The sequence below is a fragment of the Phycodurus eques genome, chromosome 11 (genome assembly GCF_024500275.1).
Source record: "Phycodurus eques isolate BA_2022a chromosome 11, UOR_Pequ_1.1, whole genome shotgun sequence".
NCBI classification, from domain to species: Eukaryota; Metazoa; Chordata; class Actinopteri; order Syngnathiformes; family Syngnathidae; genus Phycodurus; species Phycodurus eques.
In genome coordinates, this window is record NC_084535.1 from 4,427,897 (window position 1) to 4,499,525 (window position 71,629).

The 71,629-nt window shown below is 39.0% G+C and overlaps 5 protein-coding genes and 1 long non-coding RNA gene across 15 annotated transcripts in view; 3 read left to right on the forward strand and 3 right to left on the reverse strand.

The window, feature by feature from the left end:
• Positions 1-23,270: 23,270 nt before the first annotated feature.
• On the reverse strand, positions 23,271-43,974 carry abch1 (ATP-binding cassette, sub-family H, member 1). 6 transcript variants are annotated; one of them, XM_061690608.1, is made up of 20 exons: positions 43,825-43,974; positions 41,266-41,411; positions 38,649-38,808; positions 38,416-38,570; positions 36,924-37,031; positions 36,224-36,317; positions 34,316-34,390; positions 33,662-33,842; positions 32,566-32,662; positions 32,331-32,499; positions 32,048-32,148; positions 30,383-30,453; positions 30,221-30,270; positions 29,014-29,070; positions 28,857-28,927; positions 28,585-28,673; positions 27,689-27,792; positions 26,567-26,733; positions 25,604-25,708; positions 23,271-25,002 (listed from the first exon to the last, which is right to left on the reverse strand). In XM_061690608.1, the coding sequence occupies exons 1-20, from the start codon at positions 43,897-43,899 to the stop codon at positions 24,714-24,716; spliced, it is 2,364 nt and encodes a 787-aa protein (XP_061546592.1). In that variant the 5' UTR covers positions 43,900-43,974; the 3' UTR covers positions 23,271-24,713. The 6 variants fall into 6 exon arrangements, with proteins under 6 accessions (XP_061546592.1, XP_061546596.1, XP_061546595.1 ...); XM_061690612.1 differs by having other exon boundaries at positions 43,820-43,889; XM_061690611.1 differs by lacking the exon at positions 43,825-43,974 and adding an exon at positions 43,680-43,788.
• A 2,325-nt stretch (positions 43,975-46,299) lies between these two features.
• Positions 46,300-52,280, forward strand: LOC133409705 (galectin-related protein B-like). 4 transcript variants are annotated; one of them, XM_061690099.1, is made up of 5 exons: positions 46,300-46,569; positions 46,842-46,925; positions 47,837-47,925; positions 49,535-49,721; positions 51,928-52,280. In XM_061690099.1, exons 1-5 carry the CDS (start codon positions 46,525-46,527, stop codon positions 52,069-52,071), a joined length of 549 nt encoding a protein of 182 aa, XP_061546083.1. In that variant the 5' UTR covers positions 46,300-46,524; the 3' UTR covers positions 52,072-52,280. The 4 variants fall into 4 exon arrangements, 3 of the variants coding, with proteins under 3 accessions (XP_061546083.1, XP_061546082.1, XP_061546081.1); XR_009769447.1 differs by having other exon boundaries at positions 46,300-46,925; positions 49,535-50,808; positions 51,928-51,983; XM_061690098.1 differs by having other exon boundaries at positions 46,300-46,925.
• On the reverse strand, positions 49,071-50,509 carry LOC133409707 (uncharacterized). Its single transcript, XR_009769448.1, has 3 exons — positions 50,342-50,509; positions 49,610-49,713; positions 49,071-49,208 (listed from the first exon to the last, which is right to left on the reverse strand). It is a non-coding gene; the product is annotated as an uncharacterized LOC133409707 (long non-coding RNA).
• A 4,370-nt stretch (positions 52,281-56,650) lies between the features above and the next one.
• On the reverse strand, positions 56,651-58,081 carry wdr4 (WD repeat domain 4). The gene is given in 2 exon segments (XM_061690477.1): positions 56,651-57,634; positions 57,636-58,081. Coding segments are annotated over 2 exon segments (1,218 nt in total). The 5' UTR covers positions 58,026-58,081; the 3' UTR covers positions 56,651-56,806.
• A 320-nt stretch (positions 58,082-58,401) lies between these two features.
• Positions 58,402-62,699, forward strand: ciao2b (cytosolic iron-sulfur assembly component 2B). Of its 2 annotated transcripts, XM_061690478.1 has the most exons (5): positions 58,442-58,999; positions 59,946-60,025; positions 60,857-60,982; positions 62,070-62,115; positions 62,221-62,699. In XM_061690478.1, exons 1-5 carry the CDS (start codon positions 58,873-58,875, stop codon positions 62,319-62,321), a joined length of 480 nt encoding a protein of 159 aa, XP_061546462.1. In that variant the 5' UTR covers positions 58,442-58,872; the 3' UTR covers positions 62,322-62,699. The 2 variants fall into 2 exon arrangements, with proteins under 2 accessions (XP_061546463.1, XP_061546462.1); XM_061690479.1 differs by lacking the exons at positions 62,070-62,115; positions 62,221-62,699 and adding an exon at positions 61,242-62,063 and having other exon boundaries at positions 58,402-58,999.
• Positions 62,700-65,614: 2,915 nt separating this feature from the next.
• LOC133409854 (WAS/WASL-interacting protein family member 1-like) overlaps positions 65,615-71,629 on the forward strand; it is a 15,510-nt gene continuing 9,495 nt past the window's right edge. Inside the window, exons 1-2 of the mRNA XM_061690384.1 lie at positions 65,615-65,696; positions 70,444-70,551. The gene's annotated coding sequence lies outside the window, so the exon portion shown is untranslated. The remainder of the gene's footprint in view (positions 65,697-70,443; positions 70,552-71,629) is intronic.

Sequence of the window (71,629 nt, forward strand, 5' to 3'; positions counted from 1 at the left end):
TTTTAAAGTCCCCAAGAATAATGAGGGGTGAGTCCGGGTGTTTTTTTTTCAATTTCGTTGACTTGTTCGGCGAGCGTTAGCAATGCGGCGTTCGTGTTAGCTTGCGGTGTAATGTAGACTCCAGCCAGTATAAACGATGCAAACTCACGTTGCGAGTAGAATGGTTTACAGTTCAAAAACAGCGACTCCAAATGCGGCCTGCAGTGTGTGCCGAGCACCGTGACGTCCGTACACCATTTTTCGTTGATATGGAGGCATATCCCGCCGCCCTTCGTTTTCCCCGATGATTCCATGTCGCGGTCCGCTCGATGAATGTTGAAGCCGGGAAGCGTGACGGCGCCATCGGGTACGGCGTCGCAAAGCCAGGTCTCTGTGAAGCACATGGCCGCGGAACGTCCAAAGTCTTTACTGGTCTTTAACAGAAGATGAAGCTCGTCCATTTTGTTGGGTAGGGAGCGTACATTCGCGAGGTGGATCGACGGGAACGGCAATCTGTGTCCTCTCTTGCGGAGTTTCACCTGAATGCCGGCTCGTTTTCCTCTGTGGCGCCGCTTCCGCCTCCATGCGCCGAAAACCGCGGACGCCGCTCCGGTGAGTAACTCGGGGGAAAAAACTGAGCGGATTTTCGAAAGTTGGTGACAGAAAGTCCGGAGTAGCCTCCTTGATGGTTCGCAGGTCTCCCCTTGTGTAAGTGAGTCGTGTAAGGTCTCCAAAGACGGACGAAAAACACAAAAACAAAGACAATACTAGAGAGAGCGTTACCGAGGCGACCACACTGGTAGGCGCCATCTTGTCTTAAATAAGTCACGTTTATCAGCACTTTTAAATGTACATTTAATATATTCATTTTACTACAAATCAAATTATTGAGAAATGAATTTCAAATTAATTATATATTTTTTAACAAAAAAAAAAATTTAAAACCTTGGACTCCCCAAATTGAAAGATTTTATTTTTAACAAAAATCTGTCAATGGTAACTGTTAATTTTTTTTAAATAACATTTTTAAAAGAAAGTTTCTGACTTCTAAACTCCGATGGTGATGATAGTGTTTAAGAAGGAGCATGGGAATCTGCAAAAATAGCGTCGTAATTATACAAGTGCGTATTGTGTGGGCATGCGCTTGTGTGCGCACACACCCTTGACCTCGTCGTGACACGCAGCTCGCTGCTTAGTGACACACACACACACAAACCCACGCATAAACACACACAGCGGTCCAACAAAAGAGAAGGCCGAGAGACTTTGCAGGCGAGCGAGGTCGGCACACTGATGACAGCCACAAAAGCCACTTGACACCCGCCAAGGCGACACTTGGCCAATGTGGACAGCACTCTAGTTTAATATTATTATATGTATTTTATTGACTATTTTTAACCTTATTCTTATCTCTAGAGTGAAGGGAAACTCATATGACTTGCAACCACAAAAATGAGAAATGCAAGGTCAACTGAAATGTAGCCCACTGGGCATCCTTCAATTGTTTATACTATACAGGATAAGTATCTAGTTTAGATAGCATAAAACTGTTAATAATAATGCCAGCACAAATGAGAGTAAACTAGCTTTATGCAGATCTATTTTTGGCAATCCGGCACAGATGCGGCAATATTTACCGCCGCATCCGCCCCCGAAACTACTACCGCAACCAGAAAACACCCACACAATTAAAAGCAACAATACTTGCTTAGAAAAGGAATGAGTGCACTGAATTTGAAAGTGGTCCAACTTAGACTGTGACTCATGTTCTGCGCACAAAAAGATACCTGTGGAAATTATAGCAGCAACCCCTGAAGAATTGTTTAAATCTCGATTTAAAACCTGTTTCTACAATCTTGGATTTGGTTAAAGCACAGCTAGTATGGAACTGGTCTCTTGCCCTGCCTAACCTCCTGATATCTGCATTTTGGCCTATTTTACTGCCGCTTCTCCTTGGTTCAGAATTTTTTTTTTTAAAAAGCATGAAACCAAGCATTTACCATCATGCCTATGCACAATTGAGTGTTAGACAATTTTGACTTCAATGAACCTTACAGGCGTTATTTTTTTTTAATGTGGGAGGAAACCAGAGTACCCGCAAAAAACACCCACAATAATGGGGAGAACATGCAAACTCTACACAGGAAGGCCGAAGCCCTGATTCGAACCCCCAACCTCAGAACCGTGAGGCGGATGTGCTAACTACTCATACAATGTGCCGCCGTATTCATTTTTTATTCATTTATCTCATCAAATGACTGGTCGATTTTTATGAATTAAACTCACTTGTTGAATTTGTTGTGTTTTAAATCTTGTTTTATGTAAACGTTCAAACATGACATGGGCAAATTTGCTATTAGGCTAACGAAGTATAAAAAAAACATTTTTTTTCTCAATTCAGAATCTAGGAGATCAAAATATACAAGTGCTTTTACAGATAACATTTAATCTGCTTTGCTGTTTTTTGAGACGTGACGGCATCGGCATGATTATTTGCTAGATAGCAACAGCAGGTCAACGTGAGAAACCAAACGTAGACTCTGATCTTTGCCCGATCTTGAAGGTCATTTGCGACGTTCACCACATCCTCAAACACTTAAAAGGTTTTCAGCCATTTTGCGCCTTTTACGATTCCCTTGACGTCCTGGGCGGCTTGATGAACACCACTGCACGCTTTGACCCAAAACAGCAGCAGGAACTCACACATGATCTTCACGTGTTTCATCTTCACGCAAGAACAAAGAGTCGGCTCGACTCCGCGTGAAAAGATGCCCGCTGAGATGCTTTTCACACGAGACCGAGGAACACGTGACTTCAATCGAGAAAAGAACCTACACTATAAGTCGTATTGTAATTCAGTAAGTAGTAGTGAAACAGATGTCAAGCATGTGGGTGAATCCAGCAGTCAAAAGTTCAATTTAATCAAATTAAGTATGACCATGTAATGAATAATCTCTACCTGGTGAGCCTGGTGAGCTGTTTCAACTCACGTGCTCTGTATTGACTTTCAAATGAGAGCTACTGGCGCAATAGTATTTCCTTCGACAACAAGGAGCCGCTAAGTGGTACCAGTCGGCTGATCCACTTCATCAAATTGATGTAACAACAACTTCTTTTGTCCGAGTCTGGAATTCCGTGCACCCTCTTTGGCCCGTGTCCTGTTCTGGAAAGCCGCTTAAGTCTTTTAAAGCCTCGAGGAGCCTTCAAGGAAAAGCTACTAGAACGGCTTACCAACTCAAGACACGTTTTTTTTTTTTTTTTTTTTTTAATATGTAAATAGTCATCTTGCTGATTAGATTAGGACATTTATCGTCTGATAACTTGCGCTCAGTGGGGCAAATAAAATAACAGTTCCAGACAGTTGTGTTTCCTTCTCGACATAATAAGGAAGTGTTTAATTCCCTGACGACGGGCGCTAATACTTCCAAGACGACGGAGCGCTCGGGAAAAATCACTCATTGTTGACGCTCATGTTTTGTTTTTTGTTAAAAAAAAAAAAAAAACTAAAATAAAATTTTAAAAAAACCACACATGGAGCTTGCGGGGCGCCTCGCTTCTTCCGACGAAGGATGTTACGATTCTGAACAAAAGGGGAAACATCCCGCTAATGGTTTCCAGACACGGCGACAATAAAAGTCTGAGAGAAGACCTGAGGACAGCGGAAAATGGCCACCGATGCCACAATGCGGGAAATGAATGTAGCGAGAATCACAGCGGCCAGACAGATAAGACTGCATTATCAACACTGGACAGGCGCTGCGCATCCGTGAATGTGAGCTGCGGTTTGGGGAAAGGAGATACAGAATAACAAAGTATAGAACCTAAATGTATGTGGTGGGCTGTTATGGTGGGCTAGTGGAACTCGGACAGAAACGCTTCCATTCACGCAGTTAGACGGCTAAACATGATTGGTAAATTTATTAAGAATTGTGTTTTGACAAAAAGGGGCATTTTTCAAGAGGAACCACTGATTTTCACATTATCTGTACAGACAAAAATGTTTATAGAAATGACAGAAATCTTTTGGCCTGAAAAAAACTATATTGTGGCCATCCGTGGGGGCATCACAATAAGTTCTTACTAGCGGTGGTAGGCTGTATTCAATTAGCTCATTGTGTTGAAGACCATATACGTCCTATTGGGGTACATTAGTGAGTTCTGCTTTGTCGTAGACATATTGCACTTTATTTAATTTTTTAAGTGTGAAAATATCCTAAACTTTGGACAATCTCACCATCATTTTGCTGCGACTTTTTTGGTAATTGAATTATTCAATGAATCGTTTCGGCTCTCAATTCGTCAGCCCTCCTTTACACCGCTCTTCTGACTATCCACCATCTGATACCACTGCCAAAGCTGGAAAATTGCCGCATTGCTTTCAACACCCATTCCGTGTCGATCCCTTTTGCGCAGAACAGAGACACAAACAGCAGATAGTACCCCCTTTCACAAATATTTTTCCCAGGTAGCTGCTCTATCTGAAAGGTAACAACGTACAGTGGGGGTTAGAAGTCCGCCCGCCAATTTCCTAGCTTCTCCTATCCCGCCTTTGCTGGGTTCTGCATGAAAGCCACATGTTTATAAATACTTTCAAAAATAGGCGTGTAACTCATTTAGAAGTATGTGTGCAAGTCCCAATACTTTTGTCCATGGACGCTGAAACATTCCCAGGAAATGCTTGGAGCCAGATGGGCTAAAGTGATAGCATGCACACAGGAAGCCCCAATTCCCTGCCCACTCCCACACAGGACACACTCTTTTCACACTCAATGCTCCCTGGAGGACCACTCCTACATTTAATATATTTTTTATTTTTTATATATATATGCGCACGTGTAATTTGCAGGTGCGGGATGACAGGTTGAGCGAAACAGTAGTTGCATGTTTTGGGGGCATCGTTACGAACGGCCAAGTCGGGTCGACATTAACCGCTCGGTTTCCCAATTAAATCGTTATTGATCGACCACCGCTTTCAGCGCCGCATCCGTGTTGTTAAAGCCAAAACGCGATTGGCCATTAATCGACTTCAACTGCTAATCATCATTACTGGTAGTAGTCAGTTAAAACCCTATCTTAAATTCATGTAACAGGACTTCTCAGGCACTATCGTCTCCCTTTTCATTTTGTGTACAATTCATATAGAAACTGCTGCTAACTCTGGACCTCTGGAATTGCAGGATTCAGTCTTACATCTTGTGAAGTGGCACTTTTGCTTGATTTCTGTGTGAAAGAGACTCACAGACTGAACTCTGTCTTTCCCGAGACTTGACTTCACTCCCAATGGACTTCACTAACTTTTTGAACGAGCGTTGGCACAACAATGCTCGTCGGCTCTAAACAGCCAGGAACGAAATATGCGACGCAGGTCAGGAGGAGGACTTGAGCATTAAGAACTGGGTGTGGAATGCGAATGCGGTTGAAAACACATGTGAGCGCAGGCGAGACCACCGAGTATTGCAAGGCCAAGACCGACCACACCTGTCTGACTGATTTCAGACTTTCTTTCTTTTAAATGACTCATTTCACTTCAAAAGCATGCGAAATACATCCGTAGACCAGTTTTTTCCATCCCCAGAAGATGACGGCACCATCGATGCCACTTACCCCCAACTGCGCCTAAACAAGCAGATACGGAGTCGGAGCCTTTGGCGCCAAATTCCCGCTGAGAATGAAATTGACTCATCAACACAAACTTGAAGTTGTTGTGTGCAGGCTGCATGACAAAATGACAGCTCTACTAGCCATGTCCAAGCGAATACAAGATTTCCCAAGTTCAGCCTTGACCTTCCTGAAGACTCTGGAAACAGGACTCTGGAGTCATATCTGTCTGGCTTCATGTTGCAAGGCAGACTTCAAAGGGTTCGTTTGTAACTGGCCCAATGGAGAGAGAGAAGAGAGAAAAAAAAAAAAAAAAAAAAAAAAAAAAAAGTCTCAAATTTCTTTGCCGGGTCAAGAATAGAGGCATTTATTTATTCAAGTGAACTCGACGGTTAATCGGAGCATGGCATCTTTAGGGCCACTATTTTAGGAACCGCAGTACAATATTTTACAAACAGTCTAAGTCCCAGGTGTCTAACTCAAGGCCCAGCTGCCACATCTGGCCCGCCACATCAGTTTATGCGGCCTGCAAAAGCAAATAATTTGCGTCAGCTTCCATGATTCTTGCTAAAATCGGTACCAACATTTTTAATTGTCATATGCAATTACATGACTTATTTTAATAGTTAAAAGTGGTGTAAATTTTTGTATTATTATTTGAGTATTTTAGTATTCAATTAGTGTCGTTTTTAGTCATTAAATTAATGCTGCTTTTGGTGGCAATCTAACACCCTTACTCGGAATCGTTAGAGTGATGTAGTCTATTCATTCCGATTAATACAGGCTTAGAATCCTAAGAATGTCAGCTGGTCTACACTTGGCGCTAGCTGCGTAACGTGCACAATGACGTCATTATTCTAAAAAGTCTCGATAAAAGAATCGCTTGTGAATTCAGCGAACGATTCCATGGAATCGTTAACTCTGGAACCGGTCCTCCCCAATTTTCGGTTTTCAATACCCTTCCCTAGTAGAAAGGTTCATTTATCCAGCAATGCAATTCCAAAAGTGAAACTCTAAAATTATACAGATTCACTCAACACAACAAAATACTTTTCAGGCCAATTCTGACCTCATTTCCATATTTTTTTGACATGGTAAAATGTGGGTTCTTTTTAGCTGTAAGCTACAATCATAAAAGGAAATTATAATAGAAATGAAATAAATCCTAAAATAGCTTGTGTTGCGAATCTACATAATATGTGTTTTTGTTTTGAACTACACAAATACATGAATTTTCCTAATTCGAATTTATTGAGATGCACCTGTATTTATTCAAGTGGAGGCATGCAGGCGGCCTCGGGCGACGTTCCGCGAGGTGGGGGGAGGTCGACACGTGGAATGGGAGGCGAGACGTTCCAGTTCCAGCCTCATCAATGATTCAACCTGACAGCACGACAACAAACAGTAACAGGATCCAAAGCAGCAACACAAGCAGACACACAAACACACAGCGGAATAAACTCACACACAGTCACGTCAACACGCAGTCTTGCGACATCATAACTGTGTGTGTGTCTGTTTGTATTTATTATTGAGGTCAGTGTGTGACAACATGTCGTGTGTGTTAATAAGAATGCCTTGTGCAAGCAGGATGTATACTGGAAATGTTCCCTGCCTTCGGCGGCCTCTTTTCCCGCCCTTCTCTCGTCACTTTTCTGCCTAATGTGGGAACTCATTTGCAAATTTTTGCGAATAAATTACAAGTGAACAAGTCTCAGTTTCAAACTTCTCTGTTGTCATTGAATTTTCCCGCGAGAACAAAGTGCAGTTGAGCTGTCCGAGGTGTACGACTCAAGCGACGCGACGTGCCCGAAAATCACCAAAAGGTAAAGCGAAGGAATTTCCGTTTTATCACCGTAACAGTCGAGAACATGTTCTCAAACGTGTTGGGAGTCAATTTGGAAAATGTAAGGGGGGGATTTACTGGAACTTCAAGTTAGTGTTTTTTAACATGTGCATTGACATTAATATAGCAGGATACGACGAGCTCGAGCTGTACTGAACCAAAATATAAAACACCAAACTCAAATATCTGACTTCTATTCGATGCACACAAAAAAAGGCCAATTTATCTCGAACAAATCTGTCTGAATTTGTGTTTGTGAGCATTTGTCGAGATATATATATATTTTTTTTTGTAGCATATCAAGATGCCGATTAGACAGCATGATTACTGCACAGTTGTGCTTTAGGCTGCCCACAATAAAAGGCCACATAAAAACAACAAAAAATAGTGTCGTTTATCTTTGTCAACAAGTAACGATGCGCAGGGTGATGCTGGATTTAGTTTCGTGCAACTTTTGTAGCATGTTGAATTAGTACACCGGATATTTTGGTCAAATTCTGAATGGCAGTCAAATTTAGAAGCACCACTTTAGGATGGGCATCGATTACAGGAAATGAAAAGGATGGAAAAACACCTCTTTCATTTTTTCTTTTTTCTTTTTTAAATGTCGAAATCAGGCCGCCGAAACGTGCCCACCGTCTGACCCACTTTCTAGGCCAGATGTAATCTGCTTCCGTTAACTTTCAGGCTGTTTACCAGACACCCCACACAAACCCAACAGCTGCTACCAATATGTTGTTGTTTAATTAAATTGAACATTAATGAGTGCAGATTCACAAAAGTGTTTGGTTGTTGTAGATGCAACCCCTATCAAGAGAGTCCTCATACGTTTGCTGAATTCACTTGTTTTTTTAATGACTAAAATTGGTTAATTAAAATGTATGTATTCGTTTTGGTATTTCTTTTTCATCACTTATCTCTTTAAATGATAAAATATTAGTACAATGTATAATTATACCTCATCGATGAAGGGTCAGGCCCATCTGTCTGTTTTTTAAAAAAAATCAATCAAATCGAAATTTCAGCGCAGTTTCAGACGTCAGAGTTTGTTTGTTCACACTGCCCTGTTCCCACGTGGTAAATGAATTAGTAAACAGCAAGCTGTATGCATTATACTTTAAGTATTGGAACAGTGATAAAAATCTATAAAGATTTATTTTTGCCATACCATGACAACTTTGGGTTTGACATCAAGACATAAGTATGAGTCAAAAGATTCAAATTTCAGCTCATTTCGACATATTTACATCTGGATCGGATACACAATTGTCATTTTCCTCCGCCTGTCCAGCTCCAAAATTGGGATGTGTGTCATTGCAACTTAAAGAGGAAAATTAAACACATAGAATCTAGGTTTGCACAATGACCCGTACAAAAAATGTACCCCGATACCACGTCTTTTCAGTGCCACTATTATTAAGAATGACCTCTCTAAATGTGATGTGTGTAGTTGGACACAAAGCAAATGATCCTCCAAATAAGAGCCAAAACATGCTTGCTTCAACATAAAGACATTTGTGTTCTGGTTTTCACACATCTTAAGTTTTGTGACAAAAACGTATGTCTTCTGCAAAGCAAATTTTTTGTATTTTAGACAACAAATGCAAATCACAGCTGCTGCGAGAAGCATTTTATTTCGCTAAATAGCGCAACTGCTGTGTCAATTTTTGGGATTTTATAATGATGGAGTATCGAGAATAATTGTCATTAAAATCCTCCATTGCCGAATATTATTTTTGATGAATGAAAATAAGAAGAATTTGAAGTTCCCTGTTTTGCCCTCTATGATTTCACAGTTGTTGTTATTTTTTTTTAAAACTAATGTTTTAGGTTTGTTTCAACCATACACTGGAATCAGTCCCAATTCCAAAGTGAGTCGATTTGTAATCGGGCTTTTAATTAGCTATCTTAACTTAAGACTAGCGTCATACCCTCTCTCTATGGATGGACACGTTGTGTCATGTGTGCTAACTTGAACTGCATTCAACATTCCTGCATGACCTTCATCCATTCATGAACGACAGTAACGCAGCATCCCGCTGAGACTGGGATGGCGCGTGTGTGTGTGTGTGTGTGTGTGTGTGTGTGTATGTGTGTGTGTGTGTGCGTGTGCATGTTCAAGCCTCCATTAAGACATCAAAGTATCTGCCTGCTCCCCTCTGACACCATCAGCTCGGGTTTCCTCCCTGAAACTGAGACGCTAACGTCGTACTTTGTCAAACGTCCGCTGCTACACTACAGGACACGCTCGCAATAAAAGACACTTGAATTGCCTTTTTGAGGGCTTTAACACACTCAGAAACTCTACAAAATCTGCCAACAAGTGTATCCTGACAAAAAATTTAAATAAAAAAAATAATAATCACCTTTTAGGGGCCCCCAAAAACCTGGAGCGCAATTTTAATGTCTGCCACCAGAATCTGATTTACACAAAATCCAGCGCGTGTGTTAATCATGACAGGATGCACTCAAAAAAATGAAGAAACAAATAGGCCACTAATTTGTACTCCTGCAGGGGAATTGACCCGATCATCACAGTGTCAGCTTTTCATTATTATTACTGCTTTTACTACTGTATAATTTCAGTAAATAAATCACCTTTTGTGGCTTTACCTATACACAAAAACCCAAATGACTGCAGTATCCTGGCAAAAATGAAGATGCGATGAAATTCATGCTTCTTGAGTGACATTTTAAAAAAGCGTGCATTGCACTCCTATCATCTTTTTTTATTTGTCTCTTTTGTGGCTTTACCCTACTCAAAAACTGCCAACGCGTGTATCCTGGCGAAAATGTACATATTTTCCTTCTTCTGAATGCATTACAGAGGTATCGGATCAGGGCTCGGATACTTAAAATCAAGTGACTCAGACTCAGACTCTCCAGTGTAAAACAATGCGAGTGTGACGTATATCTACCGACAACCGGTGCGTCACATTTACACGCAATCCGAAAGGAAGCACGGAAATCAATAAAGAAGCAACGCTGTCTGCCGTTGCGGTCGGAAGGTGCCACAAAATTAGCTGTTCCGCTTCTACCCACACATTTTCCCACAATTCCAACGACTATTTCCCAACGTAGCAGCCTGCAGAATGTCCTGATTCTCCCCTTGCAATAGCGCCCCGAGGGGAGTTGCAACAGATGGGAAGTTTACTCTTCTACAACCGGCAAGCGCGCGTGATCCCAATCTGCAGCCAAACTTCCAATCGCATATTTTCAAATGGGGCACGCCGGAGAGAAGCGGGGATGATGTTGCGATAGTCGAGGCCAAGCGAGGGGGAAGTCATTACGGTGTCAAACTCGAGGCCCGCGGGCCAGATCATGGGCATACAACCGTTCGCACTCAAGTTCAGGACAATTTTAGTCTTCAATGAAGCTAACATTTTAACGTGTTTGTTTGGAATGTGGGAGGAATTCGGCGTGCCCGTAGAAAACCCGTGCTCGCAGAGACGCAGCTTCCTCCCACATTCCCCCAAAATGTATGCCAGATTTATTGAAGACTCTATATTCGGTATGAATGTCAGTGTGAATGCTGGTTTGTCCATTTGTGCCTTGCGATTTGGTGGCGAACAGTCCAGGGTGAACCCCCGCATCTCCGGCGTGGAGCTCCTCGCACAAGCAAAATGAATACATGTTTAAGTCCCAGTCATCTGCATCGTGCCACGTGAACGCCAAACCAGCTAATGACCCTCTCCGCCAAACATGCAAACTCTACTACAAGTACATCGACTACTATTCATTAATCTAATTGCTCGACCACTATTTTGACCTTGCAATCGTACAAATCCTCTGAATTTCAGCCTCTAAATATCCTCCGATTGTTGTGGTCCTCCATGAAAGCAGATTGATTATCTTAATGTTTCATCAAAATAACACATTTGGAAACGTCTGCTTTTACTTTGGAAAACAACAATCAACATTTTTGCCTATTTACCGGAGCACGAATCACAATCAATTTATGTTTGTGAATTGAATGGGGGGGAAAAAAACAAACACACAATTATTAAATGAATTATTATTATTAAAATAATTGTTAGTTGCACCCCTAATTACACCGCATGGGAAGACCAGAGCCTGGATTCAACCCCACCACCTCAGAACTGTGAGGTGGATGTGCTTTTCCAAGATTTTTTTGTTTTTTTAAGTATCTGTATTTCTACCTGTCCTTAGGTACAGAGTGTGAGAGTATGTTTTCCACCCCTGCCTGTAATGAAACCAAGTTTGACACCCCATGCATTCAGCTTTTTGACAGCATTTTCTCTCTTTTTTTAAACAGCGCACGCATACACGCGCGCGCGCGCACGCACGCACGCACGCACGCACACACACACACACACACACACCTTGCTGTTTTCCTTATCAGGCAATGTTGTTGGCAGTGCAGCCTGGACTGCCGGTAAGCATGCACAATGGAAAGGTGATGAAAAGTAAGATCCACGGCATAAATCTAACTTATAAATAATGACACACATAAACAAGCAGAAATGAGCACAAAGAAAGATGAGACCCCCCCCCCACCCCAAGTCATAACTCACAGCAACCATCAGCACTAAACAAGCTAGCCCTTTCTCCGTTGGGCACTATAACGACTGTTTAGCTGGTTCGAAAGGAGCCTAAACCAGCTTACAAGCGCTAAACCGAGAGTGGGGAGCGTGTGAAGGACTCACCGTGGGTTCAATGACGGCTTTATTCCCAGCGTCTCCGGCGCCGCTAGCTGACTGGCTGCCGCCGGGCTGAGCTCCGCCGCCGCCGCCAATTTAGCAAGCTAGCTCACCGGCACGTGAAGAAAAAGAAAAAGAAGGAGAAAGGGGGTAAAAATGTCATAATTCTCGCTTCATGAAGAAAGGTGGGGGGGAAATGTCCAGGTGGAGCTTCGAGGTGGGTCGGTGAGGAGGAAGGAGGAGAATATCCAGTTATGTGTGAGTGGAGGCTCGGATTTGAATGACAGGCTCTCCTTTGTTGTGAACCTTCCAACGTAAATACACACTGACCCCACATCCACACATCATCCACGCATCCCGGGGCGAGAGCCAGCCAACGAACCGGAGTGGGCGGGGACGAGCAGCATCATGCCGCCTGGGAAATGCAGTTCTCTCGCTCTCTTGTTTCACAGATATTAGTAGAAACTTAGATTAGTTTACGCGCTTGTAAACAGGCTGGTTAAGCAACGTGCCTACGTGACGGCCAAGCTGGTTGGGGCAACGTTCCTGTCAAAATGCATGTACAGTAAGTTAATAAATAAATCATAACTTCCTCATTTCTCAACCAATTTCCATGGGGTTTACCTTTTTTTTTTGTCGACGTCAAAGCACGTGCTATTAATACAATACAATTTTAAAAAAGAGCTAAACGTATTTTTTGCCATTAACTGTTATTCCCAGTTCCCTTGTTGTGATTTTACTGCGTTGTGTGCAACCATACGCAGCGAGGCGTCGTCGTCATTTGGGTTTTCATGGCGTCCACAAATATGGGATGCGATGACAATTTGCCCCTGCTAGTTTAGCGTCACGCTAGGCACGCGTCTCAAAGGGGCGTGTTCTATTTCCCTATATTCCATATCTATGGACCGGGATGCTAAAAATGTCACTGCATCAATCGGGAAATAAAAAAACAATGTATTAATAAAAACAAAGATAGTAAGAACGAAATTAATGAATATAAAACGAATTATTTTACTGGCTTTGAAAGGCAATATCTCGAAGCCCGTTTCCGTCGGTTAACTGGGAAAGGGTTAAAAAAAAAAAAAAAAAAAAAAACGGAAAATGTATTTATTGCGTTAAAAAAAATGTATGTCAAATAATTTCATAAAATGGCATGCCATTATTTTTTAGAAAAAAGGTTAAAATACAATAATTTGATACATTGATACTAACTTTGTGTTCACAAGCAATTCTAGTACGTTACAAGAAGAAGCACACTATTCACATGTATGAATGCACAGTTTCTATGTGAGTCTTTAAAAGTACAAATATATAAACTTTATGAACAAGTCGAAAAGCTAAAATAAAAATGAAAAATATCAAAGTAATGAAAATTTGTTCTAATTTCATGCTGCTCTGGGAGGAAAGTGGTGTTTTTCTCAAGCACGATCAGTAACATTTAGACTTTTTTTTTTCCCTCTGGAAAATGGGAGACTTTTTAACTCTTGTGGCACTTATGCATCATTATGTTTCGTTGCCGTTAGGATTATGAGAGGGTTCTCGGGCACAATATTTTTAAGTGCATAACTTAATGCTGCCGACACAGTTAAATACACAGCAAACGTCTAATCTAAAAAGCACGCTTTCTGCAAGGGATGCAGACTGGGTGCACAAGCTCTTACAAAATTATTATTATTATATTTTATTTTTTTGTGCACGCTGTAATGTAATGTGTGTGTACGTTGCCATGGTTTCAAAAGCAAACACCTCCAGCTGGCATTTCCAAGTCGCTGCAGCGGGAGCAGCAGACACACCTTCCTTTGATTTGTGGTGATGGATGTTCTTATCACTCTTTGTGAAGCCAATGAGCTGCACATCCAGTGTGAAGATGTCAAGAGATCATCCGTCTTTTGGCATTTTTTTTCGGTGAACGTGATATTGCAACCTCGCTGGGAGTGGTTCCATGATTTGCGTCTTCCTCACACAGGCACTGAATATGTGCTTTAAACAAGTATTTTCAGTGCATTTGTAAATATCATTGAAAATTTCCTTAGACATTTGCTTTTTTTTAAAAAAAAAAAAAATGCATGCACGGCACATTAATAAAAATACAAATGAAGCTTCAGGTCATACTGACGTACGGGAAAAAACAACAACAATGTACAGATTTTGTGGAAAAGGTCCTTAAAAAAAGGTAAAGACAACTAACATTTAACTTGCATTACATTGGGGATGCATTAGTTATACCTATAATATGGCAACAGATTAAAAATAAGCATGGAAAAAAAAACTATAAGAAATTGCACTTTAACAGTATTACATTCGAAAGTGTAAAAAGGCTTAAAAGCAATTATTTAAAGATTCCCTTTGTTTGTCTGTGTGACCTGTAATTGGCTTGCAAACAGTACAGGGCGGATCCTGCCTCTCCCTCTGTGTAGCTCCTCTCACAAGCACAATGAATACACGCTTAAGTTCCTGCCAATTGCATCGTGTGACGCAAAGCCCAAAGCAGCTAATGACCAAAACATAATAAGAGTGTTTATAATTAGTCGTTCGTCTACATCTGGCACGGTTTACGATAAGCGCCCTCGAAAATGGACGGCTGGGATGGATGGAAGTTTCCCAGTTGGCCACATCGTCTCTTTATAGACGAGACGAGACGATGAGACAGTAAATCTTGGTCGGTGTTGGAGCGGTCATTGCCTCCAATAATCCATCTATTCATGATGTAGGGGACATCAAAGCGCCTGCCATGATGACTTGGGGGGGGGCTTTGGGTTCTTGAAGCCAGGCCAGGCTGTTCTTGTCGTGGTTGTTGTTGTTGTTGTGCGATAAGAGCAAAACATAGCAACAGCTGGGCTGCTGATGTGTGCGTGCGTGTGATAGAAACACGCCGGGCTGGTGCGCAGTCAACTATTCAATAACAGCACTGTCCCGTGTTTGAGGGGCCGAGGCGAGCGCTGTTGTCACGCCGCCATGGCGACGGTAACCATGCGCGCCAGTGTTTACACAATGTTTAGCATATCACACAAAGCAGCAGCAGCAGCAGCACCAGCAGCAGCAATTGTGTGCAGGGGCTTTTTATGCAGGGATCTCAACACAATGTTACATCAAGTTCTTATAACGCACTCCACGTGGCTTTAGAAGTCAAGGAAATGGAAGCCTAACTTATCCCGGGACGCAAATAGTCCCAAGAAAAACGGCGCTTCGTCGTCTCCTTCAAGGCCGCTTTCTTACTTTAAGATTTAATCCCTAAAGGTGGAATGAGGACTCATCTAATCGCCCTGCATAATCTGCATCTGAGGTAAAAATAGTCCATTATAGTCACGCAGGAGACGAGGTCACGAGGTAGACCCGGACAATCCAGTCAGTTGCATCAGAGATTCACTGCTTTTGATTGACATTGAGGTTATAAGGTCACAATATTTTTAGTTGTGTGTTTTGCAGTGGTGGAAAAGTGCACTGAGAGCAACTTAATTTGTATCGCAATTCATCTTCTATTGAAATGAGCAAGTTCAGTTAATTTAAATGCCATTAATCCGTTCCGGCCTCCCAATAAAAAAAAAATAATAATAATTTAAAATCAGAAAAAAATTGCAGCGTATTTTAATGAGGAAAAAATATCACTCTTTCAGACTGTGTTTTATTAAAATATACAGTAATGACATAATTATACAGAATAAAAAGAATGAAACTGTTTATGCCACATTTGTTGCTTCAGTTCAATGGCCATTGTGCTGCTCCTTCTCGTGTGCGCACCCTGGCCACCTGGGGGCAGTAGAATACAGACATACTGATAGATTGTACATGCAGCTGTCTCGGCTCCTTAGTAAACCGCAGTAATATTAGTCATTCTTCGCAGAGGATAAAGAATATATGCCTGTCTACATATGTTGATCCACTGTTTGCGTTCAAATATCCATTACTACATTGCCACATAGATGCTATTCATTAGCCTGTCTATGGCATTTCCCTTCATGTGTTAGCATTAAGCTAGCGGCAAAGTTAGTGGTTGTTTTAAATAGACAAAGTGATGCAACGTGAACGTCATTCGTTCAGTATTTTAAAAACATTTTTCGTCATTCGTTTCGTATTTTAAAAACATTTTTAAAATACTAAATAAGAAAGTTGACATTTAATGGACCCAATTTTTGCTGAGGGTTTATATCACGACTGCAGTATTTTACAATGCCATGATAGAATACAAGTGAGTCAAATTCAGTAGAATTGAGTAGAATGGTGTCAAATCAAATAATCCTGTGGCAACAGGATTCCTGCTAGTATTCCTTTCACATTTGTATAGTTGCTGTTAAGAGTGATTTTGTGCTTAATCTTTATGTAAATCAAAGAATGTGATTGTTGTTTTTAATGCTAGCGTTGCACTGTACACCGAAGGCATTATCTGACATGTGGGTGTTTTTTTTTTTTTTACACGTTGCACAAGAGTACATTTCCATTATTAATTTTTTTTTCAAAACCAAAAATAAATAAATAAAGTCTAGCATGGAAACATCTATTTTGTGTAATTAGCGACATGCTGCAAAGATGAGAGGAAATGTGAAGCAGATGTCGTCCCTATTAAACTGGCGCAAAGTCACTCACGCGTTTCAACGTGTGTGTGTGTGTCTGCATGTGTATATGTGTGTGTGTGTGTGTGTGTGTGTGTGTTGGAATTTTCTCGTCATTAACGGCAACATCTGGAAGAGGTTCATCAATTAGCGCTCGGCTACCATGTTTGACTCATCCTGTCGTCTTGTAATGGCAAAACATACAACAAATACAACATAACAAATACAACATGCACTCAGTGTGTGTGTGTGTGTGTGTGTGTGTTTCATGTTGCTTCATCATCTCTAATTAAGTGTGATGTCATCATTGAGCGACCGCCACACACACACAGACGCACTAACGACTATTTGGAAAGATGTTATTTCACCACTAGTAATGATCTGCCGCACAGGATAAACGTAAAATAATAATGGAAAAAAAATTGTATGAAAATGAAATCACAAAATTCAATATGATTTAACATTGATATTAAAATACCCTTAAAATTTAACATTAACATGACCATGCAAGCACAAATACAATGCATATTAATACAATATAAAAATATGCATAATTTAAATAAATAATAACATTATCATAAAAAAATACAAATACATTTTTCCACCAACATAAAATTAAAAGAAAATACAAATAAATTACAATGGAAAATTGCAATTACCATACAAATACAAACAATAAAAAAAAATAAAAAAAATAAAAAACATAAATAAATCAGTACATCAATCCATAAAATAAAATAAATATAAATAAAGTTTTTCATTAACATTAACATACACAAACTAAAATATTACAATATCATTTAACATGGATATTAAAAAAAAACAAATTACAGTGTCACATTAACATGACCATACAAATACAAATACAATACAAAAACAAAAATACAAAATAAAAACAAATAAGCACATTATCTAAAAAAAAGAATACCTACATTAAAATTATCATAGGTATACAAATACAATACAAATATGATAAAAACCTCAACTCATAATATACTCATAACAAATAAAATGCAAATGAAATGGTTTGTTAAGATTAACATGAAAATAAAATTCGAGACAAATTATGAATCTACAGTGCATTAACATAGAAATAACTACAATAACACAAAATATAAATAAAAGCAAAATACAGTCAAATTTATCATGTTCAGCAACATGAAAATGAAATTAAAGGCAAATAAAATAAAATATAGAATAATGCGCTGTACATTTGATAGGATTTCTCTTCAATTCATTGCATCTTACCTGATGTAGTGAATAAAGAAAAAAAACATATTATGGAGCCAAGTGTGCACTATAGTCTTCTGTATGTTGTTGTTTTGCATATTAAAATGTAATGTTGATAAAAAAAAATAAAAGCTGCAATTATTACAAAATAGGATGCTGCCAGGAATGTCGCAGCGGCTTCCTTTTTGTTCATATTTGCAAATGTATACAAGATCAGACTTGACAACTAGACTGTTAAAAGTCAACTCGTAATTAATACGTGATGTAATGAATACACTGTCATAAAAATTGGCAGTTGTACTGTGTATACAGAACGGCGTAAGATTTAAACTATCCCTCAAGGAGTTTATACACACACACACGCGCGCGCACACACACACACTCACACACACACACACACACACACACACACACACACACACACTGATGTAACACATCCACCATGAGCAGAAAACTCAAACCAGTCAGTCAGGTGAAGTTCCAGAGGCGGTTGGCTCATCATCATCATGATTGCAGTCGTCATGGCGACGAGGTACACAAGCCATGCAAGGGTAAGCATGATGTCATCGGGCCCGTCTGTCAACGGAGGAGAAAGATGTGGAAGAGGAAGAGTGGGCCAGGGGCTGTTTCTGGTCGCCGCGGGAACCGTTGCGGTTGTGTGTGTGTGTTGGAGGTCAAAATTGAAGCCAAAAAAAAAAAAAACTGAAGCCAAAATTCCTCATCCTCATCTTCATGGTTTGATCATCTGGGAGCACATGAAGGCAACTGAAGCGTGGCCTTCTCTGCTGAGCTACATTTACAACCTAAGTTCAAATCTTTGTATTCCTCATTTCATAGCATTTCTCTTGGCTGCACTGCTTCCAGTGCGTGGATGTTAGATATGTTCTCCAATCAGATTGCAGCATCTTTGTGTTGCCATGTCATCATGGAATCTGCCCAGGGTCTTCCGAATCTGTGAGCCTGAACGTAAAATTGAGGTCCCCTCCCTCCACCAAAAGGTTTATAATTTCCCATCCATGCCACTAGATGGTGCCAAAGCACTACTTTTGTCTCAATGAAACTCCTCAGTTGACTTCAACATACAGTGGTAACTGGTATTGTGAATGGCCTTAGGAGTGTTGGGGGCGAGAAATGTCCACATATTTCAAAGAAATATCAAAAAAGTAAATAAGAAATAATTTCATAAAAAATGTGAATTTTACAATGAAAGCACGGAATTAACTTTGCAAGAATGTGCATTGTCATTATTTCTACATTCTTTCCACCTTTTTATCTTACATTTAATCTATTCCAGCCCCCCCCCCCACACACACACGCACGCACACAAAAACGCCAACAAAAACTTTGTAATGTTTTTTAAGAAAAAAATAGCACTTTATGAAAACATACATAAATATGATTACATAGAATATAAAGAATTGAACAGTTTGTGCATCATGATTTTATGTGTCAATTCCCATTGACATTGTACTCCTATTGGTGTGCGTCCCTTGGCCGCCAGGGGGCAGTATAATACAGACATACATAATACATTAAGAAGAGTTTCACGGCTAAGTGACTCAGTAACCTGCAGTAAAATGTGTTGTTCTTCATGGAGGATAAACAATATATGCCAGTGAGTGGTAAAGAATAAAGTTTTATTTTGTTAAAAAATGAAGTAACCTTTTTCCCCCCCAAGAATAAAGTTGGATTCCATTCAAGAATTTAGTTGTGCAATCTAAGATCTTTTCAAGAATGAGGGAAAACGTTTTCAAAGAATAAAGTTGTACTTGTTTTGAATAAAATCAGTTTTTCAAGAATAGTGTTTTTTCAAGAATGAATTCAAGTTTTGTGAGAATAATGTAAAATCTTTTCAAGAATGAAGTTATGTTTTTTGGCAGTAAATTGTCTGAGAATTATTAATTTCAAGAATAAAGTTGTATTTTTCAAGAATGAAGTGATTTTTGTTTCGAACGTAAAGCAAAAACACTCTGCAGAATGAAGTCATATTTTCGGAGAGTACATTTTCTAAGAATAAAGTCATATTTTTCTGAATAGAATCACAGTTTTTCAAGAATAATATTTTTTTTTTTTCCAAGAATGAGTCTTTTTTTTTTTTTTGCAATAGTAGAGTCTCATTTTCTTCAACAATAATGTCATATTTTTCAAGAAACAAGTCATATTTGTAGACTACATCTTTTTTAGTTTTAGTCATATTTTTCAAAAAGAATCCCATATTCATTTTTTTTTAAAAGAATGAAGCCACGTAAAAAAAAAAAAAAAAAAAAGTCATATTTTTGAGAAAAAAATATTTCAAAAGTAAAGTAATCCTTTTCAAAGAATAAAATTGTGTTTCTGTGTTTTTTTTACATTATATCCCAGGGAGAAAAATAGTTTTCAATTTCAAATCAAGTTTGTAAGTCAGTAAGTGTAATGTAGGGTAAAAATTGCCTTGTTGCACTCTGTGAACTCCAAATTGATGACTTTGCGCTTGCCGGTGTAAAGGCAGCCGTGCGTCTCCCGTGACAACGAGCAAAAATAGAGGAGAGGCCGCTTGGTTGCCACAGCAATGGAGACGTGTTGTCGTGGCGATGCGGTACATGAGGGGATTTATGGGGTGGACGGACTGGCCGCTTTGGACTTCGGCACCTTCATGAACGCACGCGCGTACACAATCAAAGAAAGTGTGTCCTTCTTTTGTCCAGTTAACTTAAGGCCTTCACTTTGTATTGATTCATATACACAAATATGCATTGCGAATCAGTGAGTCCCTGTTTACGCTTGCTTTATTTCTCCAGTACCAAAAAGTCACCCTGTTCACACAAGTTAAAGCTATATATTGTTTTAAAACGTAGTCAAATCATATTTTTTTAATGGATAAAGTCATATTTTTTGGACTGAAGTCGTATTTTCAAGGATGAAGTCATAGTTTCATTTTTAGTATTTTTTTTTTTCATACTTTTAAGAATAAAGTCATAGTTTTTCAAAATTAAAGACACATTTTGTTTAAATATTCAAGCTGTTTTTTTCACATTTCATCGAGAATGTCATTTTTAGATTAAAGTCTTTTTTTTCATGAATAAAGCCTTATTTTGGAGAGTATAAAGTAGTACTCTTTCGAGAATTAAGTCATGTTTTTTTTTCATAAAAATAAAGTAACACTTTTTTCAAGATTAAAGAAATATTTAGAGAACAAAGCATGATTTTTTTTAAAGAATTAAGTCATTTTCTGGAGAAAATTGTAATTATTTGAGAAAAATGTCATTATTTTGTACATGAACAAAGTCATATTTTGGGGAGTATAGAGTTCTTTTTTTAAGAATAGTCATTTTGAAAAAGTAATATTTTCTTCAGAATAAAAGCACTTTTGTGACTAAAGTCACACTCAGTCATAATTCCATATTTATTTTAGAGAAGAAAGTTACTTTGTTCAGGACTACAGACATTTGTTTGAGAATAAAATCATATTATCTTTTGAGTCAAGTCTTATTTTTTCCAATAATAAAGCTAATGTTTATTTTCAATAATGTCACGCATTCAAGAAAAAAATAGCATCTATTTTGGAGAATAAAGTCTTATTTTTTCAAGAATATAATTTCCAAGAAAATTCATGTTTTTCTGAGAATGAATTCCAACTTTTTTCCAGGAGAACATTGTAAAAAATATAATCTTTTTTTCAATTTTTTTTTTGTACGTTCACATTTTTAAAGAGTAAATAGTTTTTCGGGGGGAGAATCATGTCATATTTTTGAGAATTATGTCATATTTTGTCAAATATAAAGCTATATTTTTCAAGAATAAATTCACATTTTTGATAACCAAGTCGTATTATTTTCAGACTAAAGCCAAAAGGTTGTCTTTCTAGAATAGTTTGAGGGTGTTTTTCTTGAATAAAGTCGGATTTATTGAAAATAGTCGAAAATAGTTATTTATAGTTTTTGTAAAAAAAAGTCATATAATTTTCTTATTTGCAATATATATGCATTTATTTTTTACATTATTTTTCTAATTTGACGTCCCTCCTCAGTTCGTATATGATGCGCTCTCAAACGCACTTAGCGCTTAGCACGATATGTTTATTCGTAGAAAGAAAAGAAACAAACATCCAAAGAGTACTTCTGAAAAACAAAAAGTGCTTGGCTTCACTTTTCTGAAATAAATAACCAAGTGAAAAGTCTCTCGTAATACCGGCTCATTTGAAGGTGGAAAACAATTAATTGCTGTCCTAAATCATCACCGTAAAAAGCCTTGGGATACTCGACGAGGTCGTAAAAATGCTAATGAGGTGGCCAGCCAATAAGCCTGTAAAGTTTTGTATTTATTAATTTATTTTTATGCATTAACCTTCAACATGGCAACGCTGTAAAGAGTCAAAACACACACGCGTGCATTAAGAAGAATCAAAGTGAGGTTTCAGCAATAAAAGGGCACACTTTGTGGCTGGTAATTTGTCAATACATATTATTAGAAAACATATATTTGGGGATAAGTTCTACTATTATTCAAGCCTAAAATCATATCCGTTTGCAGTAAAGTCAGACTTTTTAGAATAAAGGTGGCTTATTTTAAATAATAAAGTTGCATTTTTTCAAGAATATATATATATTTTTTAGAATGAGGTAACAAAATAGAGTGATAATTTTCAGATTGATTTTGCATTATTTAAAAAAAAAAAAGTTAATAAATTTTCCTAAGATTAAAGTCATACCTTTGAGAATAAAAATAATAAAAATAATCAATAGTGTTACCCTTTTATTGTTTTGAATTAACAAAAAAAAAAAATAATAATTTTGTTGAATTTTTTTCTCAAGCGTAAACTAAGATTTTGGATTTTTTTTTTTCCATGTCCTATTTTCTTTTGTGGAATAAATATAAATAATTTATTTATGAAATAAAAAATGTCCTATTTTTTCCAGAATGATGTATCATAATTTCAAAAATAAAATGACATCACATTCTTCATAAATACAACAAAATATCAAAATATGTAGTTCTGATCATGTGCAAAAATGTCCACAATGTTGTAAAATGCTTCTTGAATACTTTCAGTAACGAAACCGTCAACGTGCTGTTGAAACTGTACAGTGATGTTCTGCCCTCTACCGGGAGTATCTTGAATTACACCATAGAAATCTGATCTCATGACAACTTTGATTTGAAATTCAACATCTCTGCATAGACATGATCTTAACGAAATCTCCTGGATAGCCGAGTAACTTGGTGAAGTGAACTAGTTGAGTGGTAACAGGGGCATTATTTTATTATGATTGGGAAATCAGATGTAATGTGTCACATAAGAATCGAAAGCGCATTTACTTAGAAATGCAACATCAGATTTTCATGAAAATTAAATGTTAAAAAGTAAAACGAATATGTCCAAAGGCATAAAAAAATAATAATAATAATAATTTAAAAAAAAAGGAAGCATGCAATTTGTAAACTTTGGTGATTTTATTGAATTGTAAGTTAAAGATCGATCAGACGAACAACAAACAACAAAAGTGTGATGGATGTTTGCTGCGTATACTGTACAACACGTGATGATGTCACGTGATTACGTCACATGGGGCCTGAGGGGGTGGCGTCCACTCTGTCCAGCAAAGTGGAATAAAAGCATAAAAAAAATGCAGTCATGTAAAAATAAAAAAAAGGAAATACAATAGAATTTCACATTCCCCCCCGCCCCATAAGTAAAGGTCACACGAAGAAAATACGGCATGAACACGAGCTAATTTCCCACATGTATAGTCAGCATATATTCAACAACTTTGGACTGCTTATGTTGCATGTGCTCCGTATTTTTTATTGTTTTTTAAAAAATTTTTTATTTTTGGGTGGGTTAACCAGATGCATGTAGAACAGGGCTAGGCAAACACATTGGACTTTTTTTTATAACAGACAAGTTAAAAATGTAGCTATGTAATATACTTTTTGTTCATAATAAAATAATAATTTAGTCTCATTTTCATTTGTTTAATTATTCAAATACATAAAAATGTATAGGCTATATAACACTGTTTATGTTAAAATCATGGATTTTAATTAACCAATTTTAGGGAAAACTGGCTAAATTAAGACAACAAATAAAATAGTTTGGCTTTAATAATGATATAATAATACATCTTAATTTTTTATTTTATTTATAATTAATTGAATTTCAAAGAATCCACATTATATTTATAATTGTTTCATTTATAATTATTTAATAAAATATAAAGGTTTTAAATGTACATTATGTCATCAGTGTCGGGCAAAAATGTATGTCAATTTCAAATCAATGATATTGGTTTGCCTCATATTGTTTGTTATTTTTAAACATTATTAACCAATTTAAAGGCTTGTAAGTAGCTTGAGAATAAATCTATGAAGTCTCTTGACCTGTCGGAGAAGTGTTGTTAAAAAACACTCTGCGGGAGCCGTGCGGCATTGTGTCGCCTCAAGATTGGAAGTCTGGATGATTTTGTTTTCAGAAAATAGGTGAGATACATTTGAGTAGGCTTGTTTTGTTAAAAATGTCCAAACTAATTGAATCAATAACGCCGTAATACATTTTTGATTTTATTTTGAGGGTGAGGGTGGGGGGGCTGAATTAAATTAGAGATTGGACATAATTTTGGTGGTGTTATGTTGATGTCGTTGCGCAACAGTATATGACAGCAATATAAGGTATAATACCAACTTGAACGTTACGGTGTTTGATAGATTTTTTTTCTATTTCCTGAAAAGTCGTCATTTTGGAGATGTGAGGATTCTGCCCGACAGTGACAACATGCGATTTCGTTTCACTTTTTAAAATTGTATTTAAAACAAATGAAGTAACTCGTTTATTTAATGAGATGAATGACTAAAAATTTTGATTGACCATATTTAGATTTAAAAAAAAAAAACGGCTACATTCCAGGAATTTTTGATCATGTACTGTAAATGCGCAATGGGCCGTAATAAAGAACAGAGGCGGCCATATTTTGCCCACCCTTGATGTAGTGCCACGTATATGTATGTACATTGTCCTTTTGCATGGGCAGCAAGTGCATGCATTCTGCGCGCCCATGTGTTCACTTCCTGAACTTCAAGATGAGGGTTGCCACGACGATGAAGAACGTGTTCCAGCCCAGAGTGACCACGAAGCCTCGCCAAACCATCATGTGAGTCAGACCCCAACCTGATGGACACACAACTCGTTTACCCATGAATTTAGTATTATATAGAATAATGTATTCACTTACTACAATTTGCAGTGGAACAGCTAAACAATGTTTTTTTTTTTTTTTTTGCTGTTTACCATAATCCAAAATAAAATCGATATAATTTTGGGTACATAAAGACATATTTTTTGTAAGAATGAAGTGATTTGTTTCACCAAAATTTAAGTGTTTTTTTTCATAAATAAGGTTGTATTTTTTCCACCAATAATGAAGTAATTTGTTAGTGAGTAAAGTCAAATTCTTAAAAAAAAGTCATATTTTTGAAAGAATTAAGTATTCAAAAAAGAAATCATATTTTTCAAAGAAATCAGTTTTTTTTTTTTTTTTACAGAAATAAAGCTTTAACAAGAAAAAAGCTTATTTTTTTTCCAAAATAGAAAATTCATTCATTGCAAGAATAAAGTCAAATTATTTTCAAGAGTAAAATCGCATTTAATTTCTTCCATAAAAAAATTCACTTGAAGAAAATACTCCATGAACACATTTAACTGCTTACGTTGCTTCAGTGCTTCATTGTTGGACTACGGACTCTTCCACAATGTGTGTTTGTGTGCGCACCTCTGTACATGATGCATCGCAGTGCTTCGGAGGCGTAGGTCTGGGGCAGCGCCAGGCTGAGGTAGCGTAGCGGGTAGGGGATACACTCCACCGGCCAAATGATACCTGACATGGCAACATCTTGTGTAACGCGACAGCTTGTGCGGGCTCATACAAAATTTCAACGGAAATGTTATTTTATTTTTTTCCAAGAATTAGGTCTTTTTTTTTTACATCCTTTTTTCCCAAAGAACTGTCACATTTTCCCAAAAATAACATTTTCAAGAACAAAGTCACATTTTCCCAAGAATGAAGTCATTTTTTTTTCTTCAAATAATATTTGTGTCCAATTAAGCTTTGTCTTTCAAGAATAAAGTCTGATTTCCATCAAGGATAAAGACACATTGTCACATTTTTTTTCAAGAATTAAATCTTACATTTGAAAGTCATTTTTTCAAGAATGAAGTAAGTTATTTCCGAAAATAGTCATATTTCTTTCAAGAAGGATATACATATATATATATATATATATATATATATATATATAGATAATATATATATAAAATATATATATATTAAAAAAATATATATATATATATATATACAGGCATAAATAAATATATATATATATATATATATATATATATATATATATTCTTTTTTTTTTTACAACAAACAAGGTAATTTTTTTTCAAGAATGTCCATATTTTTTATTACATGTACATACATTTTTAAAGTCTAAAGTGTTTTTTCAAGTCATATTTTGCGAGGAGAATAAAGTCCTATTTTCCCCAAGAATAAAGCCTTACTTTTCTCAAGAATGAAGTCATTTTTTCATGAATAAAATATTTTTTTAAAATGAGAATAAAGTCCTTTTTTTTGCCCGCAATAATAGTCATATTTTTGGAGATTACATTTTTGAAACACAAAGTTGTTGTTGTTTTTTTTTAAATGATTTAAAAAATGATGGACGTTATCGCTCACGTCCTACCGCTCATGATGAGGTTGGGGTAGAAGAGTCCGAGCGCGGCCTGGTTGGCGTTCTGCTCGTCGTCGATGGCGGCGGAGATGACGAGGCCGAAGGAGATGCCGGTGATGCCCTGCAGCACGATCAGCAGCACGATGAGAACCAGGGAGCCTTCGTTCGGCATCTGCACGCAAACAATATTTTTCTACAACCGTGTTTTTTTTCACAAATAAAGTCGTATTTTGGGAAGAACAGCCTTATATTTCATTAAGAATTAAGACGTATTTGTTCGAGAATGAAGTAACATCCTTTACTAGAATAAAGTCTTTTTTCAAGATGCAAGTCTTTTTTTCATGAACAAGGTCACCTTTTTTCAAGAATGAAGTCGTATATTGTCAAGAATAAAGTCGTAATTTTTTGGAGATTAAAGTTGTTTTTCTTTGAGAATAGTACAGTATTCTTTTCAAGAATAAGGGTCAAATGTTTTCAAGAGTGAAGTTATATTTACAAAGTTGTGTTTTGTTCAAGAATAAAGTAGTATATTTTGAAGAATAAAGTTGTATTTCATTAAGGCTAAAGTGGTATTTTTTCCAAGAATGAAGTAATATAGTTTTAAAAGAATAAAGTCATATTTTTTTTCAAATAGTGTCTTTTTTTTAGTAATAAGGTCAATTTTTAAACTAAAGGTGTATTATAGTCGATAATTAAGTCAGATTTTTTTCAAAAATGAACCAGACTTTTTTAATGATAGTCGTCGTTTTTTTAAAGAGTTAATTCATATTTTTTCAAGAATAAAGTTACATTTTTGGGGAAAATAACGTATTATCTTCAGAATATGTTATATTTTTAAACGAAAAAATTCGTTAAAAAATAAAGCCATATTTTTGGGGGATTTTCTTTGTTTCAAGAATAATGTACTTTCTTTTAGAACAAAGATTAAAGTTGTATTTCTTCTATATATTTTTTTTTGCAGAAAATAAAAGTACTATTTGTCTGAATAAAGAATGACATAAAACACATTTTCAAAGTTGTAGTAGTTGCATTTTTCTGTCATAAAGCCCTATATTTTCCTATTTTTCTCAGTCCGATTAAGTAAGTCCGTCAATACGAAAGGTGTGTTTGTGTCGAATGTCGGGCACCTTGAAGACGAGCAGGACGAAGAGCAGCATGAGGACAATCTGGACGCTGATGACCAGCAGCTGCGAGAAAAGGTGAGCCAGCATCGTCTCCAGCGAGCTCACGCCTGACACAAACAGGAAATATGAAATATGAACATAGCATGAAATCATATTTCCCACACTATCCAAACATATCCACGATGTTCTTAAGCGTCTTTTTGGGTCGTCACTTCAAATACTATCAAAGTTTTGTTGATTTGACTGTAATTTCAGCTGCGTATTTTTACTGTAGCATAAGAGAACACGATGATACATCGCAGTATCAATGACGCGCCGAATGTGATCATTATTATTTTTGCTTTCATGTTTGCTCCTTCAAATACTGTCCAAGTATTGTTGACTGGTAATATCAATATTTGACACTCAAGTATCAATACTGTAACATGAGAAAACGATACATCGTGACATTGATGATACAGCTGCAGGAATTCCTATTATTATTTTTATTTGTTTGTTTTACCAGAATAAAGTTGTATTTTTAAGTCATTGACTAAAGGCAATTTTGCAACAACAAAGTCATATTTCTATAAGCAGTGTCATACTTTTTGGGGGGGATAAAGTTGTATTTCATTAAGAATGAAGTCCCATTTTTTTCCCAAGAATGAACTCCTATTTTTTTTAACGTCTTGTAAAAAAGCTACATTTATTATTGCTATTCATTCAAGCATTGTTCATTGACACGTAATTTGAATGATAATATGGGCGTTTGACGCTGCGTCCTGATACGGCTCGTTAAGAGGATACACAACGATATACAGTGCATCCCGATGCCTCACCTGCAACAGACGGTTGCAGATTTTTTTTATTTTTATTTTGGTGCTCGTCACGACTTTTATCAGCAGTGTGGAAGTTCTCACCTGCGACCCAGCATCGGTCCAGAAGGCCCTCTTTCCTCTCCAGGACAAAGGAGAGGGCGGTCAGGCCCAAGGCCAAGTAGAAGGCGATGCTGGACAATCACAACAAAAGAAGGTTAACCCGATTGCACACTAAAAATGATATTTTAATACTAATGGCATGAGCTGATGTTATTTAAAACACTTAATGCAAATAAACTAAAAACAAAAAATTGAAAATGACAGATTATGTCTGTATGCGGACAAAAATGGTGACATTGTGACCTCCAACTGACCTGAGAACAGCGCCCGGCATCACAAATGTAGTAAAGTCTGTGTTTTGGCTGCCGTAAATGGCCTCTTCAAACTACACGAGAGTGGGAAAATAAGGAAATAAATAAATATGTTCTATTACAGCTGTACTACTACACGACAAAGTATTGTCTTGTTTACCTTTATGGGCAAGGCGTACATGTAGGCCATGACGCCAAGTTTGTTCTCCACAAAAGCCTGCACAGGAAACACAGAAGCTCAACTTCAATCACACAAGCACATACTATTAAATGGGTGGGGGGGGACGGTGGCGCCATCTAGTGGACAGAATAATAATTTAAAGTAGAAAGCCAGTCGGCATAAAGGACGGAATTATGGTGATTTACTGTAAATGTGGTATCAAAAAGTGGCATTTTCCATTTTTATTGTATTTTTTTTTGTCACTAGGAACTGATATAATTTGTGTGTGTGTGTGTGTGTGTGTGTGTGTGGCTAAACCATTTTAGGCGAATGTAAGGGGTACATATGACCCATGAATATATAAATAAATACAATTCATATCTGATCAATTCGACCTACTGAATATTCATCCGACACAGGCAAAAAAATGGGTTTGAAAAGTCACTGGCACATTTTAAATTCAAAATCTGAATTGAAAGTACAAGTAAAAATGAACACACAAAAATTACTAAAAATAATGAACGCATCGACACAAATATGTAATTATTTGATTTATATGAAACTATAGCTATTACATTGCATCTATTATTTTAAAATCAAATTGTTACAGGTTTTATTTTAAAATAAATTTATTACAGATTTTATTTCATAAAAAATATGAAAACGATTTACATTATAAAAATGACTAAAAATGACACTATTTGAAATGTTTGTAGACATCATTATTTGAAAGTCTTTTTTAAAATTCAAATCAAAACAGTTATTACACTATATACACGATACTATTTTTAATATACAATTATAAAATTATTTATTTTAACAATGATTTATATTTTTGCATGATTTATAAATATTCAGTAATAGTTTCAACATTAGTTATCATCATTGTAAACCATTTTACAATTATCTTTGCAAATAAAATAATAGTAAAAAATACAATTAATTATTATTCCATTCAAAATGATTGAATTTAAAAACAAAAAACTAAAAGATGCAAAAAAACAAATAAATAAAAAAAGATGGGATGTGCAATAAATCTAAGCAGTTGAAAAACACTGGCTATGACTGTGCACTAATAATGCAGCAAGGGACTGACTGCATATGGTTTTTCCTTTTTTCCCAGTCGTCGTCATATGAGGATTTATGTAGGTGTGAACAATTTTGAACTTCAACTTCTTATGAACACGTATAATGCGTTTATTTGCACCTGAAAGGCCTCGTACAGTTTCTGCTGCAGCATCAAGGCAATCTGTTTGTCTGGGGAAAGAAAACAGCGTTTATTATTCGAATTATTTGTATTTTTATATTTACCTTGAATGTACATTCACAAACGGTGGTTGCACAGTAAAATACGGAACCATCGACTTACTGGTCTGGTCCAGCCAGACGTGCACAGAACCTCCATTTATTGTCTCCCTGGACACATTCTTCTGTAACATTCTAGAACAGCAGCGCGAGTATTATCACATGTTTATTCACAATATAAATGTATACATTCAAATGTGTGTGAACAGAAAAGTCTACACACCCTTGGTCAGATGCCAGGTTTTTGGCATATAAAAAAACCCAACCTTTCTCGCCATGAATGTGACTTATAACTTGTACAACTCAATTGAATTTGTTTTCTGCCTTTTGAAAAGTTGAAGCAAAACCAAGCAACTAAAATAATGTGGTTGCATAAGTGTGCACACCCTCTAATTACTGGGAATGCGGCTGTCTTCATAATTAACCAATCGCATTCAAACTCATGTTAAACGGGAATCATCAGACACCTGCCACCATTTAACGTGCCTCTGATAAAGTGCAGATGTTCGAGTAGGCTTTTCCAGACATTTTACCACGCAAACCTGGCCCTTGAACACGGGTGTGTAGACTTTTCATATCCACTGTATTTACGGTATATGCATGCGTGTATGTAGCACAGCTGTGTGTGACTATAAGACGACAAAGTTCAAGTGACTCATTAAAACACAGAGAACCCGTTGCATGAAGTAGGTCACAAGTCCACAAAGGGGGCTGTACTAGAGCCACAGGAGTTCTACCAAAAAAAAGGTGCCTAATTCTGATGCGCAAATGTTTATATTATACATTATGAGCATTTGTGGCAGGCTCTAATTAGGATTATAAGTAGCGTGACAAATAAATCAAATTCAATTCAATTCCCACATTAGTGTAACACAAATTAGCAGAAAGGTGCCATCTTAATGGAATTGGTTTTCAATTCATTTAATTTAATTGAAAGTCACAATTTATTAGCAATTTACTTACAGTAAACAAAATAAAAAAATAAAAAACACTTCAACAAACATGAAACAGAAATACGTATTTTAAATTGTAAAATTGTTCTACTTAATTAATAATAAAAACCTTATTTAACTCCATGAGAAGGCCATATTACTCAACACGTGACGACGCGTGAATTTTTTTGAGATAGAAGCCGTTGCTCGGTCGATTTATTTGTCTTGAGTTGTGAGCAAAAAAAATGCAGTTACACGCGCTGGCTATAACACGCCGTGCATTTAACCAAGCCACGTAACTTACGAAAGACAGTTAGCATAATGCTAACACACAGAGCAAAACACTACAGACGGGCTCATGAAACTAGCACCCGTGACGCAATATTTATAAACCTTTAAACAACGTTATTTGGAATAAAAGCGGTTGCGGCACATGGAGACAGGGCATACGATAATGCTCACAGACATATATTCTTTATCCTCTGCAAAAAAAACGACTAATATTATTGCAGGTAGGTGTTTCCTCATCAAATCTACGTGTAGTATGTCTGTAATGTATGTATTATACAGTCTATGGAATTTATCGATCATATTGTGGCTGTCCAACGGAAAGCACGTTATCTCGTTATCGTTATCGGCACGTTATCGGCGTCGTCTTTTCGCCAGCGTTATCTCAAATCTGATCTGACACTCAAAAGGATCATTTTAACGTTTCTATGAATGTGAGACGGCACACTGGACCGACGACAGCGCATCAGAATCGACGCGTATGTCAGGAGTCCGAGTGGTGTGTGTACCTATTTATGAGGCATGTGCTGAAGTTCTTGCTAAAGCCGATGACGGCCCAGTACTTGCCGTCACTGATCCCTTGGAAGGCCTCCGCATGAGACAAGCTCACCTGTTAAATCACATAACGGCACATTATCCTCCGCACATAGCATGGGGTTAACTGTATTATTGTACGATAAATCATCTGGCATTTAATTCATGCAACAAATTCAATAGGACGCTAGATAATATGCAGTCAATGCTCCGTGGGTCAAATCGAACTGAGCGCTTGTACAGAAAGCAATTTGCGACCTGCTCCACACTGGAGTTGTCTAAAAAGGAGAGCAGCGATGGGCTGAAAGCGATGGTGGAGGTCTCGTTGTTGACCACGGCAACCTGGATCCCCTTCGGGTCTCCTCCGACGCACAAGCAGATGAGCGACATCTGGATGACGGGCAGCAAGAACTGGAAACACAAGGAGCTGCGAAGGAGACCGTAGTCAGAAATGCCGACAGACCTCGAGACTTGCGGTGGCGCCCCAACGTACCCTGGCATCCTCTTCATCCGCAGCAGGGTTTTGATGGTGAGGGCGGCGATGTTCCTCCACTTGGGAATCACGTGTTTGACTCGCACCTTCCAGTCCACTATGCAGTCACAATCAATAAGTGGAGGCGGGTCTATTCGCACGTCCGCCACTTTGCATTCTGCAGTTGTCCGACGAGTACACCGAAGTTGGAAATGGAAATGGGAAGCCCTTGGAGCATGCACAGCGGTGCCTCGACTTACAAGTGACCCGCATTACGAGTGTCTCGAGATACGAGCGCACCGTAAAACTAAATATATATTTAAAAAAAAAAAAAAAGCAGATGACAGTCTGACAAAAGTCCGCTAGCGTAATGCTAACACGCAACGGAAAACACCACAGGCGGGCTAATAAAACTAGTATCGATGCTGCAGTGGTTACAACCCGCTAACCAACTGGTAATTGAACACAAATGGTGCAGCAACACATGTAGACAAACAATATAGCAATACTCACAGGCATAATATCTTTATCCGCTGGGGGGAAAAAAATATTACTGCATCTTACCGAGTCACAAATTTGCCACCGTCTTCTTTGTGTATTAATATATATGTCGGTATTTTACTGAAGAAGCCACACAGTCTGTTGAATTAAAACATGAAATTGTGATCTTAATCTTTACATTCTATTCTATTATGTTATTACTGTATGTTTTTATAAAGTACAATAATGTAGAGGGATATTTTTCTCATGAAAAAACAGGACATGAATTTGTGTTGGTGCTTTTTTTTGGGGGGGTTGGGGGAGTGTCACTGATTACAATGACATTTTCATTCCTTTTGAACAGAGACAGATCATTTGAGACGCGAGTGTTTTGAGTTACGAGCGTGGTCACCGAACAAATCGGACTCGTAAATTAAGGCACCACCGTATTGGATATCCTTGCTATCCAACTTATGGCCCATGTCGTTTTAGTAGTACGCTGACTTGACTTACTAGTGAGGATAAAGAGCGCAAAGTCGGACTGGAGTCAAGTCATGTGACTCGAGCCACTCACCTCTGCCCATAAGACAATTTGCTTCACTTTCCACCACCGACAACGCGACTGACGAACGCGCACCTGTATGGCTGACGACTTCCGCGGCGGCTTTGGGCACGTCGACGAGAATGGGCCGGCTTTCGTCCCGCCCGCTCTCGAACGATTGGCTGTTCCCCAAGGCGTGGTCTTGGGAACCGGTGCCCCGCTGGACGCACGTCTGGTCGGAGGTCTCGCACAGCTGCAGGAAGGCATGCTCCAGAGTCTTCGGTGGCGGACGCACAACGGACCGGAACACACGTTTTAATGTTATTACTACAAGATTCGTTGTAAATGTATTGTGCTTCAAAGTTAAATACAACTGAAGTCTACTTAACAAATCGACTGTACTGGATTCACTAACGAGTTCAAGCCTTTGGAACATTATGCAGTTTGAACCTTGAATTGAGTGATTTCACATTTATTTTCTTCATAAATGCACTGTAATTCTAATGGGAGTAACGAATAATGTTCATTTTCTTCGTGGTACCAATCCAAAAAAACATCCGGAGTGGTCACCTCAGCACCCGTGGGTGCTGACTTAAACTTCCGCCTGTGAATACTTGTGCACATATGACTTGGTTAAGCTCAGTGGATACTTCACCGATATAACCAAAAGTTCAATTGTCTTGGTCGCACCACCCAAGAAACTTCCCGTGCGGCCACCTGAGCACCCGTGGGTGCCGACTGGCTACTCACGGAGGAGCTGTGCATCTTCATGACTGCTTCTGGAGTTCCTTCAGCCAGCAAGCAGCCGTTCCTCATCAGGCCCACCTGGAGGGGGAGAAAACAAAAAATACATGAGACATTTCAAATGGATGCACCAATATAATAGAAAACAAAGTCATACCTGTTTTTTGTATTATTCTTTTTATGCCACATACTATTTGTATGACTTTTGTCATTTCAAATGAAATTTTCCCCATTTTTTCCCTTTCAAGGACACTGATGGAAATAATATGTATTCATTGAGTTGCAGTATAATTTCAACACTTTGTTTTCATATTCATTCAATTATTCCAAAGTTTTTTTTTGTTTTTTTTTTTGGGGGGGGGGGGGATTTTTCGAGCATTTGTATGCATCCAACACTCGTCAAGCGTTTGCTTTATGATTGTAGAGTCACACAGATCTGTGTTGTTTTGTGCTTTGGGAAAATGACCAAATTCAAATTGTGTCGTTGAACTTTATTACATTCGTCCCACGAGGGGCAAATAAACTGCATTAGCCGCTGCTAGGCAACCGGTGTCAATCTAGTGCAGGCCACATGCGGTACATGCATTGTGACGTCCTTCCTCTTCCCTGCCAGTCAAGCTTGCGTGAAGTCACAAAACCAATCCGAGCCGTGCAACTGGTTTGACCGGAGAACTCGTGCCTCTTTCGTTTACAAGGAGTCACCTCGCCGTGGACTGCTTTTTGTTGTGCGCGGGGGAAACGAGCGCGAGTTCCTTTGACAGTTGGCAATGTCCACTTTGAAATATGGTTGCTCCAGTGAAATCTTCTCGTGACACCACAGTGGATTATTTCTAGCCGTTCTGTTTATTTCTATTGTGCGAGGCGGCGATTATCGTGAATTAAGACGAGCAATTATATGAATTATAGGACACATATAGTACGTGCGCCTGAGTGTGCTGTAGTATTTTTTGATTCAATGGAATTTTTTTGGGGTCATTGTTATTATTTATTGTGCTACCCGGTGGTACATTTGATTCCTTCCAGAACCTTACCCTCGCCACATGCTGCTGTTTTGGCGACTCCGAGAGCTAAAAAGAAGTCGGCAGGTTCCAAAGCATTCTCTATTCGGGCTCCAATACTCTGGAATGCCCAACCCGCAGAAGTTAGAAGGGCTATAATTATTTCTAATTATGTGATTTTTTTTTTTTTTTTTTTTTTTTTTTTTTCCACGTTCCAAAAAGACGCAGCTCTCTACCAAGGACAAATAATCTTTAAGTGCTTTTGCTTGCTACCTTGAACTTGTGAACCGTCTGAATCAAACACAGAGACACGCTGACTCTGCTGTGGAATTCCTACCGAAAGCTTAACATTGGACGTTTGCTCAAGCGATCGACAAAAACTTAAAAACTTATGACTGCAAATCATTGCGGTTTTTTTTTGTTTTTTTTTGAGGGATTTCATACATAAAGGAGATTAACAATGAACTCATGGAACACTTCATGTGCTGCTAAGTATTAACAGGTTCACAAAGGAAGTTATTCACTCAGTTATAAAGTAGTTAGCATTATAATGCGGCCGTGCGGTGTCCTCGTGAAACATCGCATTATTTTCAATAGCAAATTCAGATAAACTGATTTCCTCACTGTCACGCCGTCATTGCCCACGAGAGCATTGAAGTCTCCCTGGTGAGGTGTTCCGGGCATGTGCCACCGGGAGGAGACCCCGGGGACGACCCAGGACACGGTGGAGAGACTACGTCTCACGGCTGGCCTGGGGACGCCTCGGGATGCCCCCCCCCCCCCCCCCCGGAAGAGCTGGATGAAGTGGCTGGGGAGAGGGAAGTCTGGGAGTCCCTGCTAAAGCTACTGCCCCCGCGACCCGACCTCGGATAAGCGCTAGAAAATGGACGGATGGATGGATGGATGCTTTCCTCACCACGTTGGCTTGCCTGGCCTCCTCGATGTAGTGCGTGGTGATGATGACGGACACTTTGCCCTCCTTCACGATGTCCACCAGATGTTGCCAAATCCTGGAAAAGCATAAACATAAACATAAGCATGCGCCACAACCCACTAGCTAAATAAATGTTTATTACTGTATTGTATTCATTTTTTCCCCCATTACCTTATTAATAATAATGTTATAATACTATTGTTGTGTTATTAATGCACTTTCTAGATGCTCATACATTTTATCATCTACCCACCCATATCTATACAATCCGAATTCAAATAAATGATTGTTGAACTCCTCCCTCTGCTTTATAGTAAATGGCGCTGTCAAATGTAATAGGATTTTTCTCTTTCAATCAGATTTTTGCTGAGACTCAATGAGTTGATTGCGCTCTTTTAAAAGGACACGAACAACGGACCGCGTTGTACCCGACTGATGAATAATCACTGATGAACATTTCAAGTACAAGTCAAGCAAAGGGAGGTTTCATGTTTCTTCTTCTTTCGGTTGCAGAACCGACGAGGAACTAATAGTACCGTGCTCACACGTAGTTCCATATTTTCATTTGGGCGTCCACTTACACAAGGAGCTCGGAGTGCTTGCGTATAAGAATTGCAGACGTGAGTATGAGTGGCACTTCGAATGTGGAGAAGAGGGCGCAGACAAATTCATTTGTACATACTTGGCCCTGAGCACGGGGTCCACACCCACTGTGGGTTCATCAAGGATGAGCAGCTCGGGCTTCTGGAGCAGTGCCGCGCCCAGGGACACCCTTCGCTTCTGGCCGCCACTGGAACACACACCCAGTTAGATCTTTATCGAGGTTAACTGATTCACTGCCAGCCCTCCCAGTTAACATGGACTTCTAAATCCGTCAATGGCAGCCAATGAGTTTTAAACTTACATTTTTTTCATTTTGGAGAGGGGAAAAAGTCTTTTTTGCCAATAATGCCGTATTTGTTTTCCAGAATAAAGTCTCTTTTTTCTTTTTTTGAGACAGTAAAGTTGCATTTTTTTTAGAATGTTTTTTTTTTTTTCAGAATGAAGTTGTTGTTGCTGCTGTTGTTTTTTGACCCAAAAAAAAGTCATATTTTATAAGATTTTTTTTTCCCGTGAAACAAAAATATATACTTTCAAGGATTAGGCCAGATTTTTTTCCTAAAAATAAATGTGTATTTTTTTCCCCCCCAGAATAAAGATATTTTTGGGACAATTTTTAAAACTACATGATTGTATTTGAAAAAATAGAGTTGGATTTCTTGACAATTAACGTCTACATTTTTTTCCAGAATAAAATGTTTTTTAAATTTCGTCATATTTTTTCGAGAACAGAATCAGATTCCTTCGAGATTAAAGCCATATTTCTATTGATGGTCTAGTTCTAGTTTTCGAGAATTCATGTTTTTTTTGTTTGTTTTTTACTGAATACTTTTTAAACGTTTTTTCAAGAATAAAGTCTCATTTTTAAGACTATAGTTATTTTCAATGATGAAGTCCTATTTTTGTCTAGAATTAAGTCCTGTTTTTCAGAAAAAAAAAGAGAATTTGACATCGTTTGATTTGTATTTCGTCAAGTGAAATGAGCATATCCATCCTAAATGATGTTCTCATCGTGAAAATGTTGAAACATGACTGCAGCCGTGACGCTACACGGGATATAAATAATACACGGCGAGCTAATGAAGCTGCTTTCAGGGGCCTCCTTGGAGAACGCAAAGCTCTTTTGCATCAAAGCTGTAGAAGCCATTCAAGTGCATTAGGCGAGTATATGCAGTATAGCACAGCCCTTTTTATCTGCAACTTACACCTTTTTCTTGTACAGTCTCCTTGTAAAGTGAGCCAACTTTCGAGTTTTTCGAGATACGAAGTCGTTCCTTGGCTGATTTTCTGGTCTTGACTTGCGAGCAAAAATGTAAGATATGAAGACTGGACGGTTTCAGCAAACTAGAGCGGCTCCAACTACCGCAGGCTAATTCCTTGTGTGTTTTTTGGACATACTTGGCAAATAAAGATGATTCTGATTTTTATAAAGTACAATGCTCTTAAAAATGTTCAATGGGGGACGTGGGGGGCATGATTTGAGTTACAAGTGTGCTCACAGAACGAATTCAACTCGTATGTCAAAGCACCACTGTATTTAAAAAAAAAAAACATTTAAAAAATACAAATCTTACCTGAGATTGCGGACCAGTCGGTCCTTCTGCGGCAGATCCAAAAACTCGATGAGGAAGCTCATGCGGGCCTGCGTTTCCCTCAACGTCAATCCGTGGATTCGTCCGTAGAAGGTGAGCGTGTCGCTGATGGTGAACTCGTTGTACAAGGCCAGCTCCTACGTGACGCAACACGCGTGTCGTAACGCATTTATTATCAATGAAGCAGGCGTTTAAAAAACACATCCGAGGCTTACTTGGGGCATGTACCCCACCATCCTTCCCGGCACGCCGTGGCCGGGAAACGCCGGCGGCTTCCCCAGCACGCTGATGCGACCCCGGGAGATGTTGAGCGTTCCCACGATGCATTTCAGCATGGTGGTCTTGCCGCAGCCGCTGGGGCCCAGAAGGCCGTAACTGCCAGGTTACAATAACGTCAAAAAAAAATAAAAAAAATAAAATAAAATAAAAAAAATCAAATGCAGCGGATTTTACGAGTCCATAAGAGTGCTCTTAACAAAGTCAAGAGATCATGACTGTGTAAGATAAACTGATGATGGCAACCATGATAAAAGAACAATTCAGACATGCGGTATGCTTGGTGACATTATGAGTGTGAGAGTCAAAAACTGTTCAATTGCCTCGAAGGGAGATGGAACAACACAAGCTCAGATTTATTGATTTTTTGACGTTTGTTTGATTTTATTTATTTTATCCCTGAATGGTTGATCTTTCCGTTATTCCACGTTATATACAAAACAAAAACATTTGATCATAGTGATGAAGGAGTTAATCCTAATCCATGTAATGTAAATGTATAATTTCATATGAACAACAAAATGCACATTTTAAGAACATTGTTGCGTCATTTAACTTTTGACGATCCCTTATTTTATTCTGCAGCTTTGTCTTATAGTCTTGTTTCAAGAAAAAAAGGAGTCTTTTTTTTTTCAAGAATATTAACATTTTTCCAGAATGAAATACCTACTTCAATTCAATAAAGCTATGATTTTGTCATATTTTCCGGAATAAAGTTATATTTTTTACAGAATAGTAAAGTCATATTTTCGAGAAAAAAGCCCCCATTTTTTTTATAAAAGGAAAATAATTTTTTTTTTACCAATAGTTATATTTTTCTATAACACATTAGTATTTTTTCAAGAATATTAAAAAATGTGTCCCAGAATAACCCCCCCCCCCCCCCCCCCCACACACACACACCCCAAAAAGGCAATTCTTCCTAAAATAGCCGTATTTTCCAGAATAAAGTAATATTTTTCCTGAAGAAAGTCATATTCTTTTCAGAATGGACATTTTTTCCAGAATAAAGTCATTTAGTTACCATTTCCCAGAACAAATGAAAATGTTTCCAGAAAAAAGTCACAATTTCCCCCCAGAAGAAACTCATATTTTTCCAGACTAAAGTTATATTTTCTACAATAGTCATCATTTTTGTAGACTACAGTACTGTAATCATATTTTCTCCAGAATAAAATCACTATTTCCGCAATAAATACTTAAAATATATTGAATATACTGTATTATAGATAAATAAAAGAAATGTGTTGGGGCATTTGAATACTGCGCGTAGGAACTCCTTCACTCATCACACGGAAAAACAACAACAGATCAGGTGACACTTGTTATTTTCTCCTGAGTGCATCCCAAGCGCAACACCATGCGTGCTTGCACTTCCACATCCTGTTAGCTTTCTTAGAATGACCGTACGTTCAAAGCGTTTCCACTGGCTGTGTTTTTGTGCGCAGGCCATATTTGCAGCTGTCACCGGTGGAATGCGGCGCGGCGTTCATTAATCGTCCGTCAATGCCTTCGAATGACGCTCAAAAGTGCGCTGCGCCTCAGGGCGCCTCATGACACGCATTCCAGGGTGGTGGAATGTCTCCTTAACGTGGATCATTTGGGATATTGACGAGGGCTAGACAAACGCAGGAGACGTTAACGTCACAAACGGGAAACTTATTTCTACATCGGAAACGCACAAATATACTAAGTAGGGGGTGACGTGAGATCCATGTATTTGTTTAATTGGCATGCATTTATAAATATAAAATCCTTCTTGTCCCGCTATCAGTATTAGGACACATTGGTATTTTATCCTATTATTAGTAGTAGTATTTTCAGTGTCGGGGAGCAACTAATTACGAGATGTAACGAGATTATGTAATGGATTTACGCATGTATGTAACTGTAATGCATCACCTATCGATCGATCTGAATTTTTAAGAATAACCTCAGTTCATGCGCTATTTTCGGTGTGTGAACAGTCACGGTATTGGTGAAAGCAGCATTGCATTGTGGGATGTGGCGTCCATTCTGGGCTAGTGCTATCCGTGAACGTAGGCGGAAAGGCAAAGACATTAAACAGTGATTTGCTAGCAAACACATCATGTTATTCTTTTATAATAAAGTGCGTTTGTGCTTATTTTTATATTGCACACTATTTTTTTTTCAACCACACACACTAATAAAATTGTTTTTAAAACTACGGTCTTGGGCTGGAATGGATTAATTGCATTTCCATTTATTTCAATGGGAAACATTACCTCGGTTTGTGAACGTAGTCATGGAACCGATTTCCCAAGGTCAGAAGTCAGTTTTTCAAGAATATCACATGGTATAATGTCATACTTTTCCCAGAATAAATGGATTTTTACCCCCCCCCCCCCCCCCCAGGATAAAGTCAAAATGTTCCTGAATAAAGCCATGTTGTTTTTCACAGAATAAAGATTTTAGGTAGTTGTTCAGAATAAAATAACATACATGAGTTTTCCTGACCACCGCTATAGAGAACAATACTTTTGGCCCTTTTTAATACGACAGATGGAATATCGGTAGTCAATCTGCTGCACTCACATTTGTCCCTGTGGCAGAGTGAGGTTGAGATTGTTGAGAACTTTCAGTTTTCCATACGAGCGACACACGTCCTGACATTGGATGGCGGGCTCTCCGAGCGTGGGCGCCGGCGAAGCCTCCACGTCGCCCTTCATTTCCCTTTTTTTCTGCAAACAGTGGCAACCATCTCGTCAGCGAGCACGATTTCAGCCTACGAAGAAGTTGACACGAAACAGAGGGACCAAGTGGACACGGAATGGGGTCAAAGGTCGACACTGAATGTGGAGATCGAGACTTCCTGGAACGACCACAAAAAAAAGACACATTTTCATTCCCCGCTTGGACACCAGGAGGCAGTACAGAATAATACAGTTATACAGAAACAACAGAACAAGAATAGTACTACTTCGACTACTGTCAGTAAAATGCTGTAATATTAGTCATTTTTCATAGCAGATGAAGAATATATTAGTATTATATTATCTGTCTTCATGTGTTGATCCATGCGTTCAAATATCGGTTGCTTAAAGGGTTAGAAAATTGCGACTGGAGATGCTAACGTTAGCACGTCAATGGGATTATCCATTCATTCGTTGGTTGTTTGAGCAGACTTGAAGGTGAATTTGGGCGGTAGTTTTAAACGCACGACGGAGTTAAAAGCAGAGCAAAAATTCGGCCCGGGTGACGACTCAGATCTCGAAAAACTTGCAAGTCGGGTCATTCGTATCTCAAGGACAATACCCTCACACACAGCCGTTGTCACGCCTCTGTTACGACTCCGATGCTACCTCCGAAGGTGGAAATTTGTCTTTAAATGTGACATTTTTAAACACATATTGACAGCAGGAGCGCGACAACGGCGACATTCCTTGAAGTCAGCCAGAAACGCGCAGGCTAGCGAGGTTACCCAATGAGACTATTTATTTTGTTCTTTTTTTATTTTTTTGCCAACAATGTGAACTGGACAAGGCGGTTTTGCCCTTTCCCCCCAATGTGAAGACCAAAAACAACTCATGTGGCAACATTCCCAAAGCTTCACAATTACACTTAAACATACCGTAAACAAACAAAAATCTTTCTTTCTTCCAACAGAAATCCAACATTTTCCCAGCAGGCAGGGAGATTAGAGAGGGGGAGGTTGGTGTTGTTGCATAATAATAATAATCTGCCGCCCTTCACCTCTGCCACTCCGACCGACGTCGCCTAAATCACATCGAAGGCGGGCAGCGGTCCAGCTCGCCGCCACAGCGGAGCGGAGCACGAAAACGAGATAAGAGGAGGCAAAACTCACATGCGAAGGCGACGATGGAGAGGAAAAGATAAGACGTGCGGGGAAAAGGGGGAAGACGGAGCGATGAAGTGCGTCGCACTGATCACAAGAAACTACAACAGCCCCGACCTCATTAGTGCATGCTTACTAAGTGGGAGAACAGGTTCAGTCAATAACGACACATACACCTGCAGGGTTTCCAACAGGTGACACTAAGGAATTCCATTCATCCATTTTCTATATCGCTGGTCCTCATTAGGGCGCCAAGTGAGCCGCAGCCTATCCCAGCTGACTTTTGGCGAGAGAAGCGGGGTCCACCGCACATATGACTAAATATTTGCATTCACGCATATGGAAAACACTGCGTATTAAATGAACCTGCCATGCATGATATTGGAAGGAAACAAATATATACTTTTGGTGAGAGAAGTGGGGTGCACCCTGTATTGCTCGACAGCCAATAGCAGGGCGCATAGAGACAAATAAGCTTTTACACTCACGTTCACGTTTATGGAAAATTTTGAGATTTCAATGAACCTATTATGTGAATCTTTTTGGAGGGGAAAAAACTACATCAAAAACATGAGACTTTGGGCGAGAGAAAGTGGGCACACTTTAGACTGGTCGCCAGCCAATGACAGTGCACATATAGACAAGCAAATATTCAATATCACATTCAAGCCTGTATAACATTTAGAGTTTTCAATACAACTCACATAATTGTTTTTGAAAAAAATAAACAAATATATATTTTTGGCGAAAGAAGTGGCATCCACTCTGGACTGGTGGCCAGCAAATAGCAGTGCATTTCTAAACAAATGCACATTTACACCAAATGACAACTTCGTTTTAATTTAAATCAAGCTACATGCATGTTCTTTTTGGGGGGGGGGGGGGGGGGGCGGGTACTTTGGCAAATGCAGATGCAAACTCCCCACAGGAAGGCTGGAAGCCGGATTCGAACCACCAACCTCAGAACTGTAAGGCAGACGTGCTAACTATAGGCCTTCATGCTGCTGGTGAGCTGCAATTCCTGCATAATAATCTGCTTTTTAAAAAAAAAAAAAAAAAACATAAATTGCAAGGAAGTGAGCTCCATCCACTCATGCAACAACTGCATGCTGAAAAGCGTTTGTTCCCTTTCCCATTCCGGAAGAATTCCCACCTCGCTGCTGCAACCGACTAGATGAAAAATGATCCTGACAGGGGCGTTCAAGCTCACAAATAACAACAAGGCCAAAGCACTGCGCCTTCTCTATTTTTATAGCCACGCAGCACACTCCTCCCCCGAAGATGATGCTGCACCTTACCCGGTCCCCCATCTCGGTGCAGTCCGCCCTGATCGCATCCTGCCGGCCGGCAGCCGCCTCCTCCTCGGCGGGCATGGCTGCAGAGAGGCGGCGGGCACGGCGGAGCCTGCTGGAGGACGGCAGGAATATCAAGGGGCGCGGGAACGTGCAGCTCGCCCCCGCGGTTTTTTTCTTTTTTTCTTTTTTTCTTTTTCTTTTTTCTTCCAACTATTCGTCAAGGTATAGTGGGGTTTACATTAAAGCGTGCCAACAACAACAAGTGACTTCCTTTAAATTGAAAGGGCTCTATGAGCTTTTTAGCACGCAAAATAAACGACGTTGATCTTGTGATGGAATTGAGTGTAAAACGGTGCTTTTTATTTTACTTTCACTTTTTCCCCAATGCACAACACGCTTTCTCTTTCTTGGCTTTAATACACATGAAGGGTGTTTTCCAACGTAAACTGTATTTGAAAGCGATTTTAAAAAAGAATAATTCAATGCTACGTACTTTAGCATTCATTTTTTTTATGTCTTAAAAAATTATGATAGCATGAAACTAATATTGAATATTAATAGGTCATATTGTGTGAGTGTACACCAGTGATCCACAGTGACACACGTGGGCTCCCTCTAGTGGTATGCGAAAGAATGACTGCCTAAGTACAGTTCAGTTGTATTTAACTTTTAAGTTGATAACATTTGCATTGAATCTTCAATTGTTTGAAAGCAAATTCATTAATGTACATTTTTTATTTAACCTTAATATGTGGGACATTTTAACCTAATGTTGCCTCAAAATACTATTCTATGCTTGTTAAACATTCAAGTGTCATTTTGAAGCAAAGGACAATACAGTCTGTCGCTGTCTTTTTTTTCACACATTGTATTGTGTTTGTGCTTATTACTTGCCTTCATAAACCTTTAAGAAATTAAGATTTTAAAAAAAAGAAATTAAGATCACAGCCAGTGATTCATTTTTATCGTATGACTTTCATAATGTCCAAAACGTACCCATTATTTTCTATGTCTATGTTTCTGTATAAAAAATTCCATACATATATATATATATATTGATTGTGATTGTATTTTTTTTTTACTATGCACAAAAAGTTAAAGATGTCAGCGCAAACACATTGTTTTACAAGTACTATAACCACTCAAAATTTATTCCAGCTATGTCATGAGGTACTCCATTTGATTGTTTGGGACTGTTTGCTTGTATGTAAGTTGCTTCATTAGAACAGACTGCAATATTTGGAAATGGAATTGAACTAACAACCAACACCAATGAATGAAGATTCATATTTGAAAAGTGGCTATCTTGAGGCTTGTCCCACTTTCTGTCCCCTAACATTGCGAACACCCATGTCCTATGCCTCCTTTAGGCCCAATTTATCATATCATCTCTTGGTTTTTAAATCACTAATCGAAAAAAGGACGAACAAAGAAATAATTTAAAGCCCATAATTCGACACAAAATGTAAAATGGGTTGAGGACGACAGTTTTCGTCCTCTCGTCGCTTGTTGATGACGAAACCGGAAGTCAATCTCGACCGCAGATTTTTTTCCCCCGGAACCTCTAGTCGCTTGTTGATGACTAATCCCAGAAGTAAATCGCTCTCGATTTACATTTTTTTCGGAACAAATGTGTTGTTTCCATGTTCCTTTTGAAACAGCCCCATATTGTCAGCTAAATGGTATTTGCTATAGTGTAATATCCTTATTTTGGTCACGTTATTCACATGATATTCTGGTTTTCAAGCATTCACCTGGAAAAGAAGTACTGTACAGTACAAATGAACGACTAGCCCGGCAATTGTCGCTCGGTAATGACGCAACACATAACTCACGAAAATCTGTTCAAAGCATGAAACGTAACCTAATATGAAATCTCCTGTTTCCCCCCTGCTCCCGTTCAACATAAAGTATTTTCAACTATATCGTGAGTACTATAGTTAAACAGCACGGACGTAACAAGCACGAATAACGAAATAATTGGAGTACATGTAACTGAGAGGGGGGCATAAAAACCCGAAAAAACAGTGCTACAGCATCTGATCGACAGGAATTTACTAATTTGACCTTTTAGCTTGTAATGGCAACAAATGTCCACTTGGAGGCAGCATCGCATGCGCATACGTTATACTAAAAAAACAAAACAAAAAAAGGGCTGGGCTGTCAATCAATTACAATGGGGGAAATGAAATATGATTAACCAAAACAAGTGGTTACTACAGGTCGCGTGAATTGAATATTGCATGATGGACTTTTAGGGTTAGTTTAAAAATAGACACTCACACGCGCCCATGTTGTGTAATTGGGTGAAGTGTGTGATTAGCCCTCTCCAACAGACGGGGATTAAGCTTGGGGAGTGTGTAATTATGAATCGAGCATACGTCAGCAGATAAAGCAGCAGCCACCCGAGCGGAGCGCGGGGGTCGGGTCGGGGCGGGGCGGGGGCGGGGCTGGGCGGGGCTGGGCGGGGGGGATGCCGTCCGGCTAGCACCGCTGCTGGGCCGCCCAAACCCGCAAGACGACCAGGCAACGAGCCCTCCTGGCTCCACAAGTAGTGCCACGACGCGGACACACGGCGCTCCCAAGCCGGCCGGCAGGGAAGCTCTTCACTCCCTCCTCCTCCTCCTCCTCCTCCTCTTCCTCCTCTTCCTCCTCTTCACCCTCCTCCTCCTCCTCTTCCTCCTGCGGGACAGACAGCATCCTATGCGGCTCAAGATGGCGGTGCAGGGAGCAGAAAACGAGGCGATTGTTAGTATTCTTGCAGCCCGGCGCGGCGGATTGCGTTTTCTTCTTCTTCTTCTTGAAACTGGCTTCTTTTGTGTGCGTGCATGTTCGATTCCCGCATGGCGGCTTTGTGCACGCAGCGAGGCGCTTGTGGGTGTCGGGGCTCACCTGGCCCGCCGGTGCTCGGAGGGTTGACCGCTCGGTCGGAGCTCCCCTTGTTGTGTTCAAGGACCCATATTGTGTTTATTGTTAAATTAAAAAAAAGAAAAAATATATATATTATTTTTTTTGTACAGATGGTGGAGGACGAGCAGCTGAACGACTCGTTGGGGAGCGTCAGCCTCATCTCACCTGACAAGGGGGATCTTGCACGGCTCCTGGTACGAATGAATGAATGGATGAATGAATGTACATCCCTTTGTCCAATTTCCATAGCGTTTGGCCGAATTTGACTCTGGGTGAGCTAAAATCTATCGCTGCTGATTTTGTGTGAGAGGCGCGGTGCAATTTATAATCTGTTGATATGCATTCACACCTATGGGCAATTTAGAGTACAATGAACCTTCCATGCATGCTTTTTTTGGGGGGGGGGGGGAAGGCACTTGGTGAAAGAAGTGGGGTACACCCTAGACTGACTGGCACATATAGATAAAAAGTTTTTAAACTCACATTCAAACTTATGGACAATGAAGAATGTCAGTGATGCTAATATGCATGTTTTTTTTTTCTTTGTTTTTTTTTTTTTTGTGTGGGGGTGGGCGGGGGCTTTTGGCGAGGGAAGCGGGGTACACCCAGGACTGGTCACCCATTTAACTCATTCACTGCCAGCCTTCCCAGTTAACATGGATATTTGACTTCTAAAGCCGTCAATGGCAGTGAATGTGTTAATTACAGAGCACATATAGCCAAACGACTGTTGAAACTCACATTCACACATATGAACAATTGAGATTCTTCTATTCTGTCGGCGAGAGAAGCGAGGTACACGCTGGATTGGTCGGCAGCCAATCGCAGGGCACGTAAAGACAAACGGGCATTCCCATTCACACCTGTGGACAATTGAAGAGTCTTCACTGAAGCTAACGTTGACGTTTTGGGAATGTGGGAGGGAAGCACTGGGAGAACTTGCAAACTCCACACAGGAATTCGAACCTCAGAACTGAGAGGCGCATGTGCTAACCACAACTACGCTGTGCTTCCCAGAAAATGTATATATATTTGTGCTTGTTTTTATTGCAAATGTGTAATATGATGTGCTTTTTTTGTTTTTGTTTTGTTTTTTAATGCGCAGACGGTGCCCTTCAGCGGACGCATCCGGGGTGGCATGAGGCCCGGGAAGAAGATCATCGTGATGGGCATCATGGACCTGGAGCCAGACAGGTAAACATTTATTTATTTATTTTTTCAAAACATATAAGAAAAGTTCATTGTTCGATTAGATTTCATGTCAAGCCCAAGACAACAAAATGCAGATTGCATCTATAGAGAGCTTTGTTTCCAAACCCATTATATATGTTTGTAGATAATTGCTGAACACGTGCAAAGGCCGAGAGGGCTGTAAAAGGCCCACAAACTTGATGTTGGACCCCCCTTATTTAAGTAGATAAATCCTTTTGTTCTAAAGGCGGTGACACCCCCCCCCCCCCCAATCCAATGAATAATTACTGCTACGGGCGCCGCATGAACGTGAATGGCGACTTCTTTAAGTATGCGAAGTCAGTCAGGGCGTTCCCTCTCCACAACGAGTGAGTAAAAGGAGAGGGGAGGAAAAAAAAAACAAAAAAAAACAGAGCGGCGACTTGTCTGGGTGTGACTTGACCCTACATGGAAAGTTCAACGTGGAACTAACCCTCCCCGCCTGCGCTGCGGTGACTTCATCGCTCCCCGCAGCTGGCCACATACATGACAAGCGTTCATGTGTACAACTGGGCAAAAGTATTGGGACGCGCGTATCTCGAATCGATGAATTCATCAATCGACAGTTGGACTAGTAGACTTTTGTCCTCACTGAATCCTCGTTCCCAAAAGTGGTGGAGGATAGTGAACCCCCGTTCATCCTGGGGGTTACATTCCAGACTCGCACTAGATAATAATCTGTGCTATGGAGAAACAATATGTAAAACAGTTTTTATACACTTTTACCCCTCCCAACACACTTTCGACACATTTAAAGCTATTAAAACACACTTTGAAATGATTCCTTGGTGCCTGTCCTTACTCTCTCGCTGTCAAGAATGGGAGACCGTCGTATAACATCACTTTGCGGAAACGCAAAGAAGACTCGCTCGCATAGTTCTCCAAATAAGAGGCAAAGCGTGCTTGCTTGGAGCTGTTTATTTGTTCCAGTTGAAGTTGACTGTAAAAGTGACAGGTAAAGTTAAAAAAACCAAAACAAATCATTATCTATTTAAAGACCAAAATGTTCAACCAAACCATATAATTGTGTCTAATGTGAAATGCCATCGACATGCTAATGGCAAATTTGCATAGATGTTAATGGTAATTATGAACCAAACAGAGCAGCAGCACATGCAAACAGAGCATAGAAGACTATTCATAAATCTATTCTCTCAGCTCTGTGGGGAAATAGGCTGTCACTGGAGAGTAGTTGGGGACCTTCTCTGCCTCTTCTTCTTGCTCTTAATTACGCTGCATCTCTTCTCCTGCAACAGAATAAACGCCCGCTTATCGTGGTCGTCAGCTACGTACTTTTTTCATGTTTACTGGACCACAAGCAGACTTTCCGGTGTCGTCGAATGCCTCGTAACATTCAGGTGTCCCGATATTTTGCTCCGTGTCGCCTCGGAAGCTTGCTTGTGTCAGTTTTCCGCCTGCGTGCACACAAAGCTGCAGGGCGCGGGACGCTCACCCAAACGAGCAGCGGGGATTACGATTCATTCGACCCGTCGTCCCAGATTAGCCGCCGGACTGGTAACATCTGGCAACCCCCCGCGTTGACGCCCTTCCCTCCCACTTGGACCCTTTTCAGTTTTGATGTCAGCCTGACCTGCGCCCGGGACACGGACAAGGAGGATGCGGCGTACGACGTGGCCCTCAAACTCACCGCCCGCTTCTCGGACCGCCAGTTCCTGCGCAGCGCCCGCGTGGCCGGCAAGTGGACCGAGGAGGAGGCCTCCACCGCCTACTTTCCTTTCATCGCAGATCAGCCTTTTAGGGTAAAAAAAAGTTTGTCACAAATTAAAATACGGGATACACACGCTTGCCAAAAATTGCCGTTTTCAGGCACGTGCGTTGCGATCGAAGCTCGCTTGTCGGCGATGAGCACGGAAACGAAATTGCGTCTTGATGACAACGATAAAACATGTCGCGGTTGTGTCCAACACAATAATTGCAGTCCCGGCGGCGGCGGAGCAACTGGACTCGCGTAGCGCTGCTTTGGACCCGCTCTGCCGTGCGTGTCCACACGTGTCCAGCTGTCTTGCAGCAGCTGTCCTGCGGGGATTATCGCGACGAAACCTCTTCGATTTGTAAATGGTAGATGATGTCAAACAAGTGTGGACACGCTCGTTGTTTTTGCCAAGTTCCGACCGAACTTAATGCCGTGACATCGTCGTACTGTTAATAACCGTGTTTCTTCTTGACTTCCGTACACGATCTCATCTCGCCCCACAAAAAAGTCGTTTGGGCCTCGAAAAGTAGCAGCTTGCCTCGCAGCTGAATGCTTTCTCCTTTGCTATTTCGTTGCAAAAAAAAAAAAACCAAGCAAACAGGAAATTCCACATCCATGCAGATACGCGATGTTGTTTCTGCACGAGGGCAGCTGTAGATAACGTACAGTGCGGGATGAATTCATGCCGTGTAACCCGAGGAAGTCCACGCATTTCTGCTCTAGTAATTCGCAATGCGGTGACGAGCACATGTGGCGCTCAGCTGAGAATATACACTCGCTTATCTAAAGAGGTCCAATACAAGAGCTGTGTTCAAAATGAGGCCGAAATATGAGAAATACTCTCTCTGACAGATTTGAACCTCGTGTTTACGCTTCGTCCCTGCTTATGTAAGAGCACCCATCTGATAAAACCGAGCGCCAGAAGCTGCGGACGGCAGATTATGGCCGACGTTTCCTCATCACTGCAAGGACGTGCGTTCCGACATGTGACACGCTTCTTCGTTTGTTTGCCGGCTGAACGCGCAAACACGCAAATGTTTGCAGGTTTTAGGTTGTTGTGTTTGTTTTGCGAGACTTCAGCCGGGTCAGCGGCTTGTCAAACACAGTTCGCGCCAGGAATGTGTTCAGATTGGGTAAGAAGGAATGGAAGTAACAATTAAGCAAACATTTGTCATCATAAAACGCTTAAATGTCGTGCGGCAGAGGTGTAACGCGGTGCCAAAATTGTAATCTTCTTTTTCGAAAAAAGCGCAACGTCAGTAGTTGGTCTGTTAAAATCTTTTCTTTTTAGGAAAATGCTATGGCAGTAGTTTGTCTTCTTTTTAGGAACTGAACAACACGACAACAGTGTTGCCAACTTCGCCACTTTGTCACTATATTTCGCGAATATTCTGACCCTCAATCAGTGACAAAACTTGTGACTCTTTTCTCGTGTTTTTGTTTTGTTTATGAGATTCTGATATTCTGTTTATGAGATTGTGATTTGTTTATGAGATTCCTCCCAGCTGCTGTAAACTGTAAACCTCAAGACTGAAAGTCCAGGTGTTTTTTTAAATTTATTTATTTTATACAATAACAAGTAAAAATAGTTAGGTTAGATACATTTAAGTTAGCCTGTTTTGTTAAAATCGGATCGCTTGTGATGCTTCGATGCAGAAGGAAGCGCGTCAGCCACGAAGGTAAGTGTGTACAGATTCCTTTCTGACAATTACATTGCTTAGGGTGCCATTTTAATCACATGACATCATAATAAATTTGCTATTTTCCTGTGAATGAGATTGGCGATTGAACATTATTTTGGGGTTGTGTTGATGTTGCTGTGCCACGGTACACGATAGCGATATACTGTAAGTACAATATGACCTTGAACGATATGATCTTCGGTAACTCAAGCGAGACGGCTTTTTAATTTCTTTCTTTTTTTATTTCTGTAAAGTAGTGATTTTGTTGATATATTTATTTTTGTTGTGGAAGCTCATTTGATTGGCCCTTGAAAAGGTCAAAAGGTTGAAGGCAGTTCACTTTCATCCCTAATTTCATCCTCTTTTGTATTGGAATGCGTGTGGAAATCCACCAGATGTGCAGCGGGAAACAATGTGGTTCAATCCAGTTGTTCCTGGTCCAGAACAAGCTCGTGGCAAGATTTCAACACATTTCCCACACTTTCAGACCTCGACGACACTGTTTTGTCGCCGATACGGTTACCAAAGTCGAGTGTCGCGTTTGACGCAACCGCGTGTCTCCGCTTGCAGGTGGAGATCCACTGCGAGCACCAGAGGTTCCGGATATTCGTGGACGGACACCAGCTCTTTGACTTTTACCACAAAGTAAAATCTTTGGCCTCAATCGACACGGTGCGGATAGACGGAGACCTACAGATCACCAAGCTGGGCTAACCGCGCACGCACACAAAAGCTTGGCAGGTTGGGTTTTGTGTGCATGAAGGACTTGAGCACTCACACACGCGCGCATATGCACCGCCATTCACACGTAACACCTTTTTCCCCTCTCAGCAAGCGGTCATTTAATTATTTCTCAGGTTTTAGTTGAATCAAATCTCGAAACATCCCTGCTTGCTATTTTCAGTTTTTCTTCCGGAAAAATTCATGCATTTTCTTTTTTTTAATAAAAAAAAATATTGTTGATTATTTAATTAGAAAACATTAATTTTTAAACATTAAATTTCAAATGTTAAAAATGTATTTTTTTTTTTTTTTTTGTATACTTTCCATTTCCATTTTTTTTTAGGAATGTTGATTTTCTCTTTTTTTTTTTTTTTTTTTTTCATTTTCCCAGTATAACACAATTAAAATGTTTTTAATTTTTCATTTAGTTTTGAATATTCTGAAATGATGTTCCTTTATTGCCATTTTCATTCTTTCATAACTGCTGAAACCTTTTTTAATGTATTAAAAACAATATTAAGGCTAATTAATTTTTTTTTTATAAATTTGATCATATTTGTCATTTTCACGTTTTTTAATTTGATAAAGTAATTTTAAATTAAATTAAAAAAGGAAAAGCTCACAGCATCTGGATTTGCCAATTCCATATTTTAATTGAAAACATTTTAATATTTTAAATTTAAAATGGAAAAAATGTGTAGCTCACAGCATCTTTTGTTGCCATTTCCATAATTTGAAATTGAATAAAAAAAAAATTTTTTTATCTTAAATTGAATTAAAAAATAAAAACTAGCAGCATCTCTCTTGCATTTCCATTCTTTTAGGAATCCTGACATCACTTTAGTGCATACAAAGACATATTATTATCCAATTTACGAGCATATCTAATTGGACCGTTGTAATTACTCTTTACTCACACGGGCATCGACGTCTTTTATAGCAAGAGTAAATCTCAGTTTAGATTTTATTGCACTAAAAGTCACATTGCAAAGATGAGTCGAGTATTCCAGCCACGTCTTCTTTTCCTGGCGTCCCTCTGGGTTCCCCCCCGCGCTCCCCCGTGGTTGTCACAGCAACACATGACCTAAATAGTCTAAATTGATGATGATTCCTCATGGGAAGAGGAAGCCAAACAGGAAGTAGAATTCTGACTGGTGGGCATTTTGGATTGGAATTTGCATTTTTTTTTTTTCTTTTTTTTTTTTTTACCCCCCTCTTCAGTCATATTTCTTTAGATGTAAAATAACAACCAGCCTCCACATGAGCAAGATATGCAAAGGATCATAACCTGTAGTGTTTTTGTACATTATTTGAGGTGCAGCATTGTAATTTGGTGGTGTTGTGAGGTGGTGATGGTGAAGTTTGGGTTTTAGCTTGAAGCAGAATCAGATTGTGGTCATGTTTTGAATGTATGCTGTTTCGGGTAGCTAAGAGACTTTTTGTTCAACCTCATTTGAGTCATTCCACGTACAAGTATTCACAGCGATTCACTTTTCCACGTTATGTTACACCCTTATTCCAAAATGGATTCAATTCATTATTATTATTTTTGTTATTCTACACAATACAGTGCATAATGGCAGCATGAAAAGGGCTCATTAGGGTTTCAAGCCAGCTTGTTTTACTCAACGTAACAAGCGCATTCATGCACCGTCTGACACTCGCCCAGAGTCACTCAACACGCAGACTGGGTAACTGTTAGCTAGTTAACCGCTAATCGCTATTAGCCAACCACAGCCAATTCTACACTGTCATTTGGCGACTCCCACCAAGGCGGGGCCCGCCTCTTCAAGCCACACGCATTCAAAGTCACAGATACTACAGTGTAGAACGTGAGGATGGTGATCCCAAGTGGACAAAAATAATACTTGCACCTCACATGCATATTTTGGATTGGTATTATGCATATATCTTTAGATTGTATATACACGATCAAATAAATATATTGTCGCTACTTGGGGGATTTTCGTCTGTCACAGGGGGTTCTGGAACGTAGGCCCCGCGATAAACGAGGGACTGCTGTATTAACTTTGCAAACTGATTTACAGTGCGTGCCTCTAAATGTTTGGCTTGCGCCCCTACAATTGTAATGTAGTTTTCCCATTTTTGTCATGTTGTCAGTTTGGGGTGTTGTGTGTAGAATTGGATTCAAGCGGTTTTGGAACAAGGCTGCGACACAATGTGGGAAAAGCGAGAATAAAGACCCACTGTATTGTACATGCTTTTCATTGGACAGTTCAGGTTCGGCTCAAAAGATGTGAGGCAAGTGCCAAAGTAACTTTACTCCTATGAATCTTTTTTTTGTTTTTTTTAAATCAGTAACTACGCATCACACGCAAGCATTTACAAAAGGAGATCTACGAGAATGTTAATGACTTTCAAGCCCAAATGAGACTTTTCTTCTCCCCCAGCCCCCTCTCCAGCTTCATGCGCTCACACGGCCCGTTCCCAGCTTCTTCTTTTTTTAGGCAAACAGGAAACGTGCGTCCAGCCTGTTGCATCATTACTGCAGCAGCCGGGACAAAACGAGCTCTGTGTGGGTCGACCGTGCTTGGCGTCCTATCGCAGGCTTACAGTACGCTGCTGTAATGACACGTTGTGCTTGCAACCATTTTTAACAAGCACATTCACTCGTGTAGGGAAAGAAAAGCCTGTATAAATAATTGTGACGTGTTTGTTGTCGACTTTGGGGAGAAAAGTGTGTAAAACGGGGAGTATTTCTTGTGGTGTTTTTGGTACTACTACACTTTAAACAAGTTGAAGACTGTTTTTTGTGTGTCTAAATTAGGACCTGAGTTAAGCGTTTAATGGATGCTAAATGATGAAATGAGTGTTCCTATCCCATAGAGGAGAATCTTGTTTACACAATTGTCTTAATCTTAAACTTCCTAACTGCAGAGTAACGTCTTGTCCTGTTTTTGCACATCTGCAGCTTTTAAATTTCGTTTTTGACACATTTTCCGGCTCGGAACGTGACCCTAAAGAGGCAAACCGGCACGTTTTTCGTGTACAGTTGTTCACTAAACCATTCATCTTCACCAATTCAGGTTTCCATCTACAGTGGTGCCTTGAGAGACGAGTTAATTCGTTTCATGACTCTGTAACTCTAAACACTCGTTTCTCGACTAATCCCATTGCATATGAATGGAAATGCAAAATAGCATTCTAAAATGTTTTACAGTTATGATAGAATGAAATAGAGTGTAAAGAACTCAACCATTTTCTTTTCTCCAATTCAACGGACCTTGTGCTACTCCTGGTGTTTACACTATGGCCACCTGGGGGCAGTACAATACAGACATGGAGATGGAGGAGACGTCACAACTCCTCAGCAGTAATAATAGTCGTTTTCAGAGCATATTTGCCTGTGAGTATTGTTATATTATCTCTCTACACGTGTTGGCAGTAACGAAAAACTGTTCACTTTGTCCAAAACTGCTGCTTTTTGTGAAGTGAGTTCAGTTCACTGGCACCGTACAGCTCTTATCTCAAATTTTTGCTCGCAGGTCAAAACAAGAAATTGGCCAAGTGACAGCTCGTCTCTTGTAAAACTTGTAAGTCGGGTCGCTCGTATCTCAAGGCATCACTGTATTCCTTTAACGGAGTGAAAATATGAATGTTCTCCTCCTGATTGTAATTGGATCGTAAATAAACAGCAGTTGTTTCCCCCCCCCCCCCCCAAGTATATATTTCACACGTCTTTGTAAAGTAGATGTCACGTTTTGCCACTGATTTATTTGACATCTGTGCATGCTATTGGACTTTAGATGTACACATTTATAATGATGTTGTTTTAAAATAACTTAGGAGGCGAGGTACAAGCAGAAAGCATTTTTTTTTTTTTTTTGCACACGTGACTAATTGAGGTATTCAGATGATGATGATGATCAAAACTTTTTAACTTTCCTAGAAAGCGGCACAAACTCCATGACGTGTCCTATATGTATTGTGTTGTTTTTATTTATTGCAGCATAACCAGCAGTGTGTGGATGTGTGCGCGATGAAAGCGTTGTGTTTAAATGCCAATGAAAGTGTTCTGGTATATTTTTGGAAAGGCTGCAGGCAATTTTTTGGGGTGTGTTCCCCCCCCCCCCCGAACCACAAAATAAACAAGTATCATTTTTCACTGCCGTGTATTCTGCATCGTGGTATCCCCCCTGAAATAACCTCAAACTACCCCACTGCTGTTTTTAGACCAGTCCAGGGCTTCTGCAAATGTTTCTCTTCCTTCTGCTGCTTTTGTACAAAAAAAAATAAAAATAAAAAAAAAATCTTTTGAAAACCAATAAACATGTTCTTGGTACATCTGTGGTTGTATTTGAGTTTATATTTAGAACCTCTTTTCATTGCATTTATGGTCTTATTTTTGTTTCAAACAATCTGGATTACATCTAGTCTGAATGTAGACTAATAATTTGACATCCACACATCTAAAAATGCTGTTGAACTTCAAATGTACAGTCTAATTGCATCAGTTATAAACTGATCTTAAAGCGGAATTCAGATGCGTTTCTGCTGTAGTTCTCTGCGTTTTTTTTTTTTTTTTTTTTTTGCACTTTTCAATGCAAAGTTTATTTTTTTATATAGCTCTGGATACATGTGGGAGGCATATCAAAAAAATCTGCAAAACATAAAATGATGCCATGTGATTGACATTTATCATGATGCGTCATCCAAAACAGTCAAATAAATTCAAAATTCAGCACGTGGAGATGACAAAGGCATTTCACACCACTTTTCTGGCCTTCTTGCCATTGCCTTTCGGTTCCATTTTCCTCCTCTTCTGCTTCTGCTGCTCCTCCAGTCGTTGCTGCTTCTTTTCCATGTACACGGCCACGTTATCGAAAGTCGGCTTGTGCAGATGTTCAAAACGGCTGGTAGCCTTAGCGGCAACGTCAATTGTCTCCCAGTGAGGCTCGAAGGCAGCAGTCGCTCTTTTCAGTTCAGGACTAGCGGTTTCACACTTCCAGGTGCTTTGTTCAAGCGTGTAGATTTGAAGCAGCGTCTCCACGGAATCCATCAGCACCCAAAGCCGGCCTTCTGGGTCAAAGGTCATGTCGAGAGGACAACGTGGCAGGGAAAGCCTGCTGTGCGGCACGAGTTTTTTTTCGTCATTCTCTCGCTTCAGCGCGAAAAAACGAATCGTTGACACTCCGTCACACTGCACAGCTACGTGACGTCCATCGGGGGAGCCGGTTATGTGGCAAACGGTTACCCTCTCGTTCTCCAATTTAGAGACGTGCGTCTCGTCGAGGTCTTTCAAGTCATAGCTTTGGAGCCTCCGGCCGGTTTTGTACTCCCACAGCTTCATCGTCCCGTCCCCTGATCCTGACAGCAACCAGTGCCGATCGCCTGAAGGAACCAACAGCGAGCTGACAAACTCTTTGTGTCCTAGGCAGAAGGACTGGATGTTGTACGGAGAACAAAGGTGACTCACTCTTATTTTTTCATCCCGATCAGCAGTGATGATATACTTCCCATCAAGTGACATCGTGAGAGCGAGCACCATGGAAAGGTGGCCCATCTTAAGCTCGCCTTCCTTCTCCGGTTGCAGTCACCGAGAAGGAGTACACATCACCCGATTTATCAGCCACAAGAACCTCATCTTCCCCCCTGGTAAACGCCAAGGACGTGCCCCTCCTCGCCAACCACCTGGTGCTGACACACTGCCAACAATGTTGACGCTCGAATAGAACCAGTCGTTTGGAGTCATCGGTGAGTGCCGCCACTTTTCCGGATGGTGAAATAGTGAACGCAAGTATTATGTCACTTCCAGTTGTCCCTGCAAGACTATTGTCGTCGTCAGCTTTTGGGTCATTTTCCTTTTTCTTAGCAGTGCTACAGTCAAATACAAATGGCTTTCTGTCCTGCTTGACGTGAGCAGCTATCAACTTTGTGCCACACGACAGAAACATCCACTCACCGCAGATACCAATGGCAGCCATGTCTGTGATTGCGAGACGTTGACTCCGCACGTGCGCCGTTTTCAAGCTACTGCTGCGTCTAGTTACGCCACGCCCATTTTAAACTCCGTGCCGACGGCGACCTTACGCAAGGAAGGTCAAAGTCGTCAGCGTATTTCGTATGTGTGTAGACTGCAAGAAAAGCAACAGACCAAGCATGCTGGTTCGCTGTGCTGCATGCGGTTGTGTGATACGTCGTACATATACGACAAAGGAACTGGGAGCCCCATTCACACTTTAAAAAAAAAAAATGGTGTGCTTCCCCCCCCCCCCAAAAATGTTTTATATTGATAACATACACTTAGGCATTGAAAAAAACAATAACAATCGGTCGAGAAATGAGCAAGTTGCGACTTAATTTCAGTGTCCATGCACTGCCGTCTATTGGCACGTATACCTCCCTAACATGGCCGCTATGTAGGCACGTCAGTTAACCGGGTGGCTACAGCGTGCTGGCGTATCTAGTGTTCTTTTCTATGATGTATGCTACTCATTAGCTACTCCAACGATGACAGGGAGATTGTCGTTGTAACGACCAAATAGATGTCTTATTACTACGTACATTTACCCATGTTAGTGTTTTTCTGGTGTTCAAGTCGTATCCCAAATATAAAAGCTTGGATTTAAAATAATGTATTTTTACTGCGGTGGAGATCGCCTTTTGGACTCTGTCGCTCTCCGTTGTCCCGGAAGTGTCTTGTGTTTTACTCATACGCATGCGCAATTATTCCAGAACGTGCGTTATGTTTTGGTAACGGCGCACTCAGTGTATGTTTAGCTTGCATATCCACGGGCTCTCAGTCTCTTTGGCTTAAAGTACCGCTACAAAATGTCGGGCGGGACCCAGTTGGAAAACGCCAACCCGGTCATATTCGAGCGGTCCGGCGAGAGGTTGCTGACGGCCGCCGACGAGGACGAAGACGTCCACGACCCCATCGACGACAGGGAAATCTTTGATATCCTTTTTTTGGCGGACCGCGACTTTAGCATTATCATAGAACGTGACTCGATCAGTAACGCGTACATCTGTCTATACTGGTGTTTTCCCCATGGACACATACATTTCCATTGACTGTTTCCATATTCTGTTTTAAAATACTAATGTGTTCTAAAAGATGATACGGTGCGCATCCGTATAGTTTGGACTCTGTTGCGTTCCGTTGTTCCCGGAAGTGTGTCGCACTTTAGCTTTACAAATTATAAAACGCTAACGTTTCATAACAATTATTCAGGCAAGTCGTTTTCAGCTGTATTTACCCTTTCCACTTTTATAGGAGTTAATACAAATGAAGAAAATAATTAAAAACTAATTTGTGTATTAGTTTTAAATAACTGGTTGGTGAATTGAAAACTATGGTGAATTATTCCCCCCTCTATTTATTATGGACTACTCTAAGTATAACAATCGGATAAAATAGAATACCTTTTTAGGAGACGTGTTTGTTTTTAGACAACTTAATGTACACAAATGAATATAATCAAAACTGTAGATAATACAGCCACACAATTTCACTAATATCTGATTCTTGACACTGATCTCTTTTTAGCAAAGTGCAACAGCAATAGTTTGTCGTCTTTTTAGGAAATGACGGATGGCAAACAATGAATAACAGTCTAATAAAACAGTTACCAAGTTAAAAGTAGTAAAACAAGGACGTGAGGAAAATGGCGTTTAGCACCAACGGCCGTGTTATTGTGAGAGGCTGTGTGTAATTTTTATTCATTTTTTTCCCATCTGCACTGATATTCAAATGAGTCTGACACAGAGCCAAAAAATTGATTGCTAGCCAGGACGTCGCCTGAGGCTGAGCAGCACCGTGTTTGTTGACGGTCGTTTATTTTGTCTCCTTTTGCGACGGGGTCGATGGATCAGGATGCGCGATTGTCTTTAACTGATACAACATCTGATCAGATCAATCAATGATCCCGAACATCCGCTCTCTCTGGAGGAGCTCAACGTGGTGGAGCAATTCAGAGTCAAAGTAGGTTCTTTGTGGAAAATCATACTTTAAATGTGAATTGTTTTGCATCATTTCATTCAGGTGGAAAACAATGAATGCCTGAATACCAATGTAACCAATATAAGGACCATGGTAACGGTCATGCCCGCAAATATTTGTATTTCACATTCTTGAGATACACCTTGGTGAAAAGACAATTTTGTCTTTATTCAGGTTGCAAAAAATGTGGAAAATCGCTCTACAAAGCACAGATGTAAAAAAAAAAACAACAACAACAAAAAAAAACTACAGACTTTTGATATATGAACTTAGTAAAAAAATAACTTGCACTTTGAATGTTCTAAACTCCTTTTTGTAAGTATTTCATATTGAAAAAATTTAATGAAAAAAAAGTAAGAATTTTTTAAACAATTAATTAAAAGGAAATGTATATATTTTATATATATAATATATTTATAAGACTGACAATAATACCATGCACATATCTAAACTAATGTAAATAAAATAGTTGTTGACATTTTCTAAAAGATTTTGTAATAACACAAATACGTGAAAAATATTACAAATGGAAATAAATATATGAATCAACCAAAATAATTGAAATCGTTCCTCAACTTGCGGCTTCTTTAGACTGCAAACGACTGGAGTCGAGTCAATCAATAGCGTCTGTTGCTGGTTTGTGTGAATTCCCTCAATATGTGATTAGTTGACAGAATTCTCAACAAGTCAATCAATTATTATGCCCGTAGTCTCCACTTGAATTGAATAATTCCCCATTGCTGTCGTTTGTTCGTAGATTTATCCCAGTGCGCTGTTTTTTTTAAACATTATTTATTTATTTTTTGCGTGCAGGTGAACGACACCGACAGCAACGTGGACGTGGAGTTCACGCCCACCATCCCCCACTGCAGCATGGCCACGCTCATCGGCCTGTCAATCAAAGTCAAGCTGCTGCGCTCGCTGCCCGACCGATTCAAGGTGCACCGCTACGTTGTCATTATGGGGTGTTGAGTCTAAAATTATTCCGTTTAGGAAAAAAGACAAAATAGCACTGTGACCTGGAAGTTTTGCGCTTACACTGAATGCTGTTCGGAACCGATCCCGATTCTTTCCACGTTGTCTATGGCAAACGAGATTATGGGTTGTATTAATAGTGGGGAAAACAAGTTTTGAAATTTATGCTTACCGTCATTTCTCGTGTGTAATGCGCACCCATGTATAATATGCACCCCGAAAGTTGACCTCAAAATTCTGGAAAACCCTTCTACCTACGTATAATGCATTTTTACAATGCATGATTTTGCTTCTACCCATATCAAAACATGAAGTATGATCTGTATTTTGTTGTTTTTTTTCTTCCAATAATTATTCTGAAGTTAAGCACTTTATTTGAACAGGTAATCATTTTTTGTTTATTTACTTGCTCTTATTTTGAAATTCACAGCCCTACTTTTATTTAGTATATGCGAAAACACACATTTGTGCTCATATGTAGGATTAACCAGGCAGCATTTGTAAGATGGGTACAATTCTTTTAAGAAAGCGTGTAGGACTAGGTGAAACGCATTTAATTTTATTTTAATGGGATTCAAATTAAGCGGTCAAGCATTTCAGAAAAGCTTTATCATCAAACAAAACATAACCATAAAGAAATTAATGATGGTTGTTGTTCAGTCATATTTATAAAAAAACAAAAAAACAAAAAATCACAAATTCTGCCAGGGTATGTAAACGTGCACAACTGTACATATATGCAGTCATATGTACCCCTGTCATATTGGAATGAAAGTGTAGGGTACACCTTTTTACACCTCAAGGTGCTGGTGGCAAATTAGAATGAAAGTGTACACCTTTCTCATAACCTGTAGCTGGTAGTGGCATTTTGGAATGAAAGTGTACAGCTTTTTTATAGCCACTAAATGGCGGCATACATTTATAAAATGTGCAGGTTTTTCCCTTTTGCCCCTGTACCTATGTATAATGTGCACTCTTGACTTTTGACATTTATTGGGGGCAAAAAAATGTGCATTATACACGAGAAATTACGGTATATTGTCACCTCCAGATCGATGTGCACATCACGCCCGGGGCGCACGCCTCCGAGGATGCGGGTAAGGACGCTTTCACGCTTGTCTCGTTTACATCGCAAGTTGGAAGTTTTAGATTTGATTTATTTTTTATTCCCCTACCCCCCCCCCCCTGCATGGTGCCCGCAGTGAACAAGCAGCTGGCCGACAAAGAGCGAGTGGCGGCCGCGCTGGAGAACTCGTCGCTGCTGGAGGTGGTCAACCAGTGTTTGTCCACCAGGAGTGTCTGAGGAACGCAAAGCGTTCCCGACTCCCGCCGACACCGCCGGAGCCTCACCTGACGTTGTTAAATACGCGGCAAGTGTCCTCACGGTGAGGAGCCGCGTTGAACTCACCACCACTTCATTAGGTACACCTGCACATTCTAATGTCTGCTAACAAAATCTAAATGAACATAATTATTTGAATATGTTTAAATAAAAAGTACACTTTTTTTAAATTTATTTTTTTAATGTTAACCATGTATTTTCACCCCCATACCAGAGTTGCAAATGTACCTAATTGTGTGCGTCAAAAGTATTTTCTTTCACCATGAAACCTGCAGACAGAAACTCTGTAAACTGTATTGAATATTCACTTGAAAATGTAACATTAAAATATTCACTATTTTATCCATCTGTCCTTTCTCCAGGTGTAATCAATCTTAATTATGTCTGAATCCATAATACATTGTCGTTCACAACCTTTTTCAAATCCAAATTTAAATTCAATTTTTTTTTTTTCAAGTAAGCTCACATTTACTTTGTGTAAATTAATCAAGCTGACATTTATTGTATATAATTTATCTGACATTTTATTGACTTTACATTTCTGTCATTGTTTAAAAATTTAATCGCAATATTTAGATGATAATTAAATAATATTTAAAATAGGACCAGGTAAAACACATTTAAAATAAAAATATTTAAATAAATAAAATATACTTTAAATTTTAACATTTACAATACCAAAAACAGTTTACTTACTTAATGTTGTATCTAATGTTGAAGAATTAAAAAAAAAAATTGTTTAAATCTATTTCAAGTATTAACTTGTATAATGATTTTTCAAAATTACATTTTAATAATTGCAAGCTCAGAAACTATTTACTTGATGTTGTACCTCATATTGAAAACTAAATAAATGTAATCCAAATTTGTCACTTTTTGGAAAAAAAAGATTCATATTTCAAATATTTACACTTCTAGATATGTTTTAGTGAACTTAATGTTGAAGAATTAATTTGGAAATATTAAATTCAGGTAAATGTGATATAAAATCAAATGTATTCCAATGTTTTATATACCTGTAATTTTAATATTTAGTTCAAGGTTGGAGTTGGTTTATGTATAAATGAGCAAGCTTTGACCACCTTAAGCACTAATGAAAAGTGTTGCTTTGAATTTTTTTTTATTATTTATGAACATATACAAGTAGTACAAATTTGTGTAAACACTAATCAAATAACCCGATGACTACATTAAGTCTAAATGTGTGTTTTTGGGCGCAAATACAAAAATACAGATTTTTTTTAAAAACATTTTTTATTATTTTTTTTAAATTTAGTTGTCTAAAAGAATAATGTAGACCAAATCATTCCTCACACTTGCACTTGGAAAAAATAAATCACAGTCGAACTCATTTGAAGTATTTTATTTTATTTCAAAAATAAATAAATTAAAATAAAGCTGGAAAACAACCTAGTCATGTTCTGAGACGACCGCCAGGGGGCGGCAATGTAGCCACTGTAGCTCGTCTTGTTTTTCTTTCCATCAGATGAACACAATCATAAAAAAGGGTAATGATGGCGCAGCAGGATTTCGGAGTTCACGTGGGATGCCTCCATCAAGTTGTTGTTGCCACCAAGTACGCAAGATGGCAGACACTCTCGGCGATGTGATGAAACTCGCGCTCTTTTTAGTTCTTCGTCATAACACAACAACAACGTTGGAAAAGACAGCAGAGGGATGATGTAAGCCCCTTTGCCAACGTCCCACGGTTATTTAACGCCACGCCTTATGAAAACATTCACAAGACTTTTGGAAGACATTCGCAGCTTCTCCGCCATCTTCTGGTTCTCCCAATTTAGATTTTATTCTTTAAAAAAATTTTTTAAAATGTTTTTCTTAAAATACTGCCTAATAAAAGTACTTCGTTCTCCACATATCACCGTAATGACCAACATTAACATGCAGTAGCGTAGTGGGCCCAAGTGTTCACCATAAACGGAACAGATTTGATTGCTAAAGACGATATTTTATATTAATGCCAGTCACTAACATGATGCACAGTTTTAACATTAACACTGCACTTAAATTCAGGATATGAACTGAATTAAAATAATAATTCAATTCAAATGTAGTGCACATAAAAGTTCAATAAAATTGTACCTGAAAAAAATATATAATTCGCTGCTGCCCTGTCATTTTCAAATGTTCTTTTTAATTTTTTTTTTTTTTTTTTACAATATTAATAAATAATATATACAAGTAATTAGACAAACTAATAAATAGCAGTTGAACTGTTATATACTTTATTGGGATATATTTTTAATATAAATAAGAAATAGCTGAAATATTTCTGATTTAGTTTTTTCAAATAATAATAATAGGCACAAAGAATAGAAACTAAATAAATACAGATCTTGTATTTTTTCTTCAAAAAACAGCAGTTGATCAGGCTTTTATTTTATTTGAGTTGTTTTTTTTTCTTCAACATTATAAATACTAAATTGGTTGTTGATAATAATAATAATATGCATAAATAATACAAGCTATACAAAGAATTGAAATAAATGCAAATCCTGGTTTGAAAAAAGATTGGATATTCTTTTCAATAACATTAATATGTAATACAATAAAAAGTTGCGGTCATAAATTCACATACTCTGGCGGAAATTGTGTAATTTGTGAAAATATGACTGAATGGGGACCATCTTATTATGATATTTTTTCCATTTTTGCCAAGATTTGTTGTGCTATTCTGAAATACCTTCTATTGTAATTTGAATTCGGAATGGGGGACTACCGATACCAGGTATCGGGTACTCCTGAAGGCTGCCGATACCAACCACCGATACTTAATGCAAAAAAAACCCAAAAAGATATAATATAAAAAAAAAATATATATATTGTTGCTTTAATTGAAATTTTTCATATCAAAAAATGTTCATATCAAAAATATTATATTATATATATATTTTTTTTATCGGTGCGTAGTTGAGAGTACCGTTGTCGGTCTAAAAAAAATGGTATCAAAAGTTCCTAATTTGAATCCCATTGAAAATCAAAGAATTGCCCGATCACTCAAGAGTGCTACACTTTAAACAAACTCGAATAAGAAACACAAATGTTGATTATTGACCTGACATTTATCCCAGTGTATGACTTTATCTATATATGCGTCCTAAATAGATAAACGGGGCTCTTATCATACGGTAAATGCCTTGCGCGCGCACGCGCAGGGAAAAAAAAGCGAGCGCGCACGGGCGCTTCTGCGGGGCGGAGGGAGAGGAACAGCCGGCCCCGCCCACTGCAGACTTGACCATTGACTGCCGTGCGGGCAGCACACACATTCACATTCTTCCCACTTTGACGCCGCGTGGACGCCTCCCGGCTCGCGCTTTGGTGAGTAGAACGCAAAGTCACGTAAGCGAGGAAGTAGCGCGCACATGATGAAGACTTGTCATCCTCCTCTTCCTCCTCCTGGAAGCAGCAGCTGGCAGTGATTCGGGTGGCGGGGATTGTTTACTGCAAAGGAGAAGAAGAAGAAGAGGGAGAGTACTTCTTCTTGCTTTGAGATCTCAGCGAGCGAGTTGTGTTGGTTGGCTGCAGGCCCAGGTTGGTTGGTGCTTCCCCCCCCCCCCTTGCTTTTTGTGCCCACTGTAGCTTTAAACAAACAAACAAAAATGCCTGAAAAAGTCAACAACAAAATTTGGTTTGGACGAGGGCTCCATTAACGTGGACATTTGGTTTTGATTATCTTTATATAAGGAGACATCTGCTTGCTGCATGCACATCAATAAGTGGAATGTGTGTGCGTGCATCCTGTTTGACAGAAAGCACTCTTGCATCTGAGCTCCTTGTGTCAACATTAGGGAGAAACTTAAGAAAACCTACATTAAATCCATCCCACTGTATAGCAAACGAAGTACAATCGAGTGTTTCACAACACCCGCTAGAACGTGTAAGTGTGCCTCATGAAATGTCTGCTGTGCACAGTAGAAATGGCGGTGGTCAAATGTTTTTGAAGGCATTTCTTGTGGTTCGCAGTTTAGTTAAGCGTGTCACTGTTGTCGCTTTTAAGTCAATTCTGTGTTGAATTCTATGCATGAAATTGCATTGTGGTTGTTTGGCGTGTACGATTTCTAATGGGCAAAGAGACCATTTAGCAGGGGTGTCGAGCTCATTTTTGTCGCGGGCCATATTGTACTCACGGTTTCCCTCAGAGAGCCGTTATGACTGTGAAACCATAAAAATCTGTCATCCCCTCAACATATTTACACCTGGAATTTATGAACTATTTTTGGAATCAGAAATCAAGGGTAAGGGGTTTTTCAACTATTGTGGTAACACAAAAATGCTGGCAGTATCTCAACGTTATCATTTATGACAATGACTCTTTGAAATTTCAGTGCAGTTTTGAACAAGAATCATGGAAGTTGACACAGATGATTTGCCTTCACGGGCCACATAAAATCAAGTGGCGGGCCGGCTCTGAACCCCGGACCTTAAGTTTGACACCTGTGATTTATAGTCATTATAGTGACCGCAAATAAATCCTGGTTATCATCGGTGATATGATGGTGTTATTTTAAAAAAATGCAAGCAAAAAGGAAATATTAGTACCTAAAAAAGTTATCAGCAGCATTGTAACTAGAATGTCTAATGTGCACTTTCTGCACATTAGAAATTGTTGTCAAATCGTGATTCATCTCAAAGTTGTAGACAGAACAAAATGTTTGCTGTTATTTCGTTTTAAGTCAATTTCATGGAGTGTTAAAAGCATGAAGTTTCAGTGTGGTTGTTGCTGTTTGTGATTTCTAATGTGCAGAGACACAGGTATAATAATTGACCCCCCCCCCCCCCCCCCAAAAAAAAAAATCACTTATCATCAGTGTTATCATCCTGTTCCTACAAGAAATGTAAGCAAGAAGTACAAATTAGTTTAAAACAACAACAACTAATGAGCTGTGTTCTAATCAACGTTTCTAATATGCACTTTCTGCACATTAGAAATTGTCATCAAAACGTGATACTTTTTATAATTCTACACAGACCAAAAAGGTTGCTGGTAATAAAAAATAACTCATTTTAAGTACATCTCGTGGAGTCTTGCGTGCATTGTGGTTGTTGCCGTTTGCGATGTCTAACACGCAAAGAGACCATTTATGTTGATTATAGTGGCCAGAAAATCACGGGTATCAGTGTTTTTATGGTGTTACCAAAAGTAAACACAAACAACAGAGTACAGATGTTTTAAAAGTGCCCCCTCTAGTGTTCAGACAGAGACACTACATAACTGCAGTACCTTGTGTTACAGGCATTTAAGTGAAAAGTGTGGCAAGACTGTCAGCAACGACTCTGTACTCTGATTTCCAACTAATCGAATGGTCTGCAGTGTTACGACGGCGATGCTGGACGCCGGCTCGTTATTCGTGGGGCTTTTGCGAGAGAGTTGTCGGGATTCCTCACCGGTTTGTTACGGGACCGATTGTCTTGGATTGCTTCAGTCTTTCCGTCGCACGCGAGGAAAGACTGTAACGTGATGAATGGAACAGATGAGTGCGGAACACATTTGGTTTGGCTCTTTTGAAGTCCAACAAAATCCAAAGTCAATACACAGGCGAGGATGAGATCTCTTCCAGTAGAATGCGTCTGCTCACATTAACAACATGTGACACAGATATTAATGACATCTATTCAGACGTTGTCATGTGCTTTATTTACACCGCAATGTTACGATGTGCACATATGCTCCAAAACTTTGAGTTCTAATCCTAAACGGCCCCAAGCCCCTCACCTTAAACCGTCAAACCTCAATCCATAACCCGACCCTTAGCCCCAAATCCTTCACCCTAACCCTAAACCCAACCTCTAAATTTAACAGTTGTCCCTACTCCTTAATCACTACTAGTACTCCTTATTAACATGGATACTTCAATTCAACATCCGTCAATGGCAGTGAATGAGTTAATTTATCCATTACCACTAACGATTAGACCTTAACGCTAAATGTAATCTTTTATCTGGAACTAATACAATAACGGAACAAACGAAGAACGTTTGAATGTCCTCGTTCCTGCTCAAAATGGCAAAACGTCAAAAATGAAAGAGTCCACATTAAAGCACTTCATGATGCTGGGTGCTCATGTAGGTGGTTTGCTTGGTTTAATATTGGTTGTAGATTATGCTGGAAGTTACCAGGATGCATTGGAATGCTGCAAATTATGTTTAAAAAAAAAAAATGTAACTAATAGTGGCAGTATTTCTTTAGGTCAAAGGGGACGGCCCCACAAAGAAGTAGTGGTGGAACCCTGTTTGAAAGCATGAAAATATTGTGTGAGTCGTATCGTGCCCTGTGGGATCATGTGACACACACACACACACACAACACACAACATCATCATCATCATCATCATCATCAGTAAGTGTTGAAAAGTGCGCGGATGTCTTCTGCGTAAAGAATGTCCCAAAAGCCGTCAAGCAACGGCAACATGCCTGAAGCATATTTGAGTTATCTTTGGAGGTGTACCATGTCATCGAGTGGCGCGTTCGTATTTCAAGCATAAATATCACATCTCTCTTACGGCGTCTTTTGCGCCAGCAGCCTACTTTTCCCACCGTCTTAGTGAGGTCCTGGGACTGCTGATGTCCTTCGTAGATACACTTTGCAAAATGGGCAATAATAAAGATATGATGTATACAGTATAGAATATGTAGCTGTACATATATCTACATTATTGTTTGTGTATGTTCACTTCTGTGAAATGTATTTACAGTATACTGTTACGTGATCTATTTACATAAAATAAAATCAGCACTTTTTGTTTTTTTTCTTATATATTGGCTCGCACAAATGTCTTCACTTTTTCCTCCACTTTATTAATAACCGCTTGACAACATGCGTTTGTGTCCGGTGACATCATCATATTTGCCAGCACAATGAAGGCATAGTTATAGAGTTGCAGAAGTTGCACAGTAAACAACAAAAAACAGAAGGAAATAAAAATGCCTTTCAGCAAAAACTTGAAATCGTCCAGTAAAAAAAGAACACCTGTGCATGTACATTTTTGTCTTTTTTTTAATGACTTTTTTTGTGTGTTTCTTTTGTAATTCAAACCTGGAGCATGGAAATAACAAGATAAGACCAATTTATTATTATTTTTTTTACAGTCCATTACTCTCTTTATTATCTTAAGGGGGTGTGCAATCAAACTTTATTTTGTTTGAACTAAGCTTGCGGTTGTCTTCTTTTTACACTTGCGTGGCAGCTAGCCTAGCGGCCTGGGAGTTTAAATTCCTGCCCCGCGTTAGTTTGGTGAGCCGAGACTCTACGCAGAATGGCGCTTTATGCACGCGGCATTAGCGTTATTGTTTGAGCTAGCTTGGACAGGTTTGGTTTTACTCCTCAGTGGACAGGGCCGACGCACACGCACGCAAACACATGCGCACACAAACAGTGACGGCGTGGTGGTGAGCGGGCAAAGCAGGAAGTGCGATGCTGAGAGGACAGGAAGTGACTGCTGTGAAGTTAGTTAGCGTAGCACTCGTTGCCCTCTCCTCCACATTCAACCTTCTGCGCTCCATCACGTTCACAATTTTAGGAGTGGGCGTCCAATGTGACTGCTTATTATAATTATTTACATGTCAATGACCTTATATGGTATGTCTCATTTACATTTTTAATTATTTTTTTATTTTTACAGTCAGTGTAATATGAACAATAACATTGATTTTCTAGAGTACTTTTTAAAAACACCCAAAAGAATATTAAGTATTTAAAAAATTACAATAACATACAATTTTCAAACTTAAATAGAAGAAATACATACAAAAAGTGAATAATAATAAAAATAATGAATAAAAATACAAACATTAATATTAAAAATAAATACCTAACCTCAAGGTAAAAATACAATCCAATAATAACACGTCATGAAAAATAAACATCAGATGGAGATAGTGGGAAAGAGAAGAACGCTTGTTTGGGGAAGTGAAAAAGAGGAAGTGGCGCGTGCTGCATGTCAAGTCTTGCGCGCATACAGGAAGTAGAAGTTTAACTGCGAGGAGGGGCATCTTTTTTTTTTTTTTTTTTTTAAACATTCTAGCAATCACTCATCTCCTTTTTTTTTTTTCTTGACTTTTTTTTCAGCTGCATGTGGCTGCTGTTCACACTTTGCATTTTCATGAGGGCGGAACTGAGGTGCTTCTTCTATTGTCTCCTCAACATCCTGCTCATTCTTCTATGGACGCACATTGAGTGAGTACAGCTCGATATCGCCAATATCAAAAACTCAAAACACGTTTTTATGGGATTAGAAAAAGGGCAAAAGATATTTTAATATATATAGATCTCTTGGCAGAGTACTTACAGTATAACACACGGATGCTGCCTTTTGACAGTTTGTTTTATTGATTTATATGATCTTTTTTTACTCTTGTATGCACTTTGAGTAAAAATGTAAAGTGCTTCATAAATCAAATATAATTATGATAATTAAGTGTATAGTGCGACAAAATGAGGCTAGCTGCTCTATTACATGCAAAGTACAAAAATAAAGCAAAATTTACATTAAATTCTCCCAGTCAAACATGTAATCCAGTAAAATAAAAATGTGTACACTTATAAAAGATTAGTACTGAATTAGACAATAATATTAGAAATATGTATTATAAAATATACAATATGATAAATACATTATGAAGTGGAATACAAATAAAATAGATGTTATACAGTAAAAAATAAACATGAAACAGTAAAATAAAATAGATTCAGTCAAATAAAAATAACAGATATACAATAAAACAAAGAGATAAACAAAAATAAAATTCATATGTAGATATTGTAGATATGTACATTACGTATATTATAGAGCAGAATAAATATGGAATAAATGTACAGTAAAAAAATAAAATGTTTGCCATACACAAATATACATTTCAAATATAGAGTATGCAGTAAAATAAAAAACAAAACAAATATACGATAAAATAAAAATACACAGTGAATAAATACTAAACAGAATATATTGAAATTAAATAAATCTTAATATGATCAACAAACCTATTTAACATGAAAAAATACACAGTAAAAACTTAAAAAAAAAAAAAAAAAAACAGTAAAATAAAAATAAAATGTATGTTATACAGGAGGAGACGGGTCGTTCTCAGTAAGATGCAATGTCCTGCTGCTTTGAGAGTCATAGATTTTGTAATTGTATATTTTGGAAATTGTGCTATTTAACCCCCCAAAAAAGTGTTTTTTGTCAAAACCTGAAAGAAAAAAAAAAGACGTATCATCTTCCCATTATTATTGCTTGACTTCTATGGTAAACGAA

Coding starts and splice junctions, on each gene's coding strand:
- LOC133409705 (XM_061690097.1), top strand. CDS start 46,650: ATGTTCGATTCCCGCATGGCGGCTTTGTGCACGCAGCGAGGCGCTTGT. Junction 46,926..47,836: donor GGGATCTTGCACGGCTCCTG/GTACGAATGAAT, acceptor TTTAATGCGCAG/ACGGTGCCCTTCAGCGGACG. Junction 47,926..49,534: donor ATGGACCTGGAGCCAGACAG/GTAAACATTTAT, acceptor GACCCTTTTCAG/TTTTGATGTCAGCCTGACCT.
- ciao2b (XM_061690478.1), top strand. CDS start 58,873: ATGTCGGGCGGGACCCAGTTGGAAAACGCCAACCCGGTCATATTCGAG. Junction 59,000..59,945: donor CGACGACAGGGAAATCTTTG/ATATCCTTTTTT, acceptor AACTGATACAAC/ATCTGATCAGATCAATCAAT. Junction 62,116..62,220: donor GCACGCCTCCGAGGATGCGG/GTAAGGACGCTT, acceptor TGGTGCCCGCAG/TGAACAAGCAGCTGGCCGAC.
- abch1 (XM_061690608.1), bottom strand. CDS start 43,899: ATGCCCGCCGAGGAGGAGGCGGCTGCCGGCCGGCAGGATGCGATCAGG. Junction 33,843..34,315: donor TGAAGATGCACAGCTCCTCC/GTGAGTAGCCAG, acceptor CCGCCACCGAAG/ACTCTGGAGCATGCCTTCCT. Junction 26,734..27,688: donor TCGTCCTGCTCGTCTTCAAG/GTGCCCGACATT, acceptor GTTTGCGTGCAG/ATGCCGAACGAAGGCTCCCT.